Here is a 72089-nt window from a genome sequence, read left to right on the forward strand (position 1 = left end):
ACACTTTGATGAAAACTTGTTAACTTTGATCAAAATTGTTGTCCTGCATTAAAGCATACCACGATGACTTTTTGGCACATAGACTTCAAAATACGCATCTTGCCTGTTACAATTTTTACCCCGAGAACGGTGTGTCATGAAGTTTAATAAAGTTTATGCATTAACAACCCACCCTTCCAGTATGCGTAAATACCTTTCTATACATAGCTAATTATTTTTTTGCCATATGTTTCTATGCTACTCCAATGCTGTTAATATTTGGAAGTGTTTTAATATTTCTGAGAAATATTAACCCAGTTTACAGTAATATTGTATCTACTTTGTAATCCCAGCATACAAACCTATTCTCCCCACCCTTCCCCCAGTGTTATTATTGTAAACGGAATCATTTAAGGTAGGAATATTTCATGTTTACCAACAGGCAATATTTATTATAACTGAGAACTCTACATACAGTATTGCACAAAATTATCATGGACCAATTAACAAAATCACGTTCCTACATAACTGGAAATAGCACTTGAACAGAAGTTTAACACATTGTGCGTTAAGTGGTCTTAGTAAAGTGACAATTTATAGGATTATTTCACAGGACTACGTAAGTGCAAACTTTCATTCAAGGCATATACACACAACACACGGAAATGATTGCTGTAACGTGCCACAGGTCTAAATAAACCCCCAAACACAACCCCGCCCCAAAACACACCAAAACAAGTTAAATGAGTTAGTACTAGCACTCTTAGCAACCACCAGAACTCCCACATTCAAAGTGTTATCTTCTAGCAAGAAGCAGAGAAACGTAATCTGAAGAAATGCCTCTAGCTTGGAGTTTTAGACATATTAATGCAGTTGTATTAAATTAACTACATTTTTTTGTTTGGCAAGACTGAAAGACTTACAGGACTATAAATGCACCTAGCCAGGGTATTGCCAGTAATTCCTGAATTGCTATATATAGTAACTGTGTACGACAGTTGACTGTTGAAGGAAATAGTTTTTAGATCAAAAGATGATATAGTATACAACCAAAATTCAAGTATTTAACTATAGGTGTGTAAATTCTGACCTTCTGTTCCTGTGCACTACATAAAACAGGCCAAGAATTATTTTATTTTTTTTCCTTTTTATTCTTTCCTCTATACCTTTTCCCAGATGGATAAACATGTAGCTGCAACCCTATGCCTTCAGCACATTACTATTCCAAACTTGCTGACAGGCTCGTGGGTACAACTATCCAGATCAGTGTGACCTCTGGATTTTCAACATGCAGCCTTAACGCTCTCTGTTCACTCCCATCTCAACACCTGTTTGTCCTTGACTGCAAGACCCCAGTGCCTGTTGTCCCCTACTTCTTATTTGCACCCTTTCCACCAGCTCTTCCGATCATTTGCCCAGGCAGACACGCCACCTTCTCTTCTGCCCAAGTGAGCAGCTTAGCTGCACAATGTCATCTTTGGACAAAGAGGGAAACACAGAGATAAAAGGATGGAACAGTACTTCTCTCATACCAGCTTTTGGGAAGGCCTGGAGAGACATTCGCACTTCTGCCTGAGCACCAGCGAAGGAGTGCTGAAGACTTTAAAAGCCTGAAAAGACACTGGTTTACAAAAACAAAATTCTGATGAGGAGAAAGTTAAGTTTAAATTCCAAAGAAAAAAAAATGACCTCCTATAAACATACTATCTTAATTAATGTTTAGAGTCATTTAAAACAATTACGAAATACTAGGGGTTTTTCAAATTTAACCTCAAGACAGGAGTTAAACAGAAGTTACCATATGTTTTGTTGAAAAACCCTAGTGCCTACACAGTTCAAGCTGTAACAGAATTAGTAGCAGACATGACTACGAAAAAAAAAGAAGAGTGTAAGATTCCTCTCTCAAAAGTGTTCGTAGCTTTTGGTGCACAGACAGCACATTTTGTGAACACGAGGAATCAGGAGGCAGTTTTACCAACTTTGCAATTTAAGTCAAGAAAGATAAATGACAGAAAAATGAGAAACAAGGCCTGTGTGTTTCATCCTGCTTTAGTACTCCAGTGCCTGAATAAATTTCATGTTCTTAAAAATGCCTAAGTACAGCAGAGAGCATGCCTTCAGCAAGGAACAGAATTAAAACTGGGTTAGCCCATTTTGAAGTATTTCTACAAGCAGTGCTATGGTAGCCTACCATTACAGGAACTACTACTACACGAACTTCTTTTTGAACTTCCCTGGATTTATGGGAAAATAAACCACCAGAAAACCCACACAGAAAAAGATGAAAGCATCAGAAAACTACAAACACAAAGCAAGCATCTACATAATCATAGGGAACTCTGAGGCTGAGGGCTGTGTGCCTATGTATATAATTCTTTATAAACAAACACATATAAATAGTGTTTTGTTCCCTCCCCCGCCTCCCCCTCCATCAAAGCAGAACACACAGGCAATATATTCTTTCAAATGGGTTTTGGATGGGAAATTGTGAATGGAGTGGACAAAGAAAATGACAGAAGAGAAGAACAGTGAGGTTTTATTTCCTTGGCATGTGAAAGTACAGAGATGTTACTACTGCAGTTGCTGTTCTTACCTTTTGGATCCCAGTTCATGACAAATTACAGCATAATTACATCAGTGGTGGAATTTAACACACAATTTGCATTTTCAAAACAATTTATTTTTCTTAATGGTATCCACACTTTACACAGCCTATAAACCTGAAGGAAATGCATTTGCTTCTGAAAGCCATAATAGTAAGTGTTTTGAGGTGTTTAAAAGTCAAAGAAGTAGTCCAGAGATTTCAGATGTTAAAGCTTTCTCCACAGCCACATGTTCCTTTGATGTTTGGATTATTGAAGACAAATTCACTGGACAGTTTGTCTTCTACATAGTCCATTTCAGTTCCTAGAAGTGTCAGCTGTGCCTTCTTCTCAATAAACACTCTAACCCCTTGAAGACAACAACAACAACAAATTACATACAGCAAAATCATCATTCACTTTGAAATTCCATTTTGACCAGTGACAGAAAATGGAAGCTAAATAGAAGACCACCAGTATAACTTGGTTTCCCTGTCCTAACTTTCATCACTGATTTTATTCTACCTATAAAACTCCAGCAACAGTCTACCATTGTTATTTGCATGTTATACATGAATGTATGTATTTGGCCGGGGTGGGGTGATGATGGATTTAAAAACATGATACCCAAAGAAATAAGCTGTAGAACTTTGTGAACAAATCTCAGCTTCTACACTTAATTCCCACACCTTAGAGTCAGTAGCCCATTTCCTACCATTCTTAAAGCCTATGCATCCAACAAGATGCCCAAAAACCTTGAAAAACCAAATATTCCTCTCTCAAAATTATTATTTTTGCTCTACCAAAACTATTAGGACTACATTAACTATTTGCAATACGGAATCCTATAATAAGGCACATGTGTGAATTTTCAAAGATATCACAACCTTTAAGGATTAAGAATTTGTAGTGCACCTTAGGAACTAGAAAGCGTTCCCTTTTCTATAGTATACAAAGTATCTGCCTCTCCAGGGAGTTACTGAACTTTGAAACTGCAAATCTGACAGAAAGGTGCAAGTGGACTGCTTTAGCAGTCCACAGACTAGGAAATAACAAAAATTAAAGTGTAAAATTGTATCCGTAAACAGCAACAAGAACTCATTCAGTTATATAGGAGAGTGCTGGAAAGCTGTTTTATCATAGTAAACATTGAGACAAAACATACTACTAACACAACTCAAGTCTGTGGACAACTGAGTTGAATTTATACATCTTTGGGGCCAATTTGGACAGCCACTGACAGTGAAGGCTAGACCTACTGAAAGAGTTTATGGACCTGATCCCTGAAGCAGTCACTTACTACCTAAAAGCCAGAGAATTTGTGCTGGCATCCAAAGCCACCAGCTCACTGAGCACAGAGCTACATGAAGTCAGAGCGTTCACTGGAAATCTGTCTAGAAGCAACCAAAACCAACCAGAAAACACAGAGCACACCTAAAATGCTGTCTGGCTTTGGAACTTAAAGTCTCTGACCTGACTGAGAAAAACTGCTTTTACCTTAAGATCCAAACCAGGAAATGCCTTCTGAAAAATGTGTTTTCAGCCCTGTGAAGCTAAAGCAGCTCTGAGTCAAGCAGAAGAGATTAACTACAGAAGCCAGCTGAACCTGAAATCAAGAGGCACCTGCAGAATAAGATGGCAGTCCCTATCTCACATACCCTGGTTCAATTTAATAATTTGCTGAAGTTCTAACTAACTCTGTTTAAGAGAATAAAATTTATGAGTTGGTCACAGGTATTTTGAAGACAGCTGGAAGATGGGCTCTGCCTAGCAGCATAGCTTCTGTAAGAAAATAATTATGATATCCCACTTAAATATAAATCTCTTTGCCACCAAATTAAAAGTAATATTCCTGAACATGATATAAGAGTCCACTAATGCCTAAAAAAACCCCCCTGAAACCACTCCTATAAAAGGAATTTTAGGAACTTTTAGAAAAAGAACAGAAATCAAAACAAACACTATTATATTTCTGTAAAAAAAACATAGTTGACAAAAAGACCACTGACAAAAATTTATACAGAAATTGGAAAAATGTATAGAACTCCACTGGTTTTGGCTGGCATAGAGCTAATTTTCTTCATAGTAGCTAGTATGAAGCTATGTTTTCGATTTGTGCTGGAAACTGTGTTGATAACCCAGGGGTGTTATCATTATTGCTGAGCAGTGCTTACACACAGTCAAAACCTTCTCTGCTTCTCACACCACCCCACCAGCGAGGAGGCTGGGGTGCACAAGAAGTTGGGAAGGGACACAGCTGGAACAGCTGATGCCACCTGACCAGAGGGATATTCCACACCATATGATGTCATGCTCAGTAATAAAAGCTGGGAGGGATGTTCGGAGTGATAGTGTTTGTCTTCCCAAGTAACTGTTGGGCATGATGAAGCCCTGCTTTCCCGGAAATGGCTGAACACCTGCCTGCCAATGGGAAGTGGTGAATGAATTCCCTATTTCACTTTTGTTTTACCCATTAAAGTATCTTTATCTCAACCCATGAGTTTTCTCACTTTTTCCATTCTGATTCTCCTCCCCATCCCACCATAGAGGAGTAAGTGACTGGCTATGTGGGACTTAGCTGCCAGCTAGGGTTAAACCACAACAAGAATTTTAACAATAGATCTGTCATGGGATGCTCAATGAAACTGTCAGACAGAAAGCTTAAATACCAGCATATGAAAACAATTTTTAAAATACTCTTAATTTAAAGGTGATAAGTCACCATTGTAACAAACTAATGTAAAGGTCAAAAGCATAAAGAGGTTAAAAACAGATTACAAATCAATGAAGAATTGGAAGTTAGAGAAGATAACTGGTAAAACCCCTTGCAAATAAAATCTTTACTTTGCCAAGCCTTGGCTTAGGTATGCTGATAAAGTATTCCTTCATATATGCATTGATCTATACTTTTCCTCTAAATATCTGCTATTAGCCACCTCCAAATACATGAATAATGGACTAGACTATTCTGGTAGTCTCTGAAGCAGAGACTGCAAAGCTGCAGATTTTAACTAACTGCTTACTTCAAAACAGAAACTAAGGTGACAACAATTCCCATAACAGAACAGGTAGGACCTCTTGCTAATAACTTGTTACTTCAAGCAAGTTCTAACCGGTACCTTGTCAAAGCTGTAATAGGTTATTCTGCCCCACCACCACGGAAGTTTGCTCTGCTGCATCAGAAACTCACCGTCTTGAACTACTTCTTCATCAGAGTCTCCTTTTGATTTTGTATATTCTAACGTGTAAGAAAGTCCATTGCATCCTCTTGTACGAACACCTACTTTCACGCCTACCTATTAAAAAAAAAAACCCCAACTCCACATTAATGACTTTAAAAAAAAAACTTATTCTGGAACACCAAGATAAAAAGTACGCAGAACAACAAAATGCTGATGTGCATTATTCTCCACTGCCTCAAAGCGGAACTGAATTAGCTTAATGGATTAAGAGGTAACATTTTTTTTCTTTTTACAAAATTGACCGCTAAGGTAAAAGCAAACATCAGATGTTTGCTGCTGCGGATCAAGCCCTGAAGTATGTTAAGGTTTTGAAGTAATAAACCGTTGGCACTCCTGTAGGTGCCTGGTCTCATAAAGACAGTCAAATTTCAAAGATGGCTATTTTTCTGACTTCAAACTGAAGTTTACTCAGATGCTAATTCAGGCACTATGTTAAGACTATTGACAGTAATGTAATTATGAATTGTGAAGCCAAGACAAAGGCAGTTACTAGATTTTCAACAAACTCTTGTAATGACATCATCAGAAAACCTACTTCAAACCAAAGCTGTGAAAAATGTACTTTGATTTCTTCATTTCCTCTACTGCCAGTCTCACTTAAAAAGCAATCTGCTCCTTAAATCAAGAATATTTGTTTGCTTACAGTTTTAGTGGGCCTTAAAAGCCAACCTAGTCAACATGTTTGTAACATTCACAGTATCCAACAAGTCTGGCAAAAAGTGCATCCATATAAGGTAAAACCTGAGAAAAGTTTTTAAAGAAACAGAAGACTATTTGTGCACAATAATCTTTTGAATGTATCTGTACCACACACCAATACTTCATAACTGAAGAGGAAAATTATATTGTCTATCTCTGTGATCAATGTTACAATAAAATGCATCAAAACATAACACTTGTCACCAAGTGGGATCTCAGTCAAACACCTTTTGATCTTTTCAGACTAAATACCTTTCTCTACAGTAACTGCTACAAGTAATAGGCTGGAAAATGTAAACACCATTTATAGCAAGGGGATGACTGACCAGCTAAGCAGTAGGCTTAGGGCTTCCTCAGGAAGGTTGAAAACATTAGAACAAAGAGTCTAGTTAGTTGCAGGTGTGCAGGAAGCAAAAGAAACAATGGACCTTCTATGAAAGTTAAGAGAGAAATATTATTCTTGAAATAACACTTACTGTAAAGAAGAAAATCTAATGCTTGTTTTTATAATGGTTAGAAAGCAAGACTCTGGGTGTTCTTCCCCAAGAAGAAAACATGACAAGCTCAATCACTTATTTGGAGAAATGTTGATTACTTAAAAAATAAATATATTAAATATTAAAAAAATACTCTGTCTGCAAGTTTCCTATGAATTAGATGTTTTCCCATAGGTATTATTATAAACTTCACAATGAGAATTCCTATAAGAACTTAATTAAAAATGACTTAGTATCAACAGTTGAAGATCTCTTTCCCTACTGGAAGTCACCACTATGCCACTGTCCTGGTTTCAGCTGGGATACAGTTCAGTTTCTTCACAGAAACTAGTATGAGGCTATGTGCATTTGGGATGAAAAAATGTTGATAACGTGCTGATGTTTTGGGTTATCGCTAAGCAGTCAGGGACTGGCTTTTTATGCTGGCCTGCCAGCGGGAAGGCTGGAGGTACACAGGAAGCTGGGAGGGGACACAGCTGGGACAGCTGACCCAGGCTGGCCAAAGGGATATTCTATACCACATGATGTCATGCTCAGTATATAAAGCTGGGGGGAAGAAGAAGCAGCGAGGGTGGGGGTACACAACACACATTCAGAGTTATCATAGAATGATAGAATCTTTGCGTTGGAAGGGATCTTTAAGGTCATCTAGTCCAACCCCCCTGCAATGAGCAGGGACATCTTCAACTAGATCAGGTTACTCAGAGCCCCGTCCAGCCTGACCCGGAATGTTTCCAGGGATGAGGCATCTGCCACCTTGCTGGGCAACCTCTTATGGCATTTGTCTTCCCAAGTAACCATTAAGTGTGATGCAGCCCTGCTTCCCTCGAGATGGATGAACACCTGCCTGCCAACAGGAAGTGGTGAATGAATTCCTTGTTTTGCTTTGCTTTCATGTGCAATTTTTGCTTTCCCTATTAAACTGTCTCTACCTCAATCCATGAGTTTTCTCACTTCCACTTGTCCGATTCTTGCCCCCATCCCATGGTGGGGGAATGAGCGATCAGCTGTGTGATGCTTAGTTGCTGGCTGGGGTTAATGCACAAAAGCCATATTAAAAGACTTCATTAAAATATAGCAAAATATATTTTGAAGCTTAAATTTTTTTCACCTTTATCCATCTCAAAAGTAACTGTACAGTAAAATGTCATTACAGTCAGTTATTTCCTGCATTTCATAAGAAATGCAGCTTGAAATATAAACAAGCTTACACATTCCTCTCCAGAAAAAAATGCCAACATCTCTAATAAACACCTCAGTGTTTATTTCAAATTTTTAAGTTAGCCAGAAATGCTTTGCAATCATGAGCTGTGCTAATACCTTAGCACAATCTACAGGTTGGCCCTGTTTATACTTACATGCTCAGGTTTATCTTTGAGAAGCTGTTTTATCTTCTGAACAGCTGATGGGGTCTGAAAAACAAAAACATATACCTCAATTTGAAATGTTTTGTTTGTTTGTTCATTTGCAGTGAGTGCTTACACATATTAAAGCATGCATTGTACTTAGTCGTACTATAAAAAGTTTCTATTCCAACTCCATGCACTCAAACCTTCTTCGTTTGAATTAGTCTCATATCTGCGCAGTCCACCTTCAGCATCAGCCACCTGTCAGTACTGATTAGCCTGTGTTACACTTGAAACGGATGTCTGATCTGAAGATAGTAATAATCTACTGTAAAACATATGATTGCTCTATCTAATCCATGCAGAACACAATACCTTTTTGCTCCCCTCCTCACCCACACTGCCAGCAAACAGACAGCTCAAAATTAAGGTGTGTGGGTGTCCCCCCGCCCCCCCCAATCACTACCACAATCCAATTAAGTAGTTCTGCTCAGGTGAAACTTCTGTCACATAAACATTACAGACAAAAATCAACTAGGCACAGCAGTGTTTATAACCTGCTTCTCTCTTCCCACTAACCTAGACAGGAACTGCCACTTTACAGCACGTATATTCACTGTTCATGCAGATCTAGTTGTTGCAGAAATGCAAGAAGACAACACAAACATAAAATTTTCCATTACATGGTTACAAGTTTCTAAGTGAGAAACAGAAAGGCATTAGTAACATGAAGTTCTCACCACGAGCAGACTTAAGGACACAAAGCAAACGGCAGAAAACGTTTTCCAGTTACCGCTATTAATCTTCATTTGTTACAGAATCACTGCTGAACGGGAAGTACCTGCTCTGACAAATGACTGAACTACACGCACTTCATCTGCCTCTGCAGGGAAGGGGCTGCACCTTGCTCTGCTGCAGCCCCTCTCAACAGTACAGCCTCCCCCGTCCTGCCGCCAGCAGCAAAAGCACTTCCTCAATTAACAAAAGGATACGCTGCTGACCTATACGTCAGATTCTGTAGATAATGCCTTTTTTTTTTTTTAAATAAATACACTTCTTCGACCGCACTGATCCCCCCCTTCTCTTGCTGGCTGCCCTCCGCCATCCTGGTTTCTGCACAGGCTGCCTGCGCACGGAGCGGAGAGGCACAGGACCTTCCTCGCAGCGGGACCAGCAAAGGAGTCGCGGCTCCGCCCAGTGAGCTCTCCAAAGGGACGAGACCCCTCCAGCCTCCCCGTAACCCGCCCCAGGGTGCACAGCTGGCGCCCTCCGAGGGTTTAGCGGCGACGGCCCCCGGCCGCGACACTGTCCCGGGCGAGCCCCACCCCCGCCACGGCCCGACGCAGCGGCGCCTGGCCCGCTGCCCGCTCGGGCGGGCAGCGCCGCCGGCCAGGCAGACGAGGCTGGGCGGCCTGTCCTCCTGCCGCCCCCCTGCCACCGGCGGCCCCGGGGCGGCCGGAGGGTCGGCGGAGCGCCGGGGGAGGCCCGGCTTGGCCCGGCCCGGCCCGCGGAGCGGTTCTCGCTCCCGTGAGGAGGCGCGGGCCACGGCGGGCCCCGCGCTCCCCGCCCGCGGCAGCGCGGCACTGACCAGAGTGAGGGCGGCGCGCGTAGCCTGGATCTTCCGCTTGCTGACGGCACGCACGGTGGCCCTCACCACCGACGAGGCCATCGCCCCGCTCGGCCCCGTCCTCTGCCCTCGGCCATGGGCACCGCTGACGTCACGTCGTGACGCCAAGGCGCACGGCGCCATGCCGGCGCCTGCTCCTATTGGGCAGCGGGCTGTGATCGGCAGGCAGCGGCGGTTCCGCCTCCTTCGCCAGCACCCCGCCCGGCAGAGCCGCGGTCGTCGGCTGCGGCGGCTGCTGGCGCGGGGAGCGCGGCCCGCCCCCGGCAGCGGGAAGGGCTGTTCGCAGAGATAAGCGGCAGCAGGAGGCCCTTCCCCCCAGGCCCTGCCGGCTGCCCGGGGAGGCGGCAGGGAAACGGCTGTCTGTTGGCAGCACGGAGGCCCATGAGGGCACAGTCCCCATCTACAAGAAATACAGGCAAGGAACATGAGTATTTATTGGTAGTCACGCAGACAAGCGTTTTAAAACAAATTTGCATAAGGCGATTCAATAGGAAGCGTTGGCACCGCTGGCAAAACTCAGGTGTGGAGTGACCCAGTGCAGACAAAAGCCCTTGGCGCAGCACGCAGAAGCCGGAGACGGTGACTGGCATGCTCTGTCATGGGTAACACACCCTGTGTGCCCCCTTACTCGCCAGCTTCCCCCCCTTCCCTCTGGGCTGAAGCCCAACAGGGGCCAGGTGAGGGCTGTGCGGTGGTCAGAGCCCAGCTGCTCTTCTCAACGCCTGGCTGGCACACAGTTGTCTTGCGAAGACAGCTTGGATGCTCCTGGGAGGACTGCACTGCCATTCCCAAACTGCTTGAGGCAGCTCGGGGAGGTGTGCTGGGGTGACTTCTGGGTGCTTGTGAGAAACGCTGACAAGCCTCGGCCCAGGAAGACTAATCCCATTAGTTTAAAATACTTTTAATACTCACATACAGCACTGGTGAGGCCGCGCCTCAAATCCTGTGTTCAGTTTTGGGCCCCTCGCTACAAGAAGGATGCTGAGGTGCTGGAGCGTGTCCAGAGAAGGGCATCGAAGCTGGTGAGGGATCTGGAGCACAAGTCTTATGAGGAGCGGCTGAGGGAACTGAGGTCGTTCAGTTGGGAGCAGAGGAGGCTGAGGGAAGACCTTATCACTCTCTACAACTACCTAAAAGGAGGTTGTGTTGAGGTGGATGTTGGTCTCTTCTCCCAAGTAACTAGCAATAGAACAAGAGGAAATGGCCTCAAGTTGTACCAGGGCAGGTTTAGACTGGATATTAGGAAAAATTTCTTCACTGAGAGAGTGGTCAAACATTGCAATAGGCTGCCCAGGGAGATGGTGGAGTCACCATCTCTGGAGGTGTTCAAAAAACGTGTAGATACGACACTTTGGAACATGGTTTAGTGGGCTTGGTGGTGTCGGGTTGATGGCTGGACTTGACCTTAAAGGTCTGTTCCAACCTTAATGATTTTATGATTCTATCAACAGAAATTGAATGATGGCTATGCCAGAAGGAAAACAAGTACCCATTTTTTATTTCCTCTGACAGCATCCTGAAATATGCTAAATAATCCTTTAAACCTGCATTTACAAAGTCCAAGCATGAGCAACATGTGCGCATTTCATCACCACATCTCTTTGGGTGCCTGATTCTGGGCTTATCTGTTTTGAGGAGCTTAATAGTAAACATAGATCCTGTTGATGTACATAATTACGCCACTACTCTTTAAAGAGGTACAGTACTTCTCCCTCAAATATAAAGATAGCAAGTGTATGAAAAAAGTTGTGTTTTTCCTTTAGCAACACAAAATGTGTCTTTCACACACAATTCATGCAACTTGAGCACACATCCTCAACTAAAACACACCCACTTACGAGTGGAGGGGCTTAAATGCACTATCAGCCTGAAGCTGATGTCAGTAATACGCATGCTCGGAGAGGGGAAGCTTGTGGATGAATGCAACTAATACCTTCTTTGTCATTCACAGTCTACCATGCAGGCATATAGAGCTTTACCTTCTTGTACTTCTTAGGATGCTTCCAACCATCCCTCTTTAGTCACTTGTCAGCTGAATGAATCTCAGCATGAAATACCAAGCATGGGCTAGAACAACAGCCTTTTTCTGAGGTGCTTTTCATCTTCAATACATTACCAAAAGAAGACAAAAGTCAGTATTAAAATCTAAGTAGTTCAAGTGAATAACAAGAAATATTATTGATAACTTTTATCAATATAGGAAAAAAGGAAATATTTTCTTTGCTAGCCACCTCCCATTCTAAGTTTCAGGCCTGAAGAAGTTAGTAGTGAAGAAAATTTGTATATGCGGCTTCTGCAGTTCTTATAAAAATGTGATGAGGTTTATGAAAGAAATCATTGTGTATTAAATAGATTTATTTAAATTTTTTAATGGATGAGAAACCAGTTTTAAATATAGCTATGAAACAAATCTCACAAGAACAATAAAATTAGGGGATATGGATCTGTGTTAATCTAGTAGTTACAGAGCTAATGGAAATTGCCTGTTTAAGACAGACAGTTAATTGTGCTGCATCTCCAAAACAGAATTTCATCCTTCTCCTTTTTCAACACTGATAACTACTCATAGCACAAGACGTTTTCCAACTTTGGAAACAGAAACATCAAAAGCATGTGAAATTCCTGTGAAATATATCAATAGCACTTTTTTTTTAAATTAAAAAAAGCAGCACAAATAAACAGGGCTATCAACTCAGTGCCCCTCCATATCGTTAGAGGGACTGAGTATACAGGTGGTTCAGAAGAAGTCTTTTAAACTATTAATTTATTAGTATTTATTATTACATTTTATTAAAATGAATTTAGTTGTAAACTGTTATTTTAGTTTACTACGATTACTTTTGATACTGTTCTTTTTCTCAACACTTTTTATTAATGCAGTGTGTCCTTGCAGCGTTTTTCTTTGTATGTGGAAAGTTTTTTCCTTAAGAACATACTCCCATAAGGCAAGCAGGATCTTGGATATCAAGAATTGTTATGAAGAACTTACTTTTCTTCAATTTTAATTTTCAGTCCACTTCCTAAATTTTACAACTTAATCCAGCAGATATGTATGCCTCCTCAACTGTGTTTTTTCTGTGACACATATCATTCTGTAAGTTATGACTGTGCTCTTTGACTACTATTTAAATAAACAAAGGATTTATTTGTTACTGTTTTAATGCTTGTAATATATAACCCAAGTTTGGGGAGTTTATTTAAGGGCTATGAGATTAGTAACTATATAGAATTTGTAGTTGCATAAGGAAGCAGCAGCTTCAAAGTGGGAAGGTTGGTGGATCTGCAGAATGAGTTTTCATTCAGATGTGAGTTTAGAAATTTCACAGTTGAAGACTTCACCGCTAAACTACAAAATATCACAAACGGAAGAGAGCGAGTATGCATAAATCCGATTTTTATTTTATTTTTTTTTTTACAATAACTTCTATCTTTGAGATTATGCCACAGTCCCTTAGAGGCTTACACACGTCATTCCCCATCAGCAAAACTGAAAGTAACTCTGAATAGAGGGCTAAATAAGGCATACACAAGGCATGTCAGCCTTTCTTTTTTGGGGGGAATATGAATGAAAAACTACAAGAATTAACTTACTTTTAAGGGAAAAACTGGCTTAATTTCATATAATGAAATATGCTATAGAAGGAAAAGTTGGAATTATTTTCTGTTTGCTGCTCGCTAATATTTTGCTTGAGAATATGTTGAGGAAAGAATACAAAAGAAATTTTTTGCAGATGTTGCACATCTAAAAGTTTACAGATAGCTGGCTACAGATGGATGAAAACCAAAACAGGAGTTAGGATCCCAGTTCCCTAAGACCACTTTGGCAGTTCTAGCTTTCAACTTTAATAAAAATAGATGAGTAAGAAAGAAAATTAAACATTTATAAAACCAGATAATTCTAATAAGTTGTCATTAATTCTACACTTAAGTCAGGATTACTGAAAATTACAACCTAAGGAGAAATACAGAAACTTAAGTCTGATTTTTTTTTTTAAATTTATTTCAAAATCATAAATAACAGTGGTTTCAATTTTGCCATGTAACTAATTCTTTTCTGAACAAGATAAGACGGTGTATTACCAGCTCTGGAAGGACTTCAAGTAAAGCTCAAGTTCATACCACTAATTAAACTCCTGGCTGGCACAAGGATCCCCTTCACATTCTATGAAAATGGACATGTGTTTTCCCCAGTTGCCAAATATAAAACCTCTAACCTCTATTTCTTAAAGCATTTTTGTCTGTATCCCCAAGGTCTTGAAAAAGATTCTTAGCAGCATCAAACAGGACTGACCTGTTTCTTAGTCTTTCATTCTTTTTGTACACAAGCACAGCAGCAAATGAACTGCCACAAAATCACAGAACAGAAAAAGAACGAGAAATCTCAATGGCACTGCTTGTCCGAGATTTTTTTACATATGTTTACTAGTGTCCTATGTTTTCAGTCCTCTACAGGAAAAAAAAAAGTAGCAGTCTACAAACATTTCAAACACTTTCACATATGGATTCAGTCAAACAATCAACATTAATAAATATTATTTGCTCCTTCAAAAAATCAATTTCTGAAGAAAATACAATGTATTTGGCTTGCACACCATTTTAGCGCATTTTAAAATGGTCAGATGGAACAACAAAACCTTGAAAAAGATCCATTTTTAGTACCTGCCCTTTCCTATATGATTTAGCTGGAGAACAAATGCAAAAATTCATGGCTTTCTATTAAAATGCTCAAACAACCTAGTTAAGAGCAGGGGCCTGTACTAAAATCCACAGTTGCTTGTACTAGCAATGTAAAATAAACCACCCATATTTCATTAAATTTAAGTCAAAGGTTGTCTGTGCTGCTGTCCTGTGAACCCAGATGCTTTAGCCAAAGAAAAATTTTTTAAATGAATGAAGGGCCTGTATTGCCATTTAACAGTGCTTAATACCCGTCATAATTCTTGTTGGGTCCTCTTCTGTGAGGCTTTTCCTTGAGTCAGGTATTTATTGGAAAGGCTGCCTGAGATTGGGAAGAAGAAAGCATCACACTTTTTAAAGGTTTAAAAAAAAAAAAAAAGACAACAAGACATGAGACAACTGAAACAATCAGACAGAAAAAATTACTGTTAAGTCAAACTATAATGAAAGCACACACAGATCAACTTTAGATCATTACCTGCTGGAGGACAGTAGGAAATATTAAACTACAAAATTGAAAACTAGCACTTTTTTCCACTAAACAATCACAACCAAACAAATCACTAAAATCCCTAAACTTAGATTTGAAAAAGCCTTGCAATGAAAACAGAAAATACTGTGTTTTCCCAACAAAACTGAGATATTTAATTTGAGATATTTAATTGCAGTTTAGTTTTCCAAAGTTTGTAAAGACTGTTTAGGTTCCCCTTCAGGTGCCCCAGCAGAGATTTATGTATTATATTGGAAAAAAAACCAAGCTGCTAAAAGGTTTGCAGAGTTGCACTAGAAGCTCAAAGTTTTTAAAAAAAGCAGTTGCTTTTAAAATCTTCATTGTACCTATTAATAAATGTGTGAAATTACTGTAAGGAAGCTGCATTTGTAACCATGCATCACAAGAAAGCGCTCCACATGTCGTTACTGAGGAAAAGCAGAACCCCATGTATGCCGAAACAGGAGAGAGGACAGAGATTGACAAAAACCAACCATAACCTTCTAAAAAAGAAATCTACCTGACTTAAAAGAAAAAATGCACAGAACTGACTGCCTAAGTTTTGCTTCCAAAACAAAACTGCAAAATTTCACACTTTTCCAGTAGAAACAATGTGGCTTCAGTTCAGAATTACCTAGCAACCTGTCTGGACTGCTGCTGTGTTCAGTAAGTTAGGCAGAGTTCCCATAAGGACTGATGGAGAAAACAAGTTAAAAATACATGCTTTTATGCAGAATTTCTGAATTGAAATGAAGGTATACAAACCTGATTGGGGACTCAAAAATACTTTTCCTTTTTGTTTCTTTTTTTCCTCATGTATAAGCACTCCCTATAAACAACACATACACATTGATGAACAAAAAAAATTGAATTATGTCATTCTACAATAAAAAAAAACAGGTGTTCCTTGAAAGCTTAAGTAAAGCTATTTTTTATTACTTTATATGGACTTTAGAACATTTAAAGAGGAAAAGATCAAAGAAAAGGGATGCTTGTTTACCTGATTTAATCTACCAGCATGTTTGGCAGTGCTGGGTGAAGAAGGGGATCCACACAACAATTCTGTTTTTGAAGCACCTGAAAAGATCATAATATAACAAAGTTTGGCTAATTTGAAAGTGGTTTCCATTTCAGGTATCATATGATCTAAAAATATCAAAATATTTGCAATCTACCTTCATATTTTGTAGAAGGTAGAACATTGTTATTTTCCTCAATTTTATAATGTGGAAAACTGGCATGATGAAGTGAGATACATCTATAGTTAAGAATCTAAGTTAAGAACCTACAATAAATTAATCTCTGTATCCTCCTCCAGAATCGGAGGGAGACAGGGAACTTCAGAGAATGAAGCTATGGTGATAACTGAATTGTCCATTGTCTCACAAAATGTAGCACAGCAAAATATGAAGTTTGATATCTTAGTTCAGTTGTTCATAGTCCTCTGTTGAACTAGAGAGAACACTTCAGGCACTAAGCAAGCAAAAAAAGACAAAGCCCAACCTACAGCAATTCACTTTAAATTCAGATACAGTAATTCCCAAAATAAAGACAACAGACAAAAACACCTACTCCAGAATTCATGATTTTAGACATGTATACTGTACAGCCTCAGCATAGTTCTTACAAGATGAATGTTACAAAATATGACATCACTTACTACAAAACAATCAGGCATACTCCTCTTCACCTTAGTAAAATCTGCATCATGGCAAATAGAATGGTAGAAAGAAATGCTCAACGAGACAAGGTCAAAGATAAAGAAACTCAGTTGTTTAAATTTCGACTTGACACACACCTTCAAAAGGTCCTAAGCTGAATAAAATGTGGCTTCAATTTTTAAATCTTTTCTGTCCGCCCAGCACTTCTAGTGGTCTATCAAACTCAGAACACTTCTAAATGCCTTGAGAGTTCTGAATATATTTCCACCGTTTTCCTCCCACTCGCAGTACTTTGTCAGCATAGTCTTATGCCCTCTTCCACCAATTACATCTAATATGAAGAGTCTCCTGATCTCAGCCAGACAGAACATTTTTGCTAGTAGAGAAGAGCTGGTTTGAAATTATGTTTATACAAAGGATTCTTATTTGTTACTTTAAGAGATCAAGTCATGAGTAATCTGTAGAGCAAATTTTTCCAGCATGAATATAAATGCTCCTAAAGGGAGCATTTTTCCTACAGGGAAACAATAATACTGTGTTCCTTTGGAAGTTAACTAAAAGTACCATTCACTCAGTTTTATTTTAGAATTATTTCCCTTTAAAACAGAGATGATGAGAGATCTGTCTTATCTGAAGGATGACTTAGATACTGCTAATAAGTATTTCATTATTTCGTTCACGTCCGTCAGTCAGAATCTGTATTTGGGGGCATTTTTGTACTTTTTTCTTTTTTTAAGCCAAAGTTGCAAACTGACTCCATGAAAAGTAAGACAGATTGCTGCATCTCTCTGACTGCTGAGTTGGCAGGAACATTTATTTTATTTCACTCATAATATTCTGAGCAATTTGTACACTTCCATAGTGACTTTAGGTCTTATGGAATAATTCTGGCTTAGGTGATATGAAGAGCTATAAGGCTAGCTTTTGTTGCAATTATGATGTAGTGAAAGAGAATCTATAATTTGCAATGTTAGCAAATTCATATAGCAAACACAATGGAAGCAATTTCAACATATTAGACACTCATACCCTTTCTATCACAAGCATCTTACCTGCTAAGAGAAACTCTATCAAATCTCTTGGGATACAGATATGTTCTGAAAGGTAGGTGAGGATGACGGGAAAACTAACTAAATGTGATTTCATTTAAAAGAAAAAAACAAACCAAAAAAGAGACAGCATCTACGTGACGCCATTCAAAGTAAAAATCTTAAATCTTAAAAAACTGTTAAGTCAACACTGTTAAAAATACCAAAAAACCCATAAGCTCTGTTTAAACTACTCAGTTTGATCCGTTTCATACCTGCAGCTGCTTTATACTGTGGGCATTCCTTTTTAATATGACCTTCTCTTCCACAGATAAAACAACGTTTTTCTCTTAAGTCTCTGTCTTCCAGGCGCTTCCACTTCTCTGCTGATTGCCTGGGAGTCTTTTCTCTTCCAGTTTCCACCACTACCCTTGCTAGTTTCCTCTTCTGAGGTGTACATAGATGCAACTTTCCCTCCATGATTGGGCTTTCCTTTTCTGTTGTTTTACGCTGAGTTTCTTTGTCCTCTTTGCTTCTTTTGTCTTTGTTTTCTGTGTACCTCAGGTTTTTGGTATCTTCATAATCATGACACCGTCTTAGTCTGCAGAAGCAGAAAAATGCAGTGGAGTTCATAGGCCTGACATACATACAGAAAGTAAAAAACCCAACTAAACCAAGTGCTGCCTACAGACAACAAATGTATTTCATGCATTTCTTCATTAGTTTAAATAAAGTGAATCCATGTACCTGTCCCTTTGACTCTCCTATCAAACACTGGTACACTGATGTAACATATATTTAATAATTTAACTTTACAATGACATTATAATACAGCCCTAAATTCTAATAATTGTATCTCAAAAAAAATATAAACACAACAGAAAATCTGGGTGCTGAAGTGGCAAAGATAGTGGAAGAAAGAAACTTGGAGCAAAATGCTAAGGAATTATAGAAATAGGGCTATAGTTCTGGGTTTTTTTTCCTACATGTACAATTTAATCAGAATTCCCATCCTTCTTAAGCTATGTATATTCACAGTGTCTCTAAAAGTCTATTCTACTGGGAGAAGCTTCTAACATTCTATGTGACTTAAAGATCTAGCAGTGGGGAAACAGGCTACCACTGCCGGTCACTTTATCTAACTTCTGTATACATGACATAGAGAAGGAGACATCAGTGAAACCTCCAATGATACTAGGCTTTTTCGGCAGTCAGTCAGATGCAGTACTAATGGCAAGCAACTTGAAAATACCTCACAAAACTGAATGAATGGGCAAAAGAATGGCAAATGAGCTTCAAGGTGACCCTCCCTTTTTTAAAAAAGGAAAGGAAGGAAGACCCGGGGAACAACAGGCTGGTCAGTCTCACGTCTGCCTGGCAAGATCATGGAACAGATACTCCTTGAAACTATGCTAAAGCACATGGAAAACTGAGAGGTGATTGGTGACAGCCAACATGGTTTCACTTGGGGCAAATCATGCCTGACAAATGTTGTAGCCTCTTAGGACTATGTTACAGCATTGGTGGATAAGAGAAGACTGACGTCATCTACCCAGACTTATGCAAAGCATTTGGTACTCTTCTGCACAACATCCTCATCTCTAGAATGGAGAGAGATGGATCTGCTAACTGTGCCACTCAGTGGATAAGGAACTGGCTGGATGGTCGCACTCCAAGAGTTGTGGTCAACAGCTCAATGTCTGTGTGGAGACCAGCAATGAGTGGTGTCCCTCAGGGGTCTGTATTTGGACTAGTATTATTTAACATCTTTGTTGTGAACATGGACAGCAGGATTGAGTGCACCCTCAGCAAGTCTGCAGATGACACCAAGCTAAGTATTGTGGTTGATACGCTCCAGAGAAGAGATGCCACCCAGAGGGACCTGGACAGGCTAGAGAGGTGGGCCTGTGTGAACCTCATGAACCTCAACAAGGCCAAGTGCAAGGTCCTGCAACTGGGCTGGGGCAATCTCAAACATGGATAGAGGTTGAGCAATGAGTGGATTGAGAGCAGACCTGTGGAGAAGGACTTGGGGGTACGGGTGGATGAAAAACTGAGTACGAGGCAGCAATGTGCACTCCCAGCCCAGAAAGACAGCTGTATCCTGGGCTGCATCAAAAGCAGTGTGACCAGCAGGTCGAGGAAAGTGATTCTCCCCCTTTACTCTGCTCTAGCAAGACCCCACCTGGAATATTGCATCCAGCTCTGAGGTCCCCAGTGTAAGACAGACATGGACCTGTTGGAGTGGGTCCAGAGGAAGGCCATGGACATGGTCAGGAGGCTGGAGCACGTCTCCTATGACAGCAGGCTGAAAGAGTTGGGGTTGTTCAGCCTGGAGTGGGGACCTTATAGAGGCCTTCCAGTACTTAAAGGGGGCAAACAGGAAAGACGGAGAGGGACTCTCAGTCAGGGAGTGTAGTGATAGGATGGATAAAACACTAAGAACAGGACAGAAGACATGATTTCGTTGCTACATAAAACCATGGTGAGCCTACATCTGAGTACTGCATGTTGTTCTGGTCTCAATATTTTAAGAAGGAAGTAGCAGAGTTAGTGAATGTACAGAGAAAGGCAGATAAAATGATGAAGACAGCAAGTGTTTAAGTAAGAGATACTAAGAAGGCCACAACTCTCCAACCTGGAGAGAAGCTAGAGGGTGAACACAATCATGGCTTACAAAATTATCAGCGCAGTATCACTACTAACTAAATCCCAAAAGGTTATGTCTGTGGAATGCTTATGAAACGTTAGCATACTTATGGAGCTGACAGCCATAGAAGACTGTTAAAGAAAATGGGAGAATCAGGTTCAGAAAAAAAACAAACAAAAAGGACAAAATCATGAACAACTCTAGTCCACAAATGAGTACTAGCAGACCAGGGCAGGTGTGTGCTCTAACACCTCTTACACAGCAACTCCAGATGCTGGAGGAATGCATGAGAAAAGATTACACAGGACAGCCAACTAGTGTGCCCTCCATAGACAGCATCTCTTAGTGTAGTGGCTGGACAGAGGACTCAAATGTATCAGTGATCTTACTCCAGAAAGCACTTACATTCTTAATTGCAAAATATCATTGACTTCTGCTCTAAGGCTGTGTGGAACATAGCTGTCTGCATATGTGCAATGAACTGGGGTTTCACTCCAGAATGCCCCATTAAAAACGGACTGCATCTGAGAGAGCAGCTAACACATTGTATAGATTTTCACACCGCTTTCAGCATTCTTTATTTTCAAACTATCTTCAGCTACTGTACTTGCATTTGGCGAGTTGAATAAATTCCAAAATTAACAGTCTCAACAATACAAGTTCTTAATTCACTACTGTGTAGCAAAAAGGCTATTTCATCTGATCTAAGTAGTTTTTTAGCTACTTACAATAAAGTGCACATGATTTTTAATTACAGTTTTTAACCCAGACACTCTAAATAAAGGTTAGATTTTTCCCATTCACCTTACAAGTGAGCACAAAGGCTTTCAAGATTTCATACTCTTCAAGTTTTATTTGCCTATTTGCACTATTTTAAAGACGTTTGTCCTAACTAGGAAAAAAAAAAAATCAAAATCAATGCATCAGTTTTGAGTTTAGACAGTTCACAATATGAGGAGCAGGAAGATCGGTTTAGCATTCAGTCGTTAGAAGAAGACAGATGCTGAATTTTGGACATGTCGTTACTCAGGATCAGGAAACATTTATTTGAATGTGAAGTAGGACATTGTTCTCATGTCTATGCTCAAGAAAAATAATGCTGTGACATTCTCGTCTTGCTTTTTGACATGAATTGCATGCTTCAGTGCCCATGACAAATGTGTCTTACTGGGAACAGCAGGATTCTAGAAGTAAAAACTATTAGATGAAATATTTAAAATGCTCTCAGGAGTGCTTTTCACGGAACACAGCTATTTAGCTCTGCATTTAGATTCTCTTTGACTACTGCTTTCCTATATAATGAAGTGCAGAGTCAGCAATACTACCTTAAGCTAAGTAGTTTTGCAGCCTTCTACAAAAAGATTCTCTTAAAAAAGACTACAGATGATGCTGGAAAAAGTTAAGTAATAACTCAACACAGACCAAAAATTTAAAAAATGAACACTATCCACCACTGCCAAAACTGGTATTGATACATTTTCATTTCAACAGTAAAGGAAGTAGTCTGCAGCATGTGCAAGTTTTGCTTTAGCATTACTATCCTAACCTTTCTTCTAAACAAACGTAAGGAAAAGTTCCACACAGATGCCAAAACTATACTTACTTTCTTCTCATGGGACAATCTTTCATGAAATGACCAATTTTACCACAAATTCTGCAGCATCTATCATTTGGTGCCAATTGTCCTTCTGTTAGTACCTCTGGATCAAAGAAGTACTCCTGAAGAAGAAATCACAAATTTAAATGAAAACCCATACACTTGGGAATCAAGACAGATAAGCAAGTGTTAACAGCAGTTGAGAGTTACAGAGAAGAATAAGCCTTGTGTGTGTAGCTGAACTCCTGAACCTGGTAAGATTAACTGGCCACTGGTCCCTTCTTTGCAGGCAGCCTGCTGACCACCAGGTCTACAAACTCTTTTTTAAAACTGCAGTTTTAAGAAATGGTAATCTGGTTTTGATAGGGACTGAAATATGTAAGCCTGTACAATGAAGCTCTGCTTTGATGAGTATTCTGCATGCCAACACATTTTACATGCAAACAACAGGAAAACAGTACTCAAACAAAGTAACTCCCATAACGATTTTTAGAGTACTGCTGAAATTTAAGAGAGAAGAGCTTAAAGGAGGGTGTAACCACACTCCTGCAATTCGTAAGTTGTACACGCAAGAGCGTGCACATACTGTTCTTAGAAGCAACTTACCATTTTTGATGGATATTCTTTAGGAAATATTTTTATAGGGGTACCAAATACCCTTCTGCCATTGATAAAAGCCTTCATTATAAAATTTGTCACTGGGGAAGAAAAAGAAAAAAAGGAGAAAACATTATCCAAACAGCAAACAAGCCAGTAAAATAGGGTCTAAGACAAGGTCTTCACTTTGTACCCAAATTTGTTAACAGGAGACTTACTTTTTCTTGACAATCCGGCTCCAAGATTGTGGTTCAAATCAAAGGGGTCTGTACAAAAAGCATTACAGGCATTACTCAAGTCCAGGGCAAGATCAGCAATGTATATACATACAATGGACAACCCAAGGCAGCTTATTCCCAATGCAGCATTAATATACTGAAATTGAACTGTTTGCAAACTTATTGAAGAGAAATTCACTCCATGGACAAAGGACCACAGCTGTCCAGCTCTGAACTGACTGAAGTATTGTAAAAGATTAAGTTGAACATGCGGGCAAGAGAGTAGAATTCTTTCTGTGAAAGTCATGTGGGCCAGAAAGCGGTTTAGGGAACATTTTGAAAACATGTCACTACATTTTTCCTGCTAAAGACCATGGTATGACTTAACAGTGTAATCACACAGAGGGTTAAATTGGTCATGTAAATATGGGCTCAGCTAAATTTAGTATTTGTGAGAAAACCATTATAGCTAATTTCTTTTCCAAAGGATTTGGTTAAATCTATTTTTCTGTCAGTTACTGTCATCATGAGAAGTATGAAGTCTGCTTTGCAGCTTCTCTTCAGTAGGAAAAAACACCCTAAGAATAACTTTTAGCCTACTGAAACTCAATGGGAACCTTGCAATGATTTCAAAACATCAGCTAATAACAACTTATAATCTAGCAATAGAAAGATAAATAAACCGTGTGGAAAGACCAGATTTTTCATGTGGGCATTAAAAAAATTCCACATATTCATTTACTTCACTTGCTTTTACCTTCAATCACAATGTATTTGGAGGTCCACTGCTTCTTGAAAGTTGTAAGCAGATTTTTTCTCCTAATGCAGATGACATGCTCTTTAAAATCAAATTCTTCTGTGTAGAAACGGAGAAGTCCCAGCCACAGTTGCCCAACAGATTCAGTGTTTTTGCCACAGTCTGGCCAAACAACTGACTGAAAATGACAGAAATATTTTTACTTCCAGTATTTACATTAAGCAGAATAATTTTCATAACTTGGAAATTCAAACAATGGAAGTCTTATTTTATAAAGAAACATAATTCACACCAGAATACTTCCTTTCCTTTTGTAATTAGTATTAATAATCCAACATTGATTTCAAAATGGTAGACTTTTGAAATACTAACAAGAGAAGTGGAGAATTAATAAAATTTCTAACATTAAGTTTTGCCTGTTAAAAAAAGAATTTATTAATTCAATTTATATGCCTATTTAATACAAAATTATTCAACAGGATTAACCAGCTATGACTAGATATGCAGCTGGTATTTGTAGGAGCTATCTCCATGCAGTAATTGACACACAGAGCAATTAATCGTCACTTTTTCAGATTTTGTAGATTTTTTCCACAGATGAATTACAACCAACCATATTCTTAAAGCTTTTCAGAATGGGATTGGGATTTTCAAAGCAATAGATACTCCACTTCCATTTCTATATTCAATCACCACATTTGAGGACAATGTTTCTTAAAATGAATTCTTTTTCATTTGGAAAGCTACAGGTAATACCATTTCAAATTAACTTTTCTGATTTACTCACCAACTCCTCTATCTTATCAAAGAAATAAACATTCCATCCATCAACTAAAATTTCAGGTTTTTTTGGTTCTTTGTAGATCTGAAAGCATAATATTAAACTCATTAGAAGAGTCCTTCAGATTCAGCACTGACATTCCTCTGGTCAATGCTGTGTACAGATATTCATTTCTTTCTTGATATACTGTACCTCTTGAAGAACAGGGATGACAGGTGGATTTCTCTGTTGAAGAAAATAAAGCACCATAAGAGTATATGCATAAGAAGAAAGGCTACCTCGAGATGCGTCTCCAATGTCACATATCTAGAGGAAGAAACACAATTTGTATCTTTTATGCTTATTGTCTCTTGCTGCAAGCATTACTCTTCTAGCACATCTGAAATACACTTACCTTTGTAAAGACTTTCATTGTGTAACACAAATATTTTACTCTAGGATCAATGGCTGCATATGATGACAGGAGTCTTGTGTTATGCAAGGCCTATAAATATAAGAAAGTCAAACAGAAAATACAGGAGCTCTGAAGAAATGAAGGAATAAGCTGAAAACACAAACCCCCAAAAACTCCAAGTTGTATGCTCAAGAAATGCAGACGTGAAGCCCTGCGTAGTAGAATGTCTATTGAGAAAGGAAGCATTCAACAATGAGGTTACCACCTGCTCTGTTAAAAAGCTGATTAACATCTTTAATATGTGCAGAAAAGGTACAAAGCAGCATTCACAGAACAGTACTTCAGAAAGGGAAGAACTGATCTAGTACTGCCTTTCCAAGATACTTGGTGGAAGGTAAGTTCTTGAACTAAGAGATTTCAGCCCAGAAATGTAGGAGCTATCAGCTGACCCATATGGATGCACAACTTCAAGAAGAAAACTTTGACTTACTTAGTGGTTGAGGTATCTTCCTCAAGGCTCCCCCCCTTGAGGTCATACAAAAACTTCAGAAAGTTTAATACTTGGCTTTAAAACTTGTTTTCCTTTGATGCTTCAAGGAACTGGCTTTTGAAGTTTAGAGACACTGAAAAAACCCCAAGACCTGTTTTTAAAGTATTTGGCCACGAACTTGTGGTCTTTTGTAAATTCTAACACATGGTCCCGTTCAGACAAGCTCGGTTCAAAATCACTATTCCAGGTCTCAAAGCTAAGCAAAAGCCATTACATGAAATGAAGTGTAGGAAAGCTGAAGTTTTATTATTTTGTCTTTCTCATTTACAGAAAGGCTTAAGTAGCTAGACCACTATTTCTTACTATTGCTGAATATATTTTCTTAGAGAAGTGACAACTCTAAAGTAGCAATTGTGCAATTGACTTCACTCACAGTCAGATAAAAGTTGTTTGGAAATCTAAAATTGCAATAAGTAATTGGAAACAGTTGATTACTGAACCTCAACAAAACAATCACTTCAATCCCAAGAAGCAGACCCACATTTTTCTGTTAAAAAAATAAAATTAAAAAAAGGGATAAACTTACCAGAGTATTATATAAACTGATGTCTACTTCAAGACCACTTCTGACATGGAAAAATTTGACAATTGGGACTTTAGCAGTTGTTATAGGCAAGACATTTCTTAAACCTAGGATGAAATGTTTAATTACTGAATGACTGCAATACAGTCATAACAGTATCAAATGCTCTACAAATAACTTCGAACTGTAGTAAAAAGGCTACAAAATAAAATCTTAGTTGATACCCAAATTGTATTTCCATTATATTTTAATGTTGATTTTAGGCATTTGTCAAACACGCTGAATCTGCTAAATATAGTATATACAAATATATATTTAGCCCCCCAATAAAACAAAGATCAGTATAAATGTTACAGAAGAATAAGCTTAAGAGATCATTGATAGTTCCCTCCTATCATATTAAATTCATGTGAGATTCACAACGAAGGTGGTGAAACCCTGGCACAGGTTGCCCAGAGAGGCAGTAGGTGCCCCATCCCTGGAAACATTCCAGGTCAGGTTGCACTGGGCTCTGAGCAACCTGATCTAGTTGAAGATGTCCCTGCTCATTGCCAGGGGTTGGACTAGATGGCCTTTAAAGGTCCCTTCTGACCCAAACTATTCTATGATTCTGTGAAAAGAAGCACTATTAAATCGCAATTTCTTGTAGAAAGAATTCCCATTTCAAACTTGTATCAGCCTTTTACTATTAACTTACTAGGCACTGAACATATAAATACAACATAACTACTCACTTGAAGCCTCAAGCTTTAACTTAAGGTTTTTCTTATGCATGTAGGTTATAAATATACTACCTGTTCAATTCAGATGTGGTCCTATAACTTTATCATCTCATAGACCTACATACGCAAACAAAAATAAATCCAAATGTTCACAATATAACTTCACTCTTAGTAATGTTAAGATAAAACTATACTGAAGAGCTTAATGATTTTCATCTGCAGTCCCCCAGAATGTTGTCACTACAACAACTGAAGTCACATAAACAGAACCACTTATTTTAATATTCAAGAAAGTTACCTGACTGTTTCTTGAGAACTTTTGCTAAATCTTCAATCATTCTGATGCAATCAAGTCCCTAAGACATTAAGAAAAAAAAGGTGAACATTGTATCTGCTACAAGTATTTTATGCAAACCTTTCATTACTTGCCATTAAGCTTAAAGGTGTATAATTGAGAGTTTCCTATTGTACAGAATTATGTGAGTACCAGAAATTGCTTCAAAATAGCACCTGTAAATTCAATACTAGATAGTTCATCTTAACATAGGCTTTTAAAAAGTTTCTATTAGGCATGAAAGGAGATTGATGTTCTTTTCCACCGTCTCCCATTCCTAGTTGTTTATGCTACAAAGTATGTTATTTATCTGCACAGCTAATGCTAGAAGTAATGGTAGTGCAGAATTCAGAAGAAAATGGACTACTGAGAGTAGTTCCTAAACTCATGCCTAGACCAACAGAAAAAACTCCCTAAAATAATCTGCTTTTGTGGTGCCTATTTACGTTTTCTTCTGATCTGAAAAGCTTTTATAAAATAATTTGTTACACTAGATACACAAATAACCACAAAATTTTGCATTTATTAAAAAAAATATTTCCAAACTACCTCAGCAGTTTCCAGCCCATCAATCGTCATGCAGATATCAAGGTCACTTTGTTTGAAGCCAAAGCCATTTTTTGACGACCCAAACAAATTCAGCCTGGTTCCTGTAAGAGGTGTGATATGTTATAACCACATATTGAAACAGAATCTCAAATTGTATATAGCTTCAAACCACTGCATGCCTTTTAATACAAACGTGAAAACATTACTATCTTTCTATGGTACATCTATTTTCTTACTAACTTTGCTGATGAGGGAAGAATTTCTACTTTTATTGGTTCAAATGAGCAGTCTGACAGATCCAGAAACAAGTTAGGTTTTCCAATAATTAAATCATCAGCATGCAGGTCCCAGCTGAAATCTGATAAAAAAAAAAGTAAGGCTGCTCTCTACAGAGATTTTCAGGATAAGGGACATATCTGTCCACATATCAGGCTCCAGCCAAAAAAATCTTCTACTAATTTTAAAAGACTATGCACCAAGGTCCAGTTGTTACAGGTAAAAACTCCAGAAACAAATAAACATGAAATTCAAATAGCTAGGTTCTGCAGATAGGTAAGATGATGTGGCTGTATTTTAAAATATTCCAAAACTAGTAAGTTTCAGTAGGAAGGACTACAAAAAGTTTGGTGTTTATAAGAGCAGATACAATGAGAAGTCTGGCTAATGAATAAGGCTAAAATAACAATTATAAAACTGTTAACACTACTGCTTTGATTGCTTTCTCCTTAACTTGCCGTTGTTCCTTCCTACTAATGTGCTGTATATATGACTAAGTCAAAGAAGACTTAAACCAAAGCCTTAAAAGACTTAAAACAGAAATTAATGTAATGAAGTATAGCAATACTGAGCAACAATATAGATTAAATGTTAAAACTGAAGTGTTTATTATGCTGATATGATACGTTTTCTTGGAAAACACTCAAGTATGAACACACCAAAGTATAAATATAAAGGTAGAACTGCCTAATTACCTGGGAAATCCTCTCTAATGAAGTCTTCCAAGTTTTGTCTTATATATTCCCGAACCTGATCTTCTACTATATTTGGAGCAAAATCATCTTTAAAAAAAAAACACAACAATTTAGGCAAACTGATCTGTAGAAAGAGTGAACAGCAAAGATTCAAATGAAACAAGTGAGGAGTTTACAGAGGGGAGGGGAGAGAAAAAGCAAGAGAAGAATCACATGTGAAGGAAAGAAAGCAAGGATGAAGTAGAAGAGAAATACCTGTTCAAAGAAAAACATTAATTAGACAAATAATGCATTTTGTCTGGTCAGAAATGGCGAGAGAGAAAGGAGGAAAGTTGGGTCACTCTGAAAAGAACAAAAGTGGAGAAGTGTTACAAAACAGTATTTTGACTCCATTTTTTTCTAGAACACTGAAGCCTTTGTCTACTAAAGCCCACAAGTTAAGGAACAATAATGAAATTCAAAGTAGATAAAAATGTAAAAGTATCAGTCAAAAAAACCACCCAAAATTAAACTCTTAAAAATTATACTAAGATACCTAGATGAGTAATCAGACAGCCAGTGTGTGGAAGATAAACCTAAATATTTTGTGTTTCTCTAGATACAAACTACTCCGTAGTCCTATTCAAGCCCTTACAAATCTTAGAATTGTAACTAATAGAGTTGGATGCAGTGTAGCAAAATAAACCAGCTCCCTTGATAACACCATTAGCCTGTGGTTATTTCATTATTTTTTGCAATTCTTTTTCTACTGCACAACAATATTCAAAGGAAAAAAACTTACAGTAACACTGGACACAAACTTGATCTAGAATAACTGAAAATTTGGGTGTCAGCGCTGGCAGTGGGTCAAGCTCAATTTTCTTGAAGTCTTCTGGACAATCTCTCTTCAAATGACCTTCCCGTTTGCACAAGCTACATACTACTGTAGGAGACTGCATGAACAGAAATCAAGACTGGTTTTAAAAACTATAATACTTTAATGAATTTGAGCAACACTTTCATATAACTGGTAATAGAACATAAGCAATATGTTTATGTTCTGATACAGCTTGCTTACCTTGCCCTTTGTAAAAGCTGGTTTACTGAATTCATAAAAAAGTTCAGATTCTAAACACTGTTCTATTCCTGCATTCTCTTCAAAAAGACTTCCCTTCTCAGTAAGATCCTCTTGACTCAAATTGATCCTCAGAGGTGCATCCACATTTTCTTCGAAAGGTATGTTCTCATATTTACTGGGGATGGAAAAATCATCTTCTTCCTCTGACAGTGCATCATCATCTCCAGATCCAGTGTATGTGTTATCTAGTTCATCTCCAGCTCTTACAACACCACGCTCTCTCTGGTTTAGAAGACTTGGTTCTTCCTCCTCTTCCTCCTCATCATCCGAGTTAATACTTTGGGATATTTGACTCTGTGCTGAACATATTTTTTTGGGGGATTCATCCAGTTCATCAGTACCTTCCGTGCTCTCCTCATCAATGCCAATCTTGTCATACATTATAGCACCACAGTCCAAGACAAACTCATCAGCCTCTGTAAGTGCAGCATTTTGAAAACCTTCTAAATCTGAAGTACTACACGTCTCTATATCATGCTCATTCACTGCAAGGAGATCTCCACTATCACTGTCTTCATCTATTCTCTGCTCAGTACTCAAGATGTTCCACCTTCTTTGTTGTTCATATTCTTCGTCCTCTTCTTCCTCTTCATTTCCACTTTCTGTCTCCTCACAATGCGGTTTAAAATGCTCATTATCTCCAAGAATAAATTCCTCAATTATACAGTCTGAATCTTCATGGGCCATTCCCAAATGACTTATATCATCAGCCAGTTCTTCTTCTGTGAAGCTTTCTGAGCCATCACACAGTTTTGAAGGATCAATTCCATGTGCTTCGGTCAAACCTGTAGTCTCCATTATGCAATCTTCCACTATGGCTCTGTTTGTTCTACCATCCAAGTTTTGCAACTCAGAGTTTTCATGCTTTATAGCATCTTTTCCATGGTCCAGCATTTGGATTTTCTCCTCATTGACATTTGGAGAGGAATTTTTGCTCAATTTTGCACTTTTTTTCTGAGGCAAGGCAAAATACCTGTAAGTTGCTCTCAGGCAGTGAAGAATATATTCATATACTAGCTGGCTGTTCAAAGTTCTTGCCACATTCCTTTTGACTGAATATGGGTCTAGTAGAAAGAAGAAGTGAGCCAGCAGTGCAAGAGTTAACTTTTTTAGAAAAGAATACACTTATATCCTTACAAAATTTGAATATACTACTGTTAGTTACTGTAAGACATTGTGTAGGGACATAAGATCTATGAATTGTGCTGAAGACAATTTAAGTCCACTTAATTACTTTTGATAATGTTGGAAAAATACCCAAGAGGAATATTAAATTGATTTTTTTCAAAGTAAGTTCTACTATATTATTTGGAATCACAGTCCAATATTGAAAAATTCTAAGTTATTACACACAATGTCAATAGTCAAGACAATACCCTAGAAAATTAAAGTAACAGCTCTTTGAAGTTTGTTGAATATATACCTTCCACAGCAATGCGCTTTTTAGGCCAGTCCTTTGATTCACGAGATACTGTTTCTTTGAGTCGTATGCTAATAACCAAATCAGCCATATTGAACTCCAAGGCATAGAAACGAAGCAGTTCTACCCAGAGCTGACCAGCAGGTGCTGAACACTGCTGTCCTGAATCAAATACTAAGGGAACCTGTCAATTACAGAAGAAAGGCTTAAATAATATTTAACACATAGGTGTTCAGCTGTTACACTTCCTTGTATTTCCTCTGTAATGTAATGTTACGAAATGTATAGGTGCTTCTATACTCCTGCAATTGCAATAAAAGCTGCATTTAAAAAATTGGAATTGACAGATTAAAACCCAGGGTCTTATCAAAGAGTCTGAAATAACACCTTGTTTCCTGCTAGCTTCTTGACAGGTAAACATAGTAAGCTTTGTATCAAGTAGTCATGCAATGCTCTTAGTTCAGCTCATGATTTTTGCAACATAAACACAAAACAAAAATAGAAGATAGTGTTGGTTTTTTTTTTTTCCAAGAACACCAATGACTGCTGACTACTACAGAAGTAAATTAAATGGTTCAGACCTTGCCCCTTCTAGAGGAAGTTTCTTGTGGCAAATCAGAATCATCCATGGGGTTATGCTCCCAAACCACAGCATCATTCTCCACTCCCTTCAGATGAAAATTAGTTAATTTGTTTAATGAGAATCCTCCAATCTAAAAGAAACAGAAAAGGAAACATACAACTAAATATCATATGAATTTTAAATCTTGCCCTACACCATGGTAGTAAGCCAAAGTAAAACAAAACGAAGTTTAAAAATAGTAGTTCCAGGCTCAGAATATGCCCCAATCTGCTTCTCTCTTCTCCTTAAATATCTCTCTACAAAAAGCTCTCAAGGGTTCGGTGCTTTTGGAAGGGTACCTATATGTCACAGAACCTTGTCTTTGCACATTACACAAGCATAAATACGTATTTTTTAATTATATCGCCATATACTATTGGACATTTCTCTCACTCAGTGCAGACAGTGGACAGGCTTTGGGAAGGAGTTGGTCATGCACTGAAGGAAATTGTTAACTGCAAGGCCCATGTAATTGGTTATAGAAACTGTAACACACACACTAAATAAAACAGGTGACTACACGAACAAAAATGGGTGCCATGAATATAACACCTGAATGGTGTCCTGGAGAACTAGATTCTGGATTTGTGTCCACTATATAACTCTTGATATTAGGATGCATTTCAGCTTCTAAATCCAGGAATACATGCTCTATACCCCTACTCTGATCCCTTGGCAGCTATCACACCAGTGTGCTCCCCAACTATGGTCTACATTTTGAAGAACCAGATGTCAAAATCCGAGACATTGTTTTGGGATGTAGCTGTGTGCATTCAGAGTTCTCAAGAGTCTGGAAGAAAGGCTGAAGAAATGAGGAAGTAGACTGTTACGAAGTGCATTATTCAACACCCTGCTCTCCTTACGCACAAAAGGGGCAACAGAGCACTGACTCAGATTGTGAATTGCATCCTTACAGCCAAGCACACAAAGGTTAGGTGTTAGTCTGGCTGAACTCACATTCTTTCTGAATTCCTGAAGAAATGGCTGGCTTATGGCTTGCTCAGAATAGCAAGAAGCTGACAAGTTACACACCACCACAAGTAATTGGTCCTCTCATTCATACTATTCAGTGTATTAACAGACATACCCACGATCCCAAATAGACAGGTAGAAAAGGGTCTTTCCTCTGTTGTAGAAAGAAAATAACCATTAAAGCAAACACATAAGGTGACAAGCCTCCCTCTTCAGGACGATCAACACAGCACAACTGTAAAAATAAATTGTGCAGTCATTAAGGTTTCAAGTGATACTGTGAAAAACATGCTTTTAATTACTGTTCATAAATCTGTCACATTAAAAACTAACAGAAACTCAGACATCTTTGAGTTCTTATGAGATGGACTTTGTTCTCAAGGCCTGCATATTTGCTGGATTCATGTTATTACCATAACATTATGAAAGCGATAGGATGCAGATTGGCAAAGACAGCATACAGCACATTTTAATTTACAAGAAAGTTTTCATCTACATGTAGAAACAAGCAGCTTTTGTCCTTTAATTTTTTCATGAAGGATTGAGTTTATGGGAAACAGGTAATTCCATTTCATATACATTTCTCTGACTTGTTTGGTAACAGAGTAGGATACTTACAGTCTGCATGCCACTGGCTGAAGCTTAAAATTCCACTTTTGAAATTTAGTGGAACATTATAACATACAAATGATAGTTATATAATTTAGAAAGTTTACAATTTCTAAAAAATTTAAATACCCTTTTTCCAACTCTTTTTCTAAAGACAGTTTCAACAACTGTTTTCTAAACCATACCTAAAGTCTTACCAGCATAGTACCAATGTTCATGCAATATTTATTCACAGAAGGGGAATACAAATGACTCTTACCTTTGCCCAGTACCTGAAGGCAATCACTAAAGGTACTACAGTAGGTTTCAGTTTTCCAAGCGCAGCCAAATGGTTTGTTGTCAGACAAGCATTCTCATTCCCTGCACTCACTTTACAAATAAGGCCACTAAAACCCAAAAAAGAAACAAAGTAAAAGATCTTGGAGGTTTTGTAACAACAGCCATAGGTCAGATGACATCTCACAACATAGTGTAGCAGAAGGCTGTAAGGGAAGACTTAACAGCCTCTCAAAGACACTGTATCTACATTAAAAGAAGCATGGAAAAATCAGTTTGAGTTACAGTTAGGTTGGAAATATATGCAGTATAATTCTCTGTAAAAGTGTTTTCAAATACAATTCAGGTGTAAGTATTTATTTCTAATGACATTAATCCACTGAATTAAAAAAAAGTTACAGTACTAATTTCCTTCATGAATCAAAAACATCTTCCCATAACACACCCACCAGAAAACAAATTCTATGCTGTTTCCACAGCATGAGGAACATTTTCAAACAGTGAAAGATCAAGGTAGCAGCAAATAACAGGCAGTATTTCTGTATCAGTAACTGTTTGTAGAATGTTTCATGAATCTTAAGTGATATATATTAAATGGGCAAAATAAAATGTCTTTCACTTGTTCTCAAAACACTAGTGAAGCTAAGCAAGCTGATCTTACCCTTACAGAAATCCGTAATTTAATATGGTATCTATAAGGAAGTAAAGTTTCTGCTTAAGCAGTTATCCCACATGGAAGGGTAAAGGTGCATGCTGGAAGCCATAATGGTTGAAGGGATTGGGAAATACGCAGCTGAGGACAGAACAACCCTTACCCTCTTATTCTAGGCTAGGAATGACTTGCCCATGAGTGTTAGTTTGTGTTTCAAGATCCATGGAACTGTAATAATTTAGTACAGAAACGTCATTTTCAGATGTTGGTACATATAATTTACATTGCTATATACTATTAGAACACACAAAGTGACAACCGAGACCTTTGCTTTTCTCTGCACATCACCACTGGTAATCTAGCATGGAAATCTGCATCAACTTCCGTAAAAGATTCTAGGGGGGGGAGAAAGAAAAAGAAGAAGCCACGTTAACAAAAAATATGCTGAACTTGATGCAACTACGAGCACAGCTAGAACCTCAACTTCTTAGTAAAATGATTAATTTTGAGACAAATAACTCAGTACTATCTGATAGATTAATCTTGTCACTCTTTTAAAGCAAGTTTTTCATATGTGATCGGAAGAGTACGGTCTACTCTATGAAAAGCACTGTTAAGAAAATGCTCAAGCAGAAAGGAACTTTTCAAAATTCATATACACAGTAGGTATAATTGAACAGGTATATTTTGGTTAAGTGCTGGTTTCAGTGATCCAGGCATACAGACAGACCAATGACATCTGTAAAAGAATGTTAGTGGGAAAGATGAAAAAAAACCCCAGAGCATTATGTCAGTACTAGACAGAGGGAAATTTTCCCTGATAATCTAGAAATAGTAAATGTAAGTATAGAACAGGCTTACTGACATGATGTAATGTCTTCTTGCTATGCTTAATTTTTTATTTTTTCCTCTTATTCTTTATATAGGTTTCCAAATACAATTCAGCTATGTTTTTATCTTAACACTGAAGTACAGATGCCACTGCAGTCCTTTCTCCAAGTCGAGTTTATTGATCCAAACAAGGGTTATATTTGATGCCTCACTCTTTCACTGGGCTAGATAGAGAGGAAACTATGAAACAATTTTAGATACCCAACTCAAAAAATCTGAAATTACAAGGCTTTCTTGATGTTACCTAGCCATTCAGACACCTGACTTCTTTGAAAAACATCATTTGCCACTGGGGTACCTCAAATGACTAATGTTCTGTTCCTGTATCTTCTGACTCACATAAAAAGGCTTTGCACAAGATGTTAATGTAAATATTGCTTGCTTTCAAAACACATTAGAGATCCTAACTTCTTATGGGATCTGGGTCTTCATTCCTCCAGTCTGGTTGAACAATAAGCCCATTCTCAAAGACTATAATGGTCATTTGACCAGACAAAAAGATGCACATACAATGGGGGTGGGGATGGCAATGAGAAAAATCTAGGTCAGTAAATATATGCATGTTTAATATACATGTTTGGGACCATGTGGTCTGATTTCCCAACTGTGGGCATAAAGCAAGGAAAGAAAGTAGTAAAGCTACTTTTTGCAATCTGCATTTAAAAAGACAGAGTTTCTTTCCCATCTTTTCATTTTTTCACGTGCACATGCTTTAATTGGTTTGAGTATGTGCACTTTCTTAAGATCTTAAACTTTACTTGCCTGTGTTAGTGCATAGAGTTGTATTCATTAACTGAAAACCAGCATGTTTCTATATGTAGTCATTTGTACATGGCCTCACTGCACTAACAGGCATATGCACATAATTATAGTAAAAGAAACCACAATCTGAAAGTACATTACCAAGTTGCTGATCACATTAAAAGAGCTTAGGCTACTTTCTGTACTATACAGGGCTAATACAGCAGTCTGGAGAAAGAAGGGCAGTACAGTCTACCTTAAGTTTAATGACATCTTCACTTACAATGTAGAAGAAAACCTCCCACTAGGAATTTCTCATATTAACAAAAATAATAGGACTTCAATAGTCATAAAACTGAATACCAAAGTTAGTTCTGCAATGTATTATTTACGGCAGTATTTTTCAGTCTCACGTCTTTCTAAAAAATAATAGCATGTGGTTTACCTCAACTGAATTCCACCTCAATAGAGGTGGAATTCAACAACACTAAGCAGTAATAGTTTAATGAAATTGAGAAGGCAGCAATTTTTTCTTACCACTGTTCTGGAGACTTTCTTGCACAAGTAAGAGAACATCTGGTTGAGTCATCTGTCAATAAGAGTAATAAAGCAGTTTTTATACCTGTCAAAAAGGTGATTTCCCACAACTCAAAAAAAAAAAAAAAAAAGTAAAACATCACCCCTAGACCACTTCCGTTTTTCTTCCAGAGAGGGCAGCAATAAGGAAACAAAATAACAGCAACTGACAAAAAACTTCTCTTAGTCCTTGGCTATTACTAAATTATATCAAAAGGAACATGAACTCTGCTAATATGGAAGAAAAAAAAAGATCCTGGAGTAATTGCAAGTTAAGCTATTTTTATCTCTATCAAAGACTTGGTTGCGGAAAAAAAACACCAACAGAAATACTATTTCAGTGTGCTTAAATATGATTGCCTTCCAACATAGTGGATCTACCTCACGTCAAAGACTGGAGTCACAGCTTTTTAAAATTATATGCACTTTATGAACCTGGATCATTCTTTTTCCCTACAACATTTCCGTCTTTGTTTCCTAGAGGAAATGCTAAATTTTATCTATGAGACTGCCAGATCAATTACAGCAGGAGTAAATATGGAATCAAAAGCTTGTCACGGTCCTTAATTTCTTTTCAATGTTCAAGCACAAAGATGTACAGAAACAACTAGCACAACAAATCAAGACTTTAAATTACTTCACATATAAATGACGTAAGATGGTCTCATGCCTCAAAATTAACCTAACAATCAAAAACTCTGACGTATATATCAATACAGTAACAAGATCATGGAAGTGCCATTTAATGCCACTGTAAGAGAATATAAATAATGACCTGTCTCATAGAACTACCAGGAGTACAGATGTTTCAAGTGTTTCCAGTTTTTCAGAAGGTTCATTAGAACACAAAGCTGTATTATACTGCCTGACCATTACTGGTGTATGAAGCAAGGAATGTTATTAAGACTATTTGAATGTGATAGCTCTTCATAAGAAGTGCTACTACCACACTGTAAGTTATATTTAAACTATAATGTACATAAAGGTGCAAATATGCAAAACCACTTAGACATATGTAATAAAATGGTCTTACTTACATTGGCAGGAAACTGGATATCTATGTTTATGTCTGAAGTTTTGAAACCAAATCTGCTAGAGGAGGAGCCATACAATCTTAATGAGCACTCTGTAACAAAAAGAATTATACTGCATTTACTCTATACGTAATTTTAAGTCTGTAGCTACTTTACAGCATTGTCAGTAGATCTTAAACCTACATCTAGTTTTGATAACCACAGGAACTGAAGAAGGGTCTTCCAACAGCACAGAACTGTGTTAGTAAATCCTGCCTTCCATGCTCTTGTTAGTAAAGGCTTGTCATGAAGATCAAATGCCCCCCATGTCTTGTTCACCTTCACTTTCTACTACAGGTTTGTCTGGGTCATGGGCACCATTGTAATTTAATTCTGATACAAGGTTATATTGCCACATCGTGTCATTCAACAGACTCGTAACTAAATAATAGTGTTTCATAATTTAGCTAGCCAGGGTTTTTAAGTTTTCACTTTATGAATTGTTGTTTTGTTTTCATTTTTTGGGTGGGGTTTTTTTTTGGCTGTTTTTTGTGGTGTTTTTTTTTTTTTTTAAGTTGGCCTATCTAGCATTTAAAACAAATTGCAAATAATACCTGGCAATTTTTGACGCAGTAAGTTTTCCATCACTGTTTTAATGTTGAGCCTTTCTTCTAGATCTTCATTATTTAAGCCAAACTCCTGCACTAAGTTTTCAATAGCAACACCAATAGCTCGTATCTGGGAAGGTGCTGGAGGAGGCAGAGCAGTCAGCAGTTGTTCTTCTTGCTTTTCCTTTAAAGATAAGAAGACTGATGTTTTAATGATTGTCTTGAGTTGCTTCATGTGCTACAACGAATGCATGCCACTGATCCCAAGTAATACCACCTCAGGTTTTCCAGATAATGGAGGTAATTGGAAGCAAGATGATCAAGTGAGAAACCGTGACAGGTGTAAAGAATTAGATATTCAAGGAGGGTTCATTAATGTGCAGAGGTGTATATATATACACACACGTATTTGGAACACTTAAAAATAAGTCACAAATTCTTTCATCACCTATGAAGTGGGAAAGGGTAGCAGTTGAAGAGGAAGAAATACAGAACATGCAGAAGACAAACATTTTTGTCAACTTCAAGCTGAGAAAGTAGAAAGAACAGAAGATATTTAATTAAAAAATTAGAACATAAAATTGAGGTTATGCTCAAGTTATTTTGATGTTTATGTTCAAAACAAACCTATTTCCTTTACATATAAAAAAGTCTGTAATACTCCACGAGTTCTTAATTTTTCCGGTATTTCTGAACTGAAATCTTCACCCTGACATAGAGGTTATAATTTCTAATTCTGCCATACCAACCATATTTGCTTATTGCTACTCCTCATTGCACTGGACTTCATCAAAACTCCTTATGGTTGAAATATGACAATGAAATATACACTAGGAAGAATACACATAACTAATATACAAGAAGGATTACAGAACAGCAAAGCAGAAGAATCAGTTGGTACAGCTTTTTTATTGTACTTCAAATCACCAGTAACAAAATATTACTGAGTTACACTTTAAATAAGGATTCTTTCAGTAATAATAGGCATGAAAGAGTACAAATTAAATTCCAAAGCTGAGGGCAGAAGCAAAGTCCAGGTCCCACACCTCCTCTTTTTACCAGTATTGCTAATTAAGTTTTTCAGAAGATTCAAACACAGTAAAAAAATAAATGCAGACTGATATTAGAAGCAGTGCAGTACCACTGTCATCAGTAGGGTGAGGACAGTTTCATAAACCTGCATTTTATATTTTTGTCCTTAACTCACCTTTAGGCTTTTCTTGTGTCTTTTCTCTTTAATATGCTTATGGGCAAAAGCCACCGACTCAATCAAAACATCACACAGTTTGCAGGTATATTTTGCTGACAGGTAGCTTCGAGGTTGCTAAAATAAAGACAGTAAAAAACCCTAAAATATAGAAAGATATTACCTTCATTTCATTCAATATCCTTGCTAAGTTGAATGACTAACTCTGAAATCCAGAAATACTCACTTTAGCTTTTCTAATGCCATCTTTACAGTCAAAAAGTTTGCAAATCAAATATAACGCTAGAATAATTGTGGTACTGGGTTAATCAAGCCCAACACCTTGTCTTTTACAGTGGAAAATACCCAATACCCATGGAAGAATATATCAACTGAACAAACATACAATAAAACTTTTCTGGTCCACTGCTCCAGTATCTAGTGATCTGATGTTAATTCATGAACTAAAGCAGCAGCCATTTTTTGTGCTTAAATTGCTGCCAAACCAACATTTATTACAGTAAGAAAAGCAGAGTAACCTGCCTTCTCTTGACAAACCATTAACAGCATCCATTTTGTACATTACATGAATTCAACAACTAGACTTTCTAGCTACAGTCAGAGAAACTGCTCAAAGTGTACCCTCTATATAGTATTTACAGAGAAAAAAAAATAGGAGAGGACTATACAAGTAAGACAGTGGCACCTTCTTCAGTCTATAAATGCCATCTCGTCTCAATCGTTCTTCAGCTTGCTGCAGCCCTAGAAGTTCTTTTGCCGACAGCATAGATTCATCTATGACTGGACCATCCACTTCATCTTGATCGTACTCGTCTTTTCTAGTTCTTCTCGATCTTCTTGGTTTTCTAAGCTTCATTTCTTATAAAGAGTTAAGAGAGCAAAGATGGCAAATAACTTCAGAGTACCAAACAGCATTTTTTTTTAATTACCATTCTACTTATGTGTGAATCAAAGAAGATACAAATCATCTACCCTCCATGGTTTCATCTGTGCTATGCAAGTCTGATAACAGCAAGTGTGTATTTATGTCATAACCTATAGTACCTTTTTTCCTGAACTATTAAAAAAACACTAATTTGTCCCATTGAAGTCGTTGACCTTATTTAGACAGCTTTGTTAAAACTAGCAAAAAAACCACCCTAACATGAAAAGGTAGAACATATTGAAAGATTTCAGGATGCTTGGTCATGCTTGGGCAGATGAACAAGCTAGAAAGTGAACTGACCAATAAACCACTATGAATATCACAGAATTAGTGAGTGTAGGCCAATCGGAATGATTTGTAAGAGCTAACAGCACTATGATATAGCACTGCCATGCCTTAGCTGACTACAACAATTTATTATCACCAGTACTAACTGCCTGTTAATGTTACTTGCCTTTCAATTAAACCAGCATATGGATCAGTATTGCCTTCATATTATTAAATAGTCAAGTGGAAAAAAAACCCCAACCCCTTTTGGTGACCTAAGTCAATAAATAACGGACTTGCTAAGTATTTGCACACGTTGCTTAATAAAGCTATAAAACTGGCAGAATAAACATGCTTAGAAAGCTTGTTATGTTTACAGCAAGAGTTCTGGAACAAATTAATGTAAATACCACTTCTACTTTTAAGCAAACTTTGTCATCATTTTGAAGCAGGAATTGCTACTGGTCCAAAGAACACCTGTAAAAATCATCTCAGGAATGAATATACGCGGGTCAGATTTTCACACATGACTTCAGATCATATCTTACCTTTCACTTGTACAGCTATACAGGATGTCCAGATACATGGAATTTCTAAAGTTCCCTGCTCCTAAGAATGTTTGTCCAACTTCCTTGACTCCAAAGCCCTTATCCTAGCATGAGGTTTTAATGTTTGATAATTAAAAAAAAAAAAAAAAAAAAGATAAAACACAACTGCTCTACCAAATACCTTTACAAAGTTTCTTTCCTGTGACCACAATTTTTGTCTCTAATAACTGGCAAAAGGGAAAGAATCTGCTTGTGTATTTTCAACCAGTTATTTGATTCAGTTCACTAAGCAGCATGCATGTGCTAGTGTTGTAAAACAGGACCAGGACAAGAGTGGCAATATAGTTTCTTTCAGCAGCAGCACAAGCTTATGCTGGAATAAGCAGACCTAAGGCTGTTTATTGAATAGGCTGCAGGGACAGTACTCCAAAGGAAGCTCCAAGGAGCAGAAACAGAAGTTTGAGTCTCTGAACTTTACACAACCCTTCCATTTGCCATGCTGACTCTCCTGCTCAAAGTCCTAAGATCTGCCACCATTGTTTGACTACATTTTTACTGATCAGTGTAGATAGAACTTGGAGAAAAATGTGTATTAATTGAATGTCTTTGCAGGAAAGCGTATGACAACTACCTACTTACCAATTATTTCTGTAACCACTAAGTAACTTAAAAAAAATTACAAGTACATAAATACTGCTAATATTTGGTAGTTACAGTATTGACAATCTAATTATAGGTTAATGGCTAAATAAAGTACTAACAACAAGCTAAAGTCAAAGCTTCTGCAGAAAAATCAGTGCCTCAGAGATTTAGTAAACTTCCTTATGAGCTGCTGTAAAAAGGCACAAATGTAAAGAAAAGGGACAACTGCATAAGGGATCAAGTAAAATGAAATGCTAAATTTTTAGTAACTGTTTCCTACTTCACATAGCATTAGAGCTTTTGAAGGGGTCTCCACAGATGAGCTATGCCATGCCTGTGCTTCACAGCAGGATGAAATGAATTTTGTCAATCCTGGGCAATGCTCACCTAACCTGTTCTTGAACACCTTCTGGTACATACTCCATGAGCTGCCCATGCAACTTCTCCAGTACTTCACTAGCTTTACCATTAGAAACTTTCCCTTTATTCCTTACCCGAACCTTTCTTGCTCAATTTTAGGCCTATTGCTTTGTGTACCATCTATTGGAAAGTCACAAGCCAGATGACTACATCACCTTTTAATATCCTCCTAGACAGCTGAAGACTGTTATCATGCTTCCCTACCCTTTCCTTTTCCAGAAAGATTGGGGATTGTTTACAGTTACTGTAGTTTCTGATTTATATGTGCCCCGGCATTCTTCTCGGTCTCTTTGGACTATTTCCATTTTATTTATTCAAGTGGTGTGCCAAAGCTGGACAGAGTACTGCAACTGAGTTTAACAAAGACTTAGAGAATAACGAGTCCTTCAGGCTGAGAGTCTGTTTTCATGCCTCACAACACCATGACACTGACTACTCATTATCATCTTCTGATTCACTAGGATTTCAGCTGCTTCTCCAAAAAACCTACTACTTTATAAATAACTTTTCCCCTTTTATTTGTATAGTTGACATTCCTACTAGACAATGGCATTTGCAAATATATCTTTTGTATTTCATCCTATATGTAAGTCATTTTTTTTCAGTCATGCAAAGTTATTTTAATTGGCCTTCCTGCTTTTCTGCATTCAGTTTGTGCAAGCTCCAAAGCATATTCAAATTTAAAAGCACACAATTAATAACCATGCTGTCTTCATTCATCATCAGACTAGTGTAATAAACATTTGTATTGGGTTTGCATGGCAAGGTTTTGGTAGTGGGGGGGCTGCAAGGGCAGGTTCTATGAGAAGTTGCTAGAAGCTTCCCCCATGTCCAATAGAGCCAGTGCCAGCTGGCTCCAAGACAGACTCCCATTGCTGGCCAACGCCAAGCCATCAGTGATGGTGGTAGCACCTCTGGGATAACAGATTTAAGAAGGGGGGAAAAAAGGGAATGTGGCAATTGCAGCTGGAGAGAGGAGTGAGAATATGTGAGAAAAACAGCTCTGCAGACACCAAAGGTCAGTGAAAGAGGGAGAGGTGCTCTAGCTGCAGGAGCAGAATCTGTTTTGCCCATGACAGTAATGGCTGAATGATCTCTCCCTGTCCTTACTCAACCCATAAGATTTTCTTTATACTTTTTTCTCCTCTATCCAGCTGACAAGGGAAGTGACAGAGCAGCTTTGCTAGGCACCTGTGGTCCAGCGAGGGTCAAACCACCACAACACTGAACAGAATAGAATCCTTGTAGATGCTTGCTCAGTGCTTCCTATCATTTTGACAAAAATATTTGAAAAGTATTTTCTGGATATAGTTATCTAATTATCTCTGCAAATGTCTTGTATTAATTTCATCTATAGAATTTTCGTCTAGTTTACTTACAGGACTGGCACATGAGAGTGTCTAAAGTACTAGAGTATCTACCAACTGCTTCTCCCACGTTCACAGGGGGCTGATCACTACTTTAAAGAAATACATTAGAAGGACTTGGCATACTTTTTTCTTGAAAAATGCATGTTTACTGCTACTCATCTCTTCATTACCTTTCAAATACTTATAGTAGGTTACACTATTTGTTCCAGAACAGATTCCCAAGATTAAAGTTGTGTACCATTTCTTTAGATTCCACTTTTAAGAGATGCTTGCCCTTTCCTTTATGCCAATAGCTTACTTCTCCTCAGTAAGTTCTCAGGTATGATTGCTGGTGGTCCCAGAAATCTACTTCAGTGAGTTCCTGAAGTTTCACAAACGAAAGTTCATTAGACCCAGTAAATTCGAGAACAAACTTGCGGAATCATTCTAGTCTGCTCTCTCCTCAGCTGAGGTTGAGCTTAAGTGTGCAACTTACTTCTAGTTTCTAATACAAAACAGAACAAAAATGATTTTTTTGCTTTAACAGTGAATCTTGAAATTTTACTTTTCAGTAAGACGCGCAGAAAGATACTGTACTGGATAGCTGTGTAAAAGCAAACATGTTGATTACCGAAGATTCCTTTCTGCATGTCTGGCATGTCTTCGCTCATGAAGTCTTCCTGAAGTTGCTGTCTTACATTTCTGTGTCCAGCACCTTCAACCTCATGAAGACAGTCCTTTCGTGTCCTGCTATGCATGGGCATCCAGGTAACAGATCTGTGCTCCCTCCAGCTGTCAGAAGTATCACAGTGGTCATCAGACACCCACTTCTTCATTTGGTCTCTTTGGGTATCACTTAACTTTGACACTTGACTGTAAGTTGTATTTTTAAGTGAATTTGCGCTACTCAAAATACTACGTGGCCCTCGCTTGGGACTGCTTCCATAACGACCTGGTGTTCCCTTTTTCTTTTGCAGGTTGATATCTATTTTATTGCTATGGCTATTTCCACATTCATCCATGACTGTGTAGTCTTTCTGTAAGGGATTTCCTTTTAATTCTTCTTGATGTAAAATTTCCTGTCCCTTATTCTGTTTGGCAAAGCAAGGTTTTGCAGCATCTGCAATGGCTATTGCTGTTCAATTTAGGGATTCCCACCTAGAAATTAGAAAGTTAAAAGTTGTAGTTTAAAATTGATCAAGTGATAAACACTGGTTATTATTTGTTATAGAAATCTCAACAGTCAGAGCCCTGGCTCTGTAATACCATCAAGGCAAGCAAGTCTTGGTGGAAAGCAAAATTTGCTCCAAGCAAACAAATGACAGTTCAAAATTCAGGTTTCTTCTCTTAAAATGCCTAACACCTATTGGTGGTTCATAAAACCCAGAGACAGCCTATGGCTTTTTTAGACATTAAGGTCTAGATGCCTGTAGCAGAAAGAGACTTTTAAGAGTTCACATCAAATTCTCAGCTCCGTACAGGAAAGCTTTGAAAGAATGACTGAAGTAACTTTGTAGCATGCAGAATATGTAGGAGCCAATAATGATGATGGCCCCAAAGCCATTCTACATCATCTGAATATTCCCCTTTCCCCATAGTAGCCACTTTTCACCTTGTTAAGAATGAAAATTGTGATCGGAAGAGATAGAGATGTAGAAATTGAGTAGCAATCTGTCAGGCAAATATGATACACTGATTAGGAAACAATGCTGCACTCCCAGTGCATGCTGCATGTTTTACCTAGACCTAAGATCTCACATTACTTGGTATTAAGCACTCATATTTCATATTATGTTAGTATTCTCTAAAACATCTGGGCTAATGATTGGCTCTCTCCTTGCCCCCCTTCCCCACTTGGTCTCATCCATGTTCTTATTGTAAAACATTTCCAGGAAGCTATAACTCTAACATTAGCATAAACCCACATGGATTGGGAAAGGGGGAGTTACCTGGAAGAAACTGGTTTAACAAAGGTAAGCAGCAGTGGTCACATTGATGCTTAATATTGTATTATTTAAATACAACAAAAAAGGTTTTACCTTTCAAAAGACAGGTATGTGCTTAAGGATGCAGAGAAGGCTGTAGGGCATTTACAAGACGCACTTAAACAGCAAGAAATACCCTTCCATTGCCTTGAATACAGGAGTAGGGTACCTGATTTTCTTCAAATTTATTATTATTTTTTTAAGTTCTGCAGGCGCCAAAGGCACCCTTAGGCCTCTCCGTGTCTGATTTCCAAAGGCTTGAGGCTTTTAGTGCTTACCTCCTCTTGGGCTGAAGAGGTTTTTTTCTCTTACATGAATACCAAAACAGGTAGGATTCTGGTCCCAAAGACCTAAACTCATGGCCAGTTATGCATAAGCGTGGAGACGCAGCTACTACAGCTGGGAGCCAAAAGAAAAGCTTCCAAGGCACACAGCAAACTTGCTTCCTACTTCAGGAAAGAAACTACTGTCAAACCTGAATTTCAGAGTGACCTAAAACCAGCTTGTTTTAGAGTCACCCCCAGAAGCAAGGCCCGCACCCAGCCGCCAGCCCGGATGACGGCACGCTCCCTGCCCCGGAGGGGAGCGGAGAGCCCAAGCTTACGCTCGCCCCTGGCTCCCAGCCGCGACGCGAGGTGCTGGACCGGCGCAGCGGGGGCAGGCAGCTCGGCGGGGGCAGGCAGCTCCGCAGGGCCAGCCGCGACGCAGCCGGGGGACGACGGCACGGTTCTTCGCCACGGGGCCAGAAGCAGCAGGCAGCCCCGTCCAAGTTGCCAACGGGACCCAGGAGGCTGCTGTTACGATACCGGCCTCCGTCACCTCCACGGAGGAAACACGCTACGTGGGCCGGAGGTCCCTTGCTCCCACGCGGCAGCTCCCGGCGCCCTCCCTCCAGTGCTCCCAGCGGCTGGAGGCGCGGGGGGACAGCCAGGCGGCCGGTACAGCGCAACGGCGGGGACTGGGGCGCAGCAGCCCCCACGCCGCGCTGGGCCCTGCCCCGCCGGCTCAGCCGGACACCCCGCGGGCGGAGGGGCGGGCGGGCCGCGGCCCAGGCCCGGGAGCAGGGGGAGGGAGGGAGGCGCAGGTGAGAGGGGTAGAGGACACCAAGGGACACCGCCCGCTGCTGCGGAAGGCCTCGCCCGGCCATCGCGCGCTGAGAGAAGTGCACTCACCAGTCGCCGACAGCCTGCCCCTCACCGCCGCCCCGCCATTGTGCCGCGGCGGAAGCGGCACCGATCCCTCCGCTTGACCGACCCGCGCGGGTCTTCCGGCAGCCCGGCTCCGCCCCCCGCCGGGGAGCGCCCGGGCCGGGAGGGGCGGGGCGTTTCTGAGGGGCCTGCGAGGGCGGCCGAGGGCGGGAGCAGCCGCGGGCGGCGTCCCACGGGCGTCCCTTCGTCCCGGCGTCCCACCCGCGGCGGGGCGGGGCTCGCAGCAGCGTGGGTCGCCAGGCAGGTTCTCGGTGGCCGCAGGCGTTATGTCACGGCCAACCCGGCTAACGCAGGACCCACGAGTGGGCGTGGGAAGCTCTTCCCCGCCGCTTGGGAGAACACGGCAATTAGTCTTCTGTGGAACCCAGCTAAATTCTAAGGGGTGTAACGTGTGCGCTGCGGTCATCTTCCTGGAAGTAGCTGGCGTGCCTCATCGTACCAGCCCCCCAGCCGCAGCCGCTAACGTGCAGAGCAAATTGCTCACCGGAGAGAGGCGCACAAACTACGGGAAGTGGGAAAACCCGGGGCGGCGGGGGAGGGGGCACGTGTCTGGTTTCCTGTACAAGAAAAACTTCTACTTCCCTTACCACTAAATCGCCCTTCTCACTGAATTATGTGGCCTGCGTGTTTTTTGAATGCTGCTTGGACTCGCGCAGCCTTTTCCTCTTGCAGCTTCCTCCCGTTTCTGCGTGCCCTCCTCATTGCCTGCTTACTGCCTGGATTAGAAGGGTCCCTTCCCGCTGCTCCTTTGCACCCATATTTATGGAAAAGAGGTGCTCTTAGCCCTTCTCATGAGAATTCACCTTCCTGTTCCAATCCAGACTTCCTTGCCGAAAATGTGTGCAAGTGTACAAATGTTGAAGGGGGGTAAATAGTAGACACTTCCCAAAATTACTTACGGCACCTTTCAAAGGCAGGACATTGTAGCTTTATAGCTTAGTGCTTCGCATAGGTACTTGGAAGTTACTTTTGCCTTGCACTATACGACCCCTTCAAAATAAGAAAAGTCTCCTGGCAAGACGCTCTCTGGAGGGGGCCTGGCATGGGAGAATAGCTTAACTTACCAAAAATATTCCTGTGAGTAGGTGTGGCTGGGGTGCCAAACACAGAATGTTTCTGAGCCCTGTCTTGCCTCCATTTTCCATAAAATTGAGTGGCTGCAAGCTCAGCACGCATTCTGTGTTGACTGTGGTGGGTCAAACAGTGTTTGGTCTTACAGAAGCTCCTCACTACTGCACCCATGCAGGACTGTCTCAAGCTCCTGTTATTTTAACAAAACTAAAATTCCTGTTGTTTTAATGAAACTCACATAATTCAAAAATTCTGTTTTAGATTTCAATTAGATGGATAATTGTATACTCGAAAAACTAGCATTTTTTATGGTCAGACAAATACAAGAAGTGAGCTAAAAGGGACATATGTCCCAAATGCACATGATACTTGGAAGACCCAAGTTTTGATTAGCTGAGATTTTTTTCTAAATAGGTAGCATATAGATGTAATTAGTCAGCTTTTGTGAGAAAAAGTAAACAGCGCACTGAATACAAATATACTGAAATGGGAAAAAGAATTAACAGGTCTTGCTAAATTTACCTGGAATAAAAGAAAACCATAGAGAGAAATTGTGAAATATTAAAAGAGTACAACTCACTAAATCCAGTAAGATGAGCCAGATATATATAAATGAGAAGACTGAACTTAAAGATCAAATCACAGTATTGGGCATCACAGAATCACATTTTATTTTTGAAGAGATGTAACCTCTGGAATTTCTTCAGTGGTGGTCTTGACTCTGCCAGAGACCTTTTGCTCCAGCTTAAGCAAGTCACTAGATTTCCAGTTTCTCTGTAACTACTTTTACTTAGCTCAAACAGGTACTTGGTACATTTTTTAAAATAGCTTTCTTTGTCTTGTACAACAGATACTATTTTCCTTTAGGAAAGCTTTGCCCACCAATTAAAAAAAAAAGAGGTTTTGTGTAGTTTTGTGAGATAAACTGGGCCAATTCCAGATCAGAAACCTGCCATACTGGTGCTAATGGGGATGGGATTGCCCAGGCATAGGAGTGGTAGGAAGCAGAAGTGGAGTGGCTGTTTTGACTGTGACTCAGACGTCTCTTGGAGCCTCACCCCATCCCTGCTGTCTTTGTCACCTCAATGTTTTACTGCTGCAACTCTCTCCAGCTTGAAAAGCTACTAAGGAGTATTGAAAATGTTTCTGCTTGTCCCCATCAGTGGAGGGTTGCACCACTTGCAGATCAGTCAGAAAACCTGTCTGCCAGATATTTACGGTGAGATTTCCCTGAAGACAGTGGAGCTGACCCATTTACACCTGAAGAGGACTTGGCCCAGTGTTGTGTCACCTCCCAAATTCTTGTGCAGCCCCAGCCGGGTGGGCAGTGTGAGAAGCAGAAAAGGCCTTGATGCTCTGTAAGCACTGCTCAGCAATAAGAAAACATCTCTGTGTTATCAATACCATTTCCAGCACAAATCCAAAATATAGCCCTGTACAAGATACTGTGAAGAAATTTAATTCTATCCCAGCCAAAACCAGTACATTCTCCCGTCCTTATTCCATGCCATTTACATCATGTTCAGGCCCCACCCTATCATGATACATCCTCATTAACCACCTCTTTCCCAGTAAAATGTTTGTGAGATATCCATAAATATCCATAAAATGTTTATTTAGTTCATTTGGTCTATGACTTTAGGCTTCATCTGTTAGGATATTCACTCAGGACAGGAGAGGTCAAGTGTTGTGTGGAGTTACTGGGCACTAAAACCAGCTCGTCAGGACACTGCTGCACTTGCACTTCCTTCTTGTGAGGTTCGTCCTTCATTGGTTCAGGTGGTTTCTGCTCTAGTAGTTCCTGTATTCAAATCATGGATTACAACAATTGAAAGGTATATCCATTGCATTCTCCACCTCCGGTCCCTTTGTGCTACACCTTAAGTTTTAACATCACAATGAATTCCTGCTCTTGCCTCTAGCTTGGCTAGCAGCGAGAGGTTCCTGCTATAATACCTTTGATACATGGCAGCCACAGCAGTGGTGACATTCAGCGTCAGGTAACACTGCCATCATACAACTCAAATCATGGATTATTTTTACACAGGATTAAATCACCTTGAGGTACACATCGGACTTCCTCATCCTTCTGTATTACCCACCAAGTGCACCCAGGTCCTTGAGCAAAAGCAACCCCATGGGTAGCTTTGCCCCTGCCTGAGGAAGGAATAATCCAGACAGTTTCTTTTCCCAGTCAGTTCCTTTTATTTACTGCAGGGACCTTATCTCTTTCTACAGTGCACAGGGGTTTTGGTCGGGCAGGGCCAGGTCAGCTGTCAGGTCCTCTAGTGTTAACTAGCCAAGTGGCTTCTGCTAAGTGTGTATCCCAGGGCTTGAATGTCCCACCACCCATTGCTCTCAGTGTAGGTTTTAACAGTCCCTTGTACCATCTTTCCCAGAGGCTCGTGCATGACAGGGGATGCGATACACCCAGTCAGTGCCATGCTCCTTGGCCCAGGTGTTTATGAGGTTGCTTCGGAAATGAGTCCTGTTATCTGATTGAATTCTTTCAGGGGTGTCATGTCACCACGAAACTTGCTTTTCAAGGCCCAAGATAGTATTCTGGGCAGTGGCATGAGTCACAAGGTATGTTTCCAACCATCCAGTAGTTGCATCCACATGGCTGTAAGCATGTTGTAAGCACATGGCTGTTGCCATGGCAGGTTCGTGGTACTGCGATATAATCCAACTGCCAGACTTCCCTTTATTGATATTTCAGCCATCATCCTCTATACCAAAAGGCTTTAGGTGCTCGGCTTATTTGGTTATGGCACACATTTTATGTTCATGGATAACATGTGCAATGGCATCAATAGACAAGTCCACCCCTTGACCATGAGCCCATTTGTATGTTGCATCCCTTCCTAGATGTCCTGATGTGTCATGGCCCCATCGAGCTATAAATACCTCACCCTTATGTTGCCAGTCCAGATCCACCAGAGCCACTTCAATTCTAGCAGCTGGTCGCCCTGCTTATCGTTTTGATGTTCTTCAGTAGCCCGACTCTTGGGTATGTTGAGCATCTATGTGATGCACTTTTACAGTCAGGTTCTCTACCTGAGCATCAATTTCTTGCCACAATTGAGCATCCCAGATGAGTTTACCTCTGTGTTGCCAGCTGATCTGCTTCCGTTGCTCTAGCCACCCCCATAGGGCCTTTGCCACCATCCACTAGTAAGTAAAGAGATAAAGTACTGGCCATTATTCTTGTTAAGCAACATCTAAAGCCAGCTGTATGGCTTTCACTTCTGCAAACTGGCTAGATTCACCTTTTCCTTCAGCAGAGTCTGTGACTTGTTGTGTAGGAGTCCACACAGCAGCTGTCCACCTTTGATGTTTTCCCACAATGTGACAGGATCCATCGGTAAACAAGGCCATATTGCTTTTCATTTTCTGGTGTTTATTATACAGTAGAGCCTCTTAAGCACAAGTTACCTCTTTTGGCAACACTCCAAATCTTTGGCCCTCTGGCCAGTCCATGATCACTTCCAGAATTCCTGGGTGGTCAGGGTTTCCCCATTGTATTGGGTTTGCATGGCAAGATTTTGGTAGTGGGGGGGCTGCAGGGGTGGTTTCTGTGAGAAGCTGCTAGAAGCTTCTGCTTTGTCCAACAACACAGAGACAGCACCAGCTGGCTCCAAGACGGACCCACAGCTGGCCGAGGCCAAGCGCATCAGCGATGGTGGCAGCACCTCTGGGATAACAGATTTAAGAAGGGAAGAAAAAAGGGAATGTAGCAATTGCAGCTGGAGACAGGAGTGAGAATATGTGAGAAAAACATCTCTGCAGACCCCCAGGTCAGTGCAGAAGGAGAGGCAGGAGGTGCTCCTGGTGCCGGAGCAGAGGTTCCCCGGCAGCCCGTGGGGAAGCCCATGGTAAGGCCGGCTGTGCCCCTGCAGCCATGGAGCTCCATGCTGGAGCAGATCTCCACCTGCAGCCCGGGGAGGACCCCATACTGGGACAGGGGGATGCCCAAAGGAGGCTGTGACCTTGTGGGAAGCCTGTGCTGGAGCAGGCTCCTGGCAGGACCTGTAGCCCCGTGGAGACAGAAGCCCAGGCTGGAGCAGGTTTGCTGGCAGGACTTGTCACCCTGTGGGGGACCCAGGCTGGAGCAGCCTGTTCCTGAAGGACAGCACCCTGTGGGGGGACCCAGGCTGGAGCAGTTCATGAAGAACTGCAGCCTGTGCAAAGGACTCATGTTGGAGAAGTTCATGGAGGACTGTCTCCTGTGGGAGGAACCCCACGCTGGAGCAGGGGAAGAGTATGAGGAGTCCTTCTCCTGAGGGGTAAGGAGCGGCAGAGACAACAGCTGATGAACTGACCACAACCCTCATGCCCTGTCCCCCTGTGCCTCTTGGGGGGAGGAGGTAGAAAAATTGGGAGTGAAGTTGAGCCCAGAAAGAAGGGAGAGGTGGGGGGAAGGTGTTTTAAGATTTGGTTTTAGTTCTTATTACCGTACTCTGATTTTGATTGTCAATAAATTAAATTAGTTTCCCCAAGTTGAGTCTGTTTTGCCCAGCAGCAGTTGCTGAATGATCTCTCCCTGTCCTTATCTCAACCCATGAACTTTTTGTTATACTTTCTCTCCCCTGTCCAGCTGAGAAGGAGAGTGATAAAGTGACTTTGGTAGGCACCTGGCATCCAACCAGCCCAGGTCAACCCACCACACCCATTCAAGTCAGTTGTGTTATCAGTGCAACCCACTTACTCCACCTGGCACCACTTGCATGATCTGTTAGAGGGGACCCTCCCTTTGAACATCTAGCCCAGCACAGGCAATCAAGGTGCCAAAAGGAGCTGTGCTTTAGTACCAATGACTTCTGGAGTGGCTTGAATTCCTTCATATGCTGCTCGTATTTTTTTTTCAGTTGGAGCATAAACTGGCTTCAGATCCCCTGTATCCCCATCTCCAAAACCCTAGAGGTTGACCTTGAGTCTCTCCAGGGACTTCCTGCCAGAGGCTCCAGGTGGGGCCATTATCTCTGGCTGAGGTGTAAAGCACATATTTCACATCTTGTCCTGTCCGGACTGGCGCAAGTGCTACTGCACAAACTATCTCCCATTTAATTTGTTCAAAGGCTTGCTGCTGCTCGGGGCTCCGTTCAAAGTAATTCTTCTGGGTCACTCCACTATAACCTGTAATGTGCATTTTCCAAAAACCCATGACACCTAAGAATGCTCGTGTTTCTTTTTTGTTAGTTGGTGGGGACATAGCTGTTACGTTATTGATCACATCCGTTGGGAGATGATGATGCCTATCTTGCCATTTTATTCCTAAAAACTGGATCTCCTGTGCAGGTCCTTTCACCTTACTTTGCTTTATAGCAAAACCATCTTTCAAAAGAATCTGGATTATCCTTCTTCCCTTCTCAAACACTTCCTCCGCCATGTTGCCCCACACAATGATGTCATCAATATATTGCAGGTGTTCGGGAGCTTCACTTTGTTCCAGTGCAGTCTGTATCAGTCCATGGCAAATGGTAGGGGTGTGTTTCCACCCCTGGGGCAGTCGATCCCAGGTGTACTAGATACACCCCCCATGTGAAAACAAACTGTGGCCTGCACTCTTCTGCCAAAGGGATTGAGAAAAACACGTTATTGATGCCAATGTTGGCGTACCATTTGGTGGGCTTTGACTCCAGTTCATATTGGAGTTCTAGCATGTCTGGCATGGCAGCACTCCGTGGTGGTATGATTAGTTCAGGCCTGGATAGTCCACTGTTAGCCTCCACTCTCTGTTAGGTTTTTGCACTGGTCATATGGGACTCTTAAAGGGTGAATGAGTCTCACGGATCAATCCTTGACTCCCCAGTTGCCAGATCAGCTTATGGATGAGAACCAGGGAGTCTTAACTGGTAAAATATTGTTGGTAGTGCACTGTCATGGCAACAGTTGGCGCCTGCTATCCTTTAATCTGCAGCAGCCCCACAACAGGATTCTTGGAGAGGCCAGACAAACTGGACAGCTGTTTAATCTTCTCTGTACTCAAGGCAGCTGTACCAAAAGCTCACTGTTACCTTTTTGGGTCCTTGAAGTACCCTCTCCTGAGGTAGTCTATGCCAAGGATACATGGAGCTTCTGGACCAGTCACAATAGGATGCTTTTGCCACTTGTTCCCAGTTAGGTTTACCTCAGCCTCCAAAACAGACAGTTCTTGGGATCCTCTTGTCACTCCATAAATACAGGAGTGGCCAAATTACTGGCCCTTTGTAATCTGATGGTATTAGAGTACACTGTGCACTGGTGTCTACTAGAGCTTTATACTCCCACGGGGCTGATGTGCCAGGCCATCAAACTCACACAGTCCAATAAACCCAGTTGTCCTTTTCCTCTAGTTGGCCAAAGGCAGGGCCCCTCTATTCCTGGTCGGAGTCTTCATTACTTGATTTTTGTAGCTGCAAAACAGAAGTTCCTTCGTCAGGGTCAGAAGTACGATCAGCTCTTCTACTCTGCCCAACAGATGCTGGAGCAGCCATTTTCCTGGATGGATGATTTTTGGCTGTTGTTTTTCCTTGCAGTTCCTGTATCCAAGCTTCTAGTCTCTGGGTGGGTTCACCATACTTCCACATGTTCTCCCCCTGGTCATGCACGAAGAATCACAGGGTTGCACATGGTGTGGGCCACTGGTACCCTCTCCCTTGAGCAGAAAAATGGTGACTCTTAATAGCTAAGACGTTGGTTGGTGTGGCTGAGGAAGACCTATCCTTCTTGGATTGCTTGGGCAATTTTGGGGCCAGTTTTTCCACAGCTGAGACACAGGCCTGTAGGGAGGAAGCAAGATTATCTTTGTATTCTTGGAGTTGTCTGTCCAATCCATCCATAGTTGGTGTCCCCATGTCTGTCCAGCTCATTATTGCCAGGGTGTTGGTGTATGACATATGTGCACTTTGTATAAAATATTGCCACATGGACCATGTGCACAGGATTATGTGTCTTTGGATACCTGGTTGACATCCAGGTTGTTATAGATCACCTCCGCATGGCTAATTCCCTCAGATGCTGGATACCTCCTTCAATGGTGGTCCATTTACTTGAGGAATTTACAGGTGCTTCCTTGGTCTTTCACACTTGACGGGAGTCACCACCAAAGACTGAGGACTCCTGGCCTTTTTCCAATTCCTTTGGCCTTTGTCCAATCCCTCATCCTTAGCAAGGGATCCCAGCTGCTGGGCTTCCTTACCCTCTAATTCCTGACTATTGGCTCCAATACCCCAACATTGGAGTAACCCGCTCAGAATTTGCTCGCCTTGTTGACATCTAAAATATTTTTGCATATCTTACAGCTCACTTAGGGATAGGGATCATGTGGTTTCTGTCTCATTTATGATCTGTCTCTTCTTCCTCCTGTTCTTATGACTTCTCTCCTGCAGAACAAGCTGCCTCTTCTGATTCCTTACTAAATGACTTGACTTCCAGTTCCATTGTTTTTTTTTAATTATAGGGGTGACTGATAAAGTCTCTGGTTTAGCCATAGTGCCTGTTGGTATGTTTTCAGATCCAGAGACCCTCTCTTCTCCTCAAGGATGCTGCATAATATTGATCAGTGTTTGGTAGGTACAGGCCAGGCCCCAGCACACTCTGGTAAATTGTGTCTCTTTGGAATAGCCAGGGCTTTTTTTTTTTTTTCCCCCAAACATTCTGTCACTTCACCAGAATCCTGCACATGTTCAGGATTGAGGTTCCAGACCATTGGAGGTGAGAAGATTTCTAGATACCTGTCCATATTCTCCCACATATCAGTACACCCAGTCAAAATCCTGGATGTTCACAACTTTTTGACTGAGATGTTAAAATACAGATTTGTTAATGGAGTGCAATCTAATGAAAGTCTCCAGATGTTAGAAATGAAGTGATTTAGAACTAGCCAGAAAGGGTGTAAGGTATAAGGCAGAGAGGCCTTATATCAATTGTATCTTTACATCTGGGAGCCTACTGGGGAAATGCATGCAAACTCTACCATAATCTGCAGCTTGACATGGAAGGAGAGTGGGACAAAACCCTGCACGTTTTAGAAGCTAAAAAACCCACTGCTGGCAGCAAACCCCCGTTTGATTTCTGATACATTTCAGTTTGATTTCTGCTCACTAGATGGCACCAGATTCTAAAGAATTGCTGAAACACTATAGCTCAAACCGCCCACGAAAACCGGGTTTAAAGACATGCTTATGCAGTGAAATAAAGGTGTGGTAATAAAATGTGATTAAAAATTTAGGTAGCCTGAGTAAGGACTACAGGGGAGGAAAAATGGCAGTCCAGGGTTCAGCCTGGTCTGGCAAGTAGAGTCTTCTGCCGTAGTTTCTATACAACTTGTGCTTTGCCTGCCCTCGCAGGCTTGGGTTTTCTGCTCTTCTGTAGGCTCACTAGATTAAAGCTAGCGTGCCTGTGCCTTCCTGTGCTACATCCAAGCGCTCATTCTCTGTGTCAATAACATCTGAGAGAATATTTTAGAGTAAGTTCCCACCCTGTGAAAGTCTTTCTTACTCTAAAGTACTTTTACCTGAATTCTTTCTTTGCCCAGAAGCACAGAGGTTGTAAAAGAGAGGCAAGTAAAATATATTTAGCTATCATCATTATCTTAAAAAACTCTAGATGCCCACTATATCTGATCTTTTCTTGAGAATGGATTCATTTGCCTCAGACATACAACGTGTCTAGACCTGTTATAAAATTGGTAACTTGAGAAATAAAGGGCCTGAGGAAAAATTTCATAAATGGAAATTTATAAATGCCTTCTGCTGGCGCAGATGGAGTCGGAAGAGATGTCTGTCCAGGGACATGGATCTGTAAACTGCATTCCAGTTCCCAAAGGTTTGTCCATACCATTGTCACAGAATCACAGGATGGCTGAGGTTGGAAGGGACCTCTTGATATCATCTAGTCTACCCACATCTCTCAAGCAGGGTCACCTGAAGCAAGTTACCTAAGACCATGTCCAGTTGGGTTTTCAGTATCTCATAAGATGGAGAGGCATGTACTCATGTGTGGGGTTGTTTCTCTGCAAGAGGAACTTCGCTCTTCCATTTGCTGAACCTTATGAGGTTCCTCTGGGCTGATTTCTCCACTCTGTCCAAGACCCTCTTGGCATATCAGCCTCTCCTGTGAGTTTTGTACTGTCTGCAGTGCAGTCTTGGTGAGTGTGCACTCTGTACCAGTGTCCAGGTCATTCATGACAATGCCCCCCAGTATCAACCCTTGGGGTACATCACTAGGAACTGGCCTCCAACTGGACTCTGTGCTACTGATCACAACCCGAAAGCTAGAAGGCGAGAGGCAGCTACACAGGCAAATCCTCCTAGCAGAAGCTTACACAGGAAACCTGTGATGCAATGTAAACGCCAAAATGGTTCACGCGCTGGTACAGCCTGCAGTCATTCCCCACACAGACTAACGATACTGGCAAGGGGACTTTCTAACCTGTAGCACTGTGTCTACAGCAAGGCTTTTGCTGGCATAAGCAGAAGGTGTGATTTTTCCATGGCACTGTGAAGCGTAAACCAAGCTTAATGTGTGAAGGAGTAATGAAGCCTGGTTGTGACACCGTCTCATGGCAGACATTCCAGGATATGTGCTCACCCCATAAAACAGATGTCTCCTACTCTCAGAGCAACCAGGGGATTTTGGCATGATTGCTGATGTTACGGAAAATACTAAGCAATAATCCCTTCCATCAACCTAATTTCCAGTTCCTCAGCTAGCTAAAAGTGTTGTTAATCTTTTATTATAGTGGATAGTTTTACAATCCCCACATGTTTTTTAGTTCCCAGGTTAATGGATTTTTTGAACATTATAATAAATTAGAGGTGCAGAACATAACTTGCTCATTGTGAGAATTTCTTGTTGTAAAAGTATATAGATAGTATTGACTTCCCTAATTTACTGTTTATAAGAAGCATTACTTTGTAAAAAGCATTAAATTAAATAGTTTCATTAAATACAGCTTACATATATGCACATATATGTACATATATATGTGTGCATATGTGAATATGTAAATATGAGGGGTCAGCTACTCAGTTCATTTCAACTGATGTATTTCTATTGACTTCAAAAATAGAAAATAACCACAATCAGGAAACAGTATGGACTAAAGATCCTCTTAGGCCAAGATTTTCTCAAGATGGTTGCCTATAACAAAGTGTAAAATTCAAAGTTGCGCACCCCATGTAGTCAGATCTTCCTCCTGATTCAGTTCCTCCTGCATTCAGTGGTGGTGCTTATATCTCTAAAAATCAGGCTGGCTATATAAGACCCACGTGTTATATTTAGGTATTTAGATTGAAAATGTTTGCTTACATTTTAAAGTAAACTCTTGTTATGGCTGTGCTTTTGTACTATGGATTGTTCCAAGTGTGAAGCTACAGGCAGATGAAGAGGAATAAGGGCTTTGTAATATTGTTCATTTTTGGGGGAGTTTCCCATGTTTTTCCTCCCAAACCCACTTTTGGAGCACTAACAGTTACATAGCAGGACAACACCCAGAAGATTATTCATCTCTGAACAGTATCTTGTGTGTCACGTAGCAGCACAGCGCAGGGGTAGGCCAACAGAGCCGTGTTGGAAGTGGTCCCCACGAACCCATGCAAGGACTCTGTGCTTCGTCCTGTGGCACCGGCCCCTGCAGCGGGACAGCGCATCCTCCGTGCCCCTGCAGCTGCAGCTCCTGTCTCTGGCTGCTCCGGATAAACAGGGAAGGATGGGCTTTCCGCTGCAGGTGTGTTGGCGGCCAGATGCTGGATGCCCTGTTTGTGCTTGAGGAGCATGTGGAGGGTTTCCAGGTGTCCCCTGGGAACAAGCACCGCCTCTCTGCCGAGGCTGTCGGATGCCTGAAAATCTAATGTAAATATCCGAATTCCCCAAAATCTGCCCAGAAAAGATTTCAGGCTGGAAAAGCATAGCTGAGAAAATCAAACAGCAGCTCGGTTGGGAGGTAACAAATAAGAATAGAGGTAACTACTTTGTCCACTACCACGGACTTCCGGAGGGCAGACTTTGGCCTGTTCAGACACTGGTTGAGAGAGTGCCTTGGGAGACAGTCCTGAAGGACAAAGGGGTGCAGGAAGGCTGGACAGTCTTCAAGAAGGAAATCCTAAAGGCGCAGGAGCAGGCAGTCCGCATGAGCCATAAGAAGAGCTGGTGGGGAAGATGAGCGGCCTGGCTGAACAGAAAGCTTCTGCTGGGACTCAGGGAAAAGAGGAGAGTTTATCACCTCTGGAAGAAGGGGCAGGCAACTCAGGAACAGTACAGGGATCTCATTAGGTCATGCAGAGACAAAATTAGAAAGGCAAAAGCCCAGCTAGAGCTCAGTCTGGCCATGGTCGTAAGGAGTAACAAAAAAAGTTTTTACGAGTACATTAACAACAGAAAGAGAGCCAAGGAGAATCTCCACCCCTTATTGGATGTGGAGGGGAACATTGTCACCAAAGATGACAAAAAAGCTGAGGTACTTAATGCCTTCTTTGCCTCAGTCTTTAATAGCCAGTCCAGGTATCCACAGGGTATGCAGCCCCCTGAGCTGGAAGATGGGGATGGAGAGCACAATAAACCCCCCATAATCCAGGAGGAAGCAGTTAAGGACCTCTTAAGCCACCTGGACACCCACAAGTCTATGGGGCCTGATGGGATCCACCCAAGAGTACTGAGGGAGCTGGTGGAGGAGCTTGCCAAGCTACTCTCCATCATTTATCAGCAGTCCTGGTTAATAGGGGAGGTCCCAGAAGACTGGAGGCTTGCCAGTGTGACACCCATCTACAAGAAAGGCTGGAGGAAGGATCTGTGGAACTAGAGGCCTGTCAGCCTGACCTCAGTGCCAGGGAAGATTATGGAGAGGTTCATCCTGAGGGTGCTCACAGGGCATGTGAAGGACAACGAAGGGATGAGGCCCAGCCAGCATGGGTTCATGAAAGGCAGGTCCTGCTTAACCAACCTGATCTCCTTCTATGACCAGAGGACCCGCCTAGTGGATGAGGGAAAGGCTGTGGACGTTGTCTACCTGGACTTTAGTAAAGCCTTTGACAGCGTCTCCCACAGCATTCTCCTAGAGAAACTGGCAGTTCGTGGCTTAGACAGATTTACTCTTCGCTGGGTGAGGAACTGACTGAATGGCCGAGCCCAGAGAGTTGTGGTGAACGGCGTTAAATCCAGGTGGCAGCCGGTCACAAGCGGTGTTCCCCAGGGCTCGGTTCTGGGGCCGGTCTTGTTCAATATCCTTATTGATGATCTGGATGAGGGGATCGAGTGCTCCCTCAGTAAGTTTGCAGGTGACACCAAGTAGGGTGGGAGTGTTGATCTGCTGGAGGGCAGGAGGGCTCTGCAGAGGGATCTGGACAGGCTGGATCGATGGGCTGAGGTCAACTGTATGAAGTTTAATAAGCCGAAGTGACAGGTCCTACACTTGGGTCACAACAACCCCATGCAATGCTACAGGGTTGGGGAGGAGTAGCTGGAGAGCTGCCCGGCAGAAAGGGACCTGGGGGTGCTGGTTGACAGCCGGCTGAATATGAGCCAACAGTGTGCCCAGGTGGCCAAGAAGGCCAACAGCGTCCTGGCCTGTATCAGAAATAGTGTGGCCAGCAGGAGTAGGGAAGTGATTGTGCCCCTGTACTTGGCACTGGTGAGGCCGCACCTCGAATCCTGTGTTCAGTTTTGGGCCCCTCACTACAAGAAGGACGTTGAGGTGCTGGAGCGTGTCCAAAGAAGGGCAACGAAGCTGGTGAGGGGTCTGGAGCACAAGTCTTATGAGGAGTGACTGAAGGAACTGGGGTTGTTTAGTCTGGAGAAGAGGAGGCTGAGGGGAGACCTTATCGCTCTCTACAACTACCTGAAAGGGGGTTGTGGCAACGAGGGTGTTGGTCTCTTCTCCCAAGTAACCAGTGATAGGATGAGAGGAAATGGCCTCAAGTTGCGCCAGAGGAGGTTTAGATTGGATATTAGGAAAAATTTCTTCACTGAGAGGATGGTCAAGCATTGGAACAGGCTGCCCAGGGAGGTGGTGGAGTCGCCATCTCTGGAAGTGTCCAAAAGACGTGTGGATGTGGCGCTTCGGGACATGGTTTAGGGGACATGGTGGTGCTGGATTAATGGTTGGACTTGATGATCTTGAAGGTCCTTTCCAACCTTAATGATTCTGTGACTCTGTGGTACTGAATAAGGTAGCTTTTTTGGACTAGTTTTCCCTTGCAAGCCTATGTATTCTTACGAGGGCAGCTGACATGAAGAAACTTGGCTTTATCTCCAGTCAGCTTTAACTACACAGTGCTGGCATCTAGGGAATTGTTAGCATCCTTATGGGGTGGTTTTCCAAGCAGTGGAGACATATTATCTCTATGTGGGAAAGGTCTACCTTCCTTCCAAAGGAAGCAGGACAACAGTTACGCGTAAGAGACAAACTAATTCTACTGTTTTTTGTATTCCTATCAAAATATACTTCACAGAAAATTCAGTGTTAAAAGTATGTTTTATTACCTTTTCACATACAACAAATTACTTGCATTTAGGCAAGTTTTAAAAGCCCCTTGATTATCTGAGGAATTTTGGAAGACATAAATATTTCTGAAATGGAGAAACTAGGAAAGTGGACAGTCTTAAGCCAGAAGCTTTAATATTGTCTTTCTTATGTTGGGTCATTCGATATGTGGATTAGAGGGTTGTTTGGCAAGAAACAATGAGGTTTTGCCTGGACATATTGATACATACTGTTATTTATAGTTTCCAAGAAAGTATGTAGGCAGTTCGGTTGCCAAAATTGGAGATGCAAGTTGTTACACACATCACTGCCAGTTTGTTTGATATATGTACTAGTACATTTGCCCTTAGTCTGGAGCAAATCAGTTCTGCCTTTAAGAGTTCCTTTGTGACAAGTAACAGTGAGCTAACATTATAAATAAACTCTCAGTGGTTTAAGGCTATTCTGTAGCATAGGCAAAATTGAATTTTGCTTTCCTGTGGCTGAGAACAAGATAGCTCTTTGGGGGAAGAAAAGTGTCATTTTGTAGTAGTGGTAGAGCTGGTGCTGGGGAGGAGGATGCAGGTAGGGGAAGAAATTTGGGAGGGATTAGTTGGAGGTAGGTGAAAGGGGCTCAGAGGGGTCCTGGCAGTTTCAGAGAGATGTTGGAGGGGGAAGGAGGGATGAATGGCATTTCAGGAAATTTTGTTGAGGAACATGGCCAAAGCTGCACGGAGAGGGAGATCTCTGAGGCCTCACGATGACAGGCATTCAGGCAGTAGGAAGGACGGGAAGTTGTCGCACTCCCCGTTACTTAGCAAAGGTGATCATGGTCAGAGCCAGTGCAGGCAGCTGGGTGATGATGAAGGCAGGGCTGCAACAACCAGCTTTGTTTTCTGGGGAGAGCCTCCCTCATTAGCACGCACTCCTCCAAACCCACACATTGCTGTTCTTTATGGCTTCAGACGTTGCACTGATCTCTTTGCCCAGCTGTTGCTTCATATCTTGTTGACCCTTTCATGCCTGCTGGGCATCTACAGTAGTAGTGGGAGCAGCTGGATGGATGAGACAACACTGCTTAGGCTCCTGTGACACACCTTGCCCATGGGACCTGATGGTGCATGTCTCTCTTGTGTCCCCTCTTGACGCTTGGATGGAGACAGGTACCAAAAGGAGCTTGTTGCTTTGGCCAGGGCCACCCATTTTGAAGGATGTTTTCTCACTCCTTCATCTTCCTCTTGTCTTCCTCAAATTTGCAATGCCAAGCTACTGCTGACTTGTCTGAAGTTGTTCCTGAGGTTGTTAGCTTGTAAACAAGCTGGAGCTGAGAGAGAGTGGATAAGGTTATTTATCATATTTCAATCATTCACAAGGCTCCCCACAAAACCAAATTTATATTGCCTGAAACAAACTTTGCTTTGTAGTAATCCCAAGGCTATGCTCAAGTAGAAGAGTGCCTTCAACATCTTGAGTATATAAATGTATGATATACAAATTTTGAATGTGTGAAACCTTGAGTACACATCCATTCGAAATCTTGAATATACAGTCATGGTATATATATCTGGAAGATACGTGAAACACAGTCATATTCTGATACCCTTTATGCATGTTGAATTGTAATCTGCAGCAGGTTGATTATGTTTATGTGATACTGTGGCACAAAGTATGTTTCAACACGAAAATGGAGTAGCGCTATTTGGCTCTATGTAGTATTTCCCTGGGATTTCAATAGTTGTAGTAATAATGCGAAGTGGACTCGGACCAGCTCTCATGCAGATTACCAGCATTTTCTTCCTTCCTCTGTGCCGGCTCTGGCTGTGTCTCTGGGATCATTTGTGTCTCCCCGTGTGTTGGTATGCCAGGACCATGCAAGGGTATGTTGATGAAGGCAGCTTGTTGCTTCCAGACCACAAGAGGGACCCAAAGACACGCATTGGTTTCTAGTAGCTCCTGAGAACTCGAAGGCTCGTTAGCTTCCAGCTTGGTTTGGTTTGTCAGAAAGTAGCTTACTTTCTTTTAGCTTTCGTTTTCAGGCTTTTTACTATGACTCACCTATAAGCTTTCTGAGGGAAAGTCTGAGAAAGGCTCTTACAAAAAAGGCTGCTTTAGATAACAGGTTATTTTAAAAAACTTTGTCATGGATAATGCACACAGTGTAATGCACTGAGAAAGGCTGTGTGACATCTAGACTGATAGTCATAAATCCTATGAAGATATTAGGAGGAAGGCATCTGCACTGATATATTATACTGTGGATACATACAAGAAAAATATTAAAGAAGATTAACATCTGGAATTTTCCCTTTACTATGTTAGAACATTTAGCCAAGCATACAACTGCTGATGTGATGAGACAGTTCCATAAACTAGAGGGAAACCTTATTAAAAATTAAGTTGCTCCATAAATATAATAAATCAGAAACACTCTGTATTATGCAGCTTTGCTGCTGGAGTCACTTGCTGTTCCTCCAACAGCTGTGCCGTCTGTCTCTAAAGTGTACACTGCATGTGCAAGCAGGGCATCTCCTCTGCAGCAGTGAAAAACACCTTTGATATGGGCTGGTTTGGTCTGGAAAGATCAGCACCATCCGGATTTAGGCTGCTGCAGTGGCCTCATTAAGTAGTCCTGAGAAACGTCTTCCTCAGCGGAGAGATCTCAGATGCCTTCTCCTTTGTGACTGCTACCCTTCTATCTGACACTGGTCAGGAGACATGAGGCAGGGTTATGTCCATACCATGACTCCTGGTATCTATATATACTATTTTAGTCAATGTAAATATTAGCTACGTTCTTCTGTTTACAAGGGTAATTTCCACCAGGAGGGTGGGATGACTGGGGATTATTTTACTGCTCTTTGTTCTTCAGCTGAAAATCTGATGCTAGTGAGTGGTGATGTGGTAATTTGGCATCATTGCCAATGACAGAATACTCTAATACCATGCTGTATCTGGGTAGCACCCTCAGTCTGAGTCAAGTTCAATTACTATCATTAACAAACCCACCTAATGTGTTCTTGGAGGAGGTAATACAGTGTTATCCATGACTTACTGATAGGGCAGGTTGGCCCAGGGAGTGATTTCCTTAGGGTCAGGGAGTGAGTCAAGAGCAGGACAGGGAGCAGCCCTTCCTGGCCTGGGAGGAGAGGCGATGGTCTTCTCCACAGCCTTGCTCTTCTCCTTCTGCTGTCGCCCCCCAAGTCACCTCCACAGGCTAAGAGGTGCTACAAAGCCTATTACAAAGAGGTGCTACATATATGCTACAGATATGCATCCACCGTGGAGGTAATGCAGGGACTTTCTCCATCCTGTACGCAGAATAGGCCATGCCGAATTCTGCCCAACGTGAGAAGGCTGCGAGAAGTCACTTCGTATTTTCACCTCTGTGCTGTATACAGGGAATATACAGTATGAAGTGCAACGACAGACTGACATTAAAGACGGTTCCCTCCCCTCTCTGCTTTTTCTGGCAGCAGCTGAACATGCAACGACAACACACCTTCCATTACTAATATTTTGAAACCTAGAGCAGGAGAGTGCCTCAAACCGCAGCCTTATAACGTAATGAAGAATACACACAGCTGCAGTAACAACCACATAATTATTTAATTAGTTTTTGACAGCTTCAAATTGCACAGGCGAAGGAATGCATGAACCGCACATGGAAACCTGCCAGCAAAGGTTTTACACGTACACAGATGGTTTTAGCTATTGTAAGCTCAAAGCCAGGTCGCTGTACTTTTACTGCAAAACCTAATAGCACATCATGCACTGCAGAAGTTATATCAGGGAATAAAAACGGCATATGTAATTATTTCTTCCCCTTTATGTCATAGTGTTGCTTTCATTGTATTTAACTTCCCATAACTGAGCCCCGTGAGACCAAAGATGGGAATATTCTAGCAGTAATTTAAGTAATCTGTAAAGTAACAGTTTCTTTGGGCTTTTGGAATAAGCAATTATAATACCACTAATTAACATTTTATATCACTTTCTATTTTAAAGTCCTCTTATGGACATGAATTAATTAACACCTCTGTTGGGAACTTAAATATTGGTATTTTTATTTTGAAAAAAAGAAGACTGAAGCTCAGAGAAGTGTAATAATTTGCCAGAGGCCACAGTGTGATTCAGAGACAAAAGAGACATCACATTAAGTATTTTCTTCATTTTCATTTGACTCTGCAGAGAGCTAGAGCAAGAAATTACAATATAGAAATGAAGGAAAAATACTTGCCTGCAACAAAACGGATGAGGAGGGCACTAGCATTAGTAGCAATCTGTCTTTGGCAAATAGATTATTCCAAAGGGGAAGATAATTATTTAGAAGTGAAGCGAAGCCTAATGTACTGTAAATATTTGCTCTTCTGCTGCTGCAAAGCCAACACCCATCTCTCAAGTCACTCCAAAGTGTTTATAATTTCCATGTGTTGTGAGCTCCATGATTTTATATTAGAGGGGAAGTGATTTCTCCTGAGTGCACCTAATTAAGGCTAACAGTTAAAATAAAAACATGAATTAATTCAAAACTTCACTCCACACTCTAAATGAACACAAACGTTGTCTGAGGTTTAAAAAGTTAAGTACCCTTTTTTTCCACATAATTGCAGTTTTCGTATTTTCCAGTCTTTGCTTTTTATGATTCTGGCTGGGATAGGAAATGCTAAAAGCCCACAAGAAAAGGCTATTCCAATAGAGCTGTGTAAGATATTCACAACAAAAACCTAAACCATGTGGAACACATGTGGTTTCAAGTTTCACAAGAAAGTCAAAACCCAGACTTTGTTTGTTGAAGTTTGTAACACGGCTTGAATGAAACTGGGCCCGTTTTCAAGCAAATCTGGTCAGATTCCTGGTTTTGAGTTGAAATCATTCAAAATTTGCAGTTTGGCAAGATCTGAGAAGAAGTCTTGGGGCCTGATCCTACTGATGCTTCGAGGAGGACTTGCTGTGGACGGGCAGTGGGTGGAGGGGACAGCAGGGCTGTGGTGCCCAGCCGGTGGGAGCGGGGCAAGGGCATCAGCTGGGGCTTTGGGGCTGTGAAAGCAAGCACAGCATTGGTGGGTCTTCTGATGTAGAGGACTGTAGTCAAGAGCAGTTGTGTGAAAGTCATGTAGCTCACAGCCAGTGCAGGAGATCCTGGAGAGCTCCAGGACACCCCCCCAAAGGGTACCTTGCTACACCTTTTCATGTACTGCCAGCAGAAGCCCGAGAATAAAGGTTAGCAGACCGCCAATACTTCAGGACTGTATCCACCACTACATTGCATTTTGTAGGATTTATTTGGATATCATTGCAGCCACAGGGAAAACACAGCTTTATTTTACTTACAGAAATCTCTCTGACCGAGGAAATGAAAGACTGTGAAGAAATAGCATCTGTGATAAAGCCATGCACAGGGAAATCTTTGAAAAAGCTAAGTCCAATTAAGAATATTTGTTTCACTGTCCTGCAATAGCACACTGGAAATTAGCATCAAGAGATACACACTTTTTAAAGAGCTGTATATAGGAAAAGGGTCACTTGCTGATGCTGCAACCTCAGCCTCTAGAGATGCTATCAAAGTAAAAATTATGAGCTGAATTCTGGTATTGCAAGGATGGATATCAGAGCAGATTTTTTCTTCTGTATTCCTAGAAACTTATTTAGCTGAGCTATTAACAATACTGTAAATTATCAAAATGGAAAGGTTTTAAAATCAACCTTACCTTTAACTTTCTCTGCTGCTAATTGCTTTTAAAATTTCTGTCACTGCAAGCAATGAAAATCAGCCATAAAACTTATAATCAAGGTTTTAATAATATGACTAGAATGGAATATTACCTTCATAGACAGGTTTATTTCTTGATCTCATACACATAGATATCAATATATTCTCCCACATATATTGCTATTTTTGGGAATATTTCACTGAGAAAATAAAAGCTGTTTTTTTCTGAGACCAAAATTTAAGCAAAGAACAGAGCAGATGGTTTTTGAGTACATGGAAAAACAGCATATGTCTGTGTATAAGGTAAGAGCTTCATATCAGACTACTGAATACCGAGTATAGTTTCCCTCTTTTCTCTAATATTTTGTATGTGGAGTTCTCGGAGTTCAGCACAGTGAGGACGATAGTTATACTCACAAATATGATGTAGCTCGTTACAGCTCCAGTTCTTCTATCCGCACTCACTTTGATTAAGCATAGGTCAGTCTTGTGTGTGATAATTATTTTTTTACCCTGTCACTACTTCTTTTTTTTTTCCCCCAGATACCAGTGTTTTGGCTTTACATGATATGATGAAGTTCCTTTGGCTAACAAATCGTCTAATGCAGCATAATTCTGCTCTGAATCTTAACAAATGTCCACAGCGTGCAACTTTCATTATTCATGCCTGCTTTTGTTCCTCCTAATAAAAATACTAAAGGAAGCAGATACCATCGTCCATCAACCTGCTTCCCCAACATGCAATCCAACCACACATTCATGTTGTCCAGAACTAGCTGAAAATCTCCCGGATGATCGGGTTTTCACCACTCCCCTAAGTGACGGACACTTTGTGGTTTCTGTCACAATGCTGTTCTCTTCTTCGAAAAGAACTTGTGGGAAACACCCCCAAAACAGCCTTGTTTTCCTTTAATGCCATCCTTTTCCCTGGTGCCTCCAAGAAGCAGACAGCAGTTGAACTTTGGGGATGTTGAGACTGCCAGCAAGTTATTGCCACTCTGCACTCACCGTCTGTTCGCATCTGCTTCTAACCTCTTTCCTTCCCTCGGTTGCGAACTCTTTAGGGCAAAGGCTGCTTTGACAACCGTGTCCCTGCTGCAACAAGCTGTGAAGGAGCACCTACCACCTCACGGAGGTCCAGTCCGATGTCTTCCTTGTTTTCACACCGCCCCGGTGTGTGGGGCTGGTTCTGTGCCGGGCACCCGGCGGGCAGGCATCTGCTTCCCTTGATGCAGGTGGTCACAGACACAACGTGGACACAGATACAAAGTGCTGCAGAGTTGTCCTCAGGCTTTTATGGGGTGGAAGCGACGGGTGGGAATGAGAATTGCAAATTCCCATCGGGGCTCTGCTACCAGGGACGATAGCCTGAGAAAGTCGCAGAGTGTGAAAACTCCCTTTTGTTCATAGGACAGTAATCATCTTAAATGTCTTTAGGAACGGAAACAGAAAATGTAAGAGAGTCTAATTTAGCTCACCATGGCAGAGTGGAAATGGAAAATTCCGTCTGCTCTGTTTCACTACCAAAATTTATTTTATACTTATGCTGCAATATTTGTCAACATAATTATAACAAGTAGAGTAATTCAACAAGTGATTACAAAAACCCAGGAGGGGCATATTGTTTTTAAAAATCATATTAATTTGTAATGATTGCATTGCAGAATGGCAGTATTTCCTTTTGGAAAGTTTCTTACTCAATTCTAAGGCTCAGTTATGCTGAATTGCTACTATTTAACAATAAGATCAGTAGACCTTAAAAAAAGAGAGAGAAAAAGAGAGAAAGCAGAAGCTGCTATGGATACTGCCAAACCACTTCTCAGCTTTGTAAAATCAAGCACACGGGCAAGTTTCCCACCCCAAAATCAGCATAAATACCTTTCCAAACTGCTTAAAATTTTTTTTGGCAGTTTCCACCCCAATATTTTGATGGCAATTTGATAACCTATCCAAAAAATCTTAACAGAAATATTCTTTCAAAAGCAGATTTAAAAGTATTTTGTTGCTTGTTTGTGCAACATATCTTTTGTGTTTCTTGATGCTCTATCAAAGGTCCTGGCACAGCACTGGCATTCTCTTGCTTCCAGGAAGCCTGATTCTGTCTCCTTTCCTCAGGTTAACTGGCTGCTCACTTGACAAACACCTTCATTCACTTCAGCAGCTCGGTGGAATTAAACATAGCACAACCTTACCTTTAGCAATTAGTGCTTATTATGTTGCCCTGTTTTCCCCACAAAAATGAAATATCACTATTTCACGTATTTTTCCAGTGGGAATTATTTCGTGGAGTTCCACATTCAACGCCACTCCATGCTTGAAAACTATTTGCAGTGCTTACTTTGGATTACAACTAAACAGCAAGTTTTGATTGAAAGAATGGCTGTGACCCAATCATTAACTACCATACATGTCAATTTGAAATGATCAAAATAATTGCCACTGAGAGTTTTACTTTGTAGAAATCTATTTTCCCCCCTTCAGAAACTTTTTTGTCCTGGTGTACTGGAAAAAGTGAACAAACACAAGGAAATGCTTTCAAAATTATCAGCTTCTAAAGAACACCAGTAATCACTTTGCATAATCCACATCTGGGCTCAATCCAGTTTTCCTTAATTAGCTACAAATGCAATGCCTGCTGCTATGTCTCAGATTTTCACTGCATGTACCTATTAAAGTGGAAAATGAATTGGATTCTCAAGTTAAAGAATATTTCTTAGATGGTTAAGTGGATTTAGAAACTATGGCATTCCTTGTGCTATAAATAGTACAAAGGTGATTATATTCTTCATCTTTTAGAACCAGGGCACTTCCATTTTGTGAAGATCACAATGGCTACACACCCTAGCAAACAGATATTAAACAGGTCAGTAATCAGTAAATCACACACAGACACTCAGGCATTCTGTTCCTCCTGTAAACACAAATATTATTGTAAAACAGTGAGTAACTATAGCTTCTCTGAGTCTGAGGTCCATATGACTGCCTTTCATGTTTCCCTTGTTAAGGCTGGATGTGGTATTCACATCCGTCTAAAAACCCACGCTGTGTTTATAACAAGGGGCACCAGTTAGCTGACCAGAGGTAACTGGTCCAGAGGTAATACTGTTGTACAAAGGATGGGAAGATCAGGCAGCTAATTTGCCCTGGATTATCCCACTGCTCTGAGATCTGGGATAAAGGATACATGAAGTCATGTATTTTTCCTGTGCTGGGAAAGGAAAACAGGTCCTCAAAATTCTGTTGAACTTGTTATCCAAGGAGGATGTACCCTGATAAGCGTGTGACTGGTGTAGGAGTAGTGCAGGTAGGTAAATAGCATCTTCCAGCCCTCTACCATCACTAGTTTTCATTTCTCACTATGTCATTCACATATATATGTGTATGTACCGCCTCCAGCTGCACCAGTGAAACTTTAGATTGGATATTAGGAAAAATTTCTTCACTGAAAGTGTTGTCAAGCATTGAAACAGGCTGCCTAGGGAAGTGGTTGAGTCACCGTCCCTGGAGGTATTTAAAAGACTTAGGGACGTGGTTTAGTGGTGGACTTGGCAGTGTTGGGTTTATGGTTGGACTTGATGTTCTTAAAGGTCTTTTCCAACCTAAGTGATTCTATGATTCTATGACTCTGTGCATCACTGTCCAGTCACAACATCCTGTTTTTACCAATGGTCACCCAAACAAGAAATACAAGAATGTCCCTTGGTGTTCCATCAGCTGGAAAAGAATTTTTAAGTGCAGCATCACATGCATGGGAACCCTGGCATCAGCGTTGCCATGGTTGCCCCGCAGTGCTCCCTTCTCTGAGCCTGTGCCAAACCTTAGCTTTAAAAAGGGAAAACTTATCTGCTCTTGAAGATAATTTTTTTTTTTTTAAATTCAAAGCTGCAAGGGAAAACCCAACAAAAATTGAAATTTTCCTGTCTCTGCCTCTGCTTTCTTTTCCCCCCAAATTTTTCTTCACTGATGCATTGTTAAAGGCATGATCCAACCCTTAACCAAGCCAACAGAAGCCTTTCCAAGGGCTTGAGCACATGGTAGATCAATATATAAATGGAAACGTAAAAATGACTTAAAAGATGATTTTGCTAAAGGAAAACAATGAAAAAGCATTTAGCACTTAGACAAAGAAACATGGTTACTAGGTTTCACTTTGATTTCTAAATCCCTGGGAACAAATCTGCAGGCCACCATGCTCCTTCAGTGCTGCAACGTAGGGGAAGGAAACACAGTCTTCAGGTTCAGGTTTGTGTGAATGTGTCCGAGGACCTACTTCGCCTCCCTCCCGCTCCCAGCCTGCATGTGCTATGCACCTCCTTGTGAAGATAAACTCAATAACGTTTGTGGACGCTTTGCCCTGGAGCAGTACCTCGGTACAGAAATGGCTTAATTTAAATAAAGTAAACCATTCCTTGAATCTTTCCCTCCCTGCAACCCTAGGCCTGTGTCAACCTGATGTAGCTCTTTGAAAGTCATTGGAGTTATGTTGCTGTAACTACAGGACAGTGCTGCAGGGAACAGCTACCTCCTTCCTCATAATCTGTCATGCAGAAGCAGCAAAGTGGCCCCAGAAGGTTTCTAAGGAAGGAGCACCAACACAGCAGCCTCCACTGCAGTTGCATGGGGACAGACGCGAGACATGGAAGTCCAGCCTGAAGGAAGGACTCAAAAAACCGAGAATTTGGAAGATGTTTCTCTTGTATTCTACAATAACTCCCCACCACCTCCCCAAATGCTCCTCCCTGTCCTTCAGAATTCAGAGTGCATAATAAGCTCACACTTGAAATACATGTTCATGAGGTACCCGATCTCTTCTTGGGTGTCACGGGACAGCTCTGGTGAATTGACTGGAACCAGGCTGATTTATATGAATGAAGGCTCTGGTTGACTGTGTGTACTTGGAGCTTGGCCCGTGGCTGCAAAAGTGTGCAGAAAAATCTGTCCCAAAATATGCTGTCCAGCTGTTTCATACCCCATTTATTAGTGACAGCAGCTGGGGCTTATGCTTTTCTGCTTTCCAAAATGTGCTGCTAAGGAACAGAAGATGGAAATAATTTCTTCTGTCCACATTTTCAGTTGGTTGTCTTAGGTAAGATGTTCTCTTGGAAATGTTGTTTAGTACTACCCACAGCTATTTCCAAATTAACTAAGTTTGTTTTCTAAAGAAGGATTTTAAAAAAAACCAACAAACAAAAATGACAAATTGGAACCTTATGGACTATTAAAATTCTCTGCTAGAAAGAAATGTCAGCATGATTGATATGTAGAAATTCTCTTTTTAAAGCTCTTAAAAATCTGTGTTCCAATCTTTGAGCTCTTGGGAGAAACCTCAGTAAATTGCTTCCTGTTGT

At 40.8% G+C, this 72089-nt stretch overlaps 2 protein-coding genes across 2 annotated transcripts; both read right to left on the bottom strand.

Moving 5' to 3' along the window:
- Positions 1-2686: 2686 nt before the first annotated feature.
- On the bottom strand, positions 2687-10014 carry ISCA1 (iron-sulfur cluster assembly 1; the record flags this gene model as incomplete). The annotated part of the gene is made up of 4 exons (XM_082013700.1): positions 2687-2931; positions 5752-5857; positions 8358-8411; positions 9934-10014. The coding sequence occupies 4 exons, from the start codon at positions 10012-10014 to the stop codon at positions 2783-2785; spliced, it is 390 nt and encodes a 129-aa protein (XP_081869826.1). The 3' UTR covers positions 2687-2782.
- A 4743-nt stretch (positions 10015-14757) lies between these two features.
- On the bottom strand, positions 14758-45671 carry TUT7 (terminal uridylyl transferase 7; the record flags this gene model as incomplete). Its single annotated transcript, XM_082013304.1, has 29 exons — positions 14758-14967; positions 15901-15968; positions 16140-16216; positions 18104-18429; positions 22082-22197; positions 22682-22773; positions 22891-22938; positions 23648-23825; positions 24435-24512; positions 24621-24734; positions 24823-24912; positions 25899-26002; positions 26916-26973; positions 27501-27601; positions 28472-28558; positions 29253-29403; positions 29529-30652; positions 31012-31192; positions 31590-31721; positions 32718-32837; positions 33471-33597; positions 34465-34534; positions 36309-36360; positions 37385-37473; positions 37975-38152; positions 39176-39292; positions 39861-40033; positions 43958-44461; positions 45590-45671. 29 exons carry the CDS (start codon positions 45669-45671, stop codon positions 14904-14906), a joined length of 4701 nt encoding a protein of 1566 aa, XP_081869430.1. The 3' UTR covers positions 14758-14903.
- Positions 45672-72089: the final 26418 nt, after the last annotated feature.

The sequence above is a fragment of the Phaethon aethereus genome (assembly GCF_964289735.1).
Source record: "Phaethon aethereus genome assembly, chromosome: Z".
Taxonomy (NCBI): domain Eukaryota; kingdom Metazoa; phylum Chordata; class Aves; order Phaethontiformes; family Phaethontidae; genus Phaethon; species Phaethon aethereus.